At 42.1% G+C, this 70,188-nt stretch overlaps 2 protein-coding genes across 5 annotated transcripts; one reads left to right on the forward strand and one right to left on the reverse strand.

Moving 5' to 3' along the window:
* Positions 1-10,023: 10,023 nt before the first annotated feature.
* TACC3 (transforming acidic coiled-coil containing protein 3) lies at positions 10,024-36,752 on the reverse strand. Of its 4 annotated transcripts, none has more exons than XM_077815940.1 (16): positions 36,616-36,752; positions 33,043-33,205; positions 32,765-32,910; positions 27,938-29,017; positions 26,511-26,598; positions 25,754-25,949; positions 24,269-24,321; positions 23,790-23,917; positions 23,587-23,701; positions 20,227-20,382; positions 16,050-16,126; positions 15,927-15,970; positions 12,745-12,905; positions 11,454-11,560; positions 11,093-11,213; positions 10,024-10,201 (listed from the first exon to the last, which is right to left on the reverse strand). In XM_077815940.1, exons 2-16 carry the CDS (start codon positions 33,202-33,204, stop codon positions 10,136-10,138), a joined length of 2,700 nt encoding a protein of 899 aa, XP_077672066.1. In that variant the 5' UTR covers position 33,205; positions 36,616-36,752; the 3' UTR covers positions 10,024-10,135. The 4 variants fall into 4 exon arrangements, with proteins under 4 accessions (XP_077672066.1, XP_077672065.1, XP_077672068.1 ...); XM_077815939.1 differs by having other exon boundaries at positions 26,511-26,601; XM_077815942.1 differs by lacking the exons at positions 32,765-32,910; positions 33,043-33,205; positions 36,616-36,752 and adding an exon at positions 30,026-30,119 and having other exon boundaries at positions 26,511-26,601.
* Positions 36,753-41,960: 5,208 nt separating this feature from the next.
* TMEM129 (transmembrane protein 129, E3 ubiquitin ligase) lies at positions 41,961-57,207 on the forward strand. Its single transcript, XM_077815943.1, has 4 exons — positions 41,961-42,731; positions 45,161-45,635; positions 52,458-52,617; positions 54,172-57,207. The coding sequence occupies exons 1-4, from the start codon at positions 42,527-42,529 to the stop codon at positions 54,418-54,420; spliced, it is 1,089 nt and encodes a 362-aa protein (XP_077672069.1). The 5' UTR covers positions 41,961-42,526; the 3' UTR covers positions 54,421-57,207.
* The last annotated feature ends 12,981 nt before the right edge of the window (positions 57,208-70,188 follow it).

Here is a 70,188-nt window from a genome sequence, read left to right on the forward strand (position 1 = left end):
AAAAAGTGCAAAGTTTACTTGGAGGGGTGTGTCTCAGGGAAGGGAAAGTGTCTTAACTTTGATAGGAATCAGGTTCTTGATTTGAAAAACATTCTTTATGTGCTGGTTTGCAGGTGCTTGGCTTTGTGAAGAATGGTGTGGATTTCTTTGGAAACTGAGCTAAAACAGCCCATGAAAAGCTGTAGTTCTTTCTTTTAGCTGTTAACAAAGTGACAAGACAAACATTAGAACAGTTAACCAGGAGAGGACACAATATCCCTCAGACAGAGAAAGGTTTAATTGGCTGATTAGGTGGCCCATTGCCAACCTGCCCCAAAGTCAACAGAAGGACAAACACCTGTTAAAGTTTGCCATTTAAATACATATTTATGCGATGTTTGTAAATGCACCAGGACCCAGGCCTGAAGCTTTGTCTGGTTTTCACTCAGGAAAACTCCCACTGACTGATGAAATTTTGCTTGAGGGAAGACTGAGTCAAATCTGATTGAAGACATCAGGGCAGCAGGAGGCTGGGGGCAGTGCTTAATAAATAGATTTTCTTCTTCTTCTTTATTATTTGTACTTCAGTAGCACCCAGGAGCCGCAGCCTGGACCAGGACCCTGTTGTACTAGAGCGGGGTGGGGAAAGGACAGTTACCTTTTCTGTAACTGGTGTCCTTTGAGATGCGTTGCTCACGTCCATTCCATATTAGGTATATGTGCGCTCACCACATGCACCAGTGCCGGAAGTTTTTCCCTCAGCGGTGTCCAGAGGGGACCGGCTCTGGCACCCTCTGGAGTGGTGCCAGCATGGCATGGTATAAGGGGCGCCGCCAGCTCACCCCACTCTCAGTTCCTTCTTGCCGGAAACTCCGACAGTGGGGAAGGAAGGTGGGTTGTGGAATGGATCTGAGCAACACATCTTGAAGAACACCAGTTACGGAAAAGGTAACTGTTTTTTCTTCTTTGAGTGCTTGCTCATGTCCATTCCATATTAGGGGACTCCAAAGCAGTACCCCTGGAAGCAGGTAGGCGTTCACAGATGTGTAGATTGCAACACAGCTCTGCTGAACCAAGCGTCATCTCTGGCCTGCTGAGTGATGGCGTAATGAGTGGTAAACGTGTGAACAGAGGACCATATTGTGGGTCTACAGATGTCCTAGATAGGGATGTGTGCCAGGAAGGCTGCCAAAAATGCCTGCACTCTCATCGAGTGGGCTCTGACAATCAGCAATGGCGGAACCCCCACCAGGTCATAACAGGTCCTTATGTACTAGCTTATCCAATTGGAAATCCTCTGCGAGGACACCGGAAGGCCCTTCATCCTATCCACTGTAGTGATGAAGAGTTGAGTCTATTTTTGGAAAGGCTTGGTACGTTCTAAGTAGAAAGCCAAGGCCCTCCAGACGTCCAGGGCGTGAAGACACCTCTCCTCACTGGTCTTGTGTGGTTTGGGACAAAAGACCGGGAGGAAGATGTCCTGGTTCATATGGAAGGTGGAGACCACCTTTGGCAGGAATCCCGGTTGGGGTCACAACTGAACCTTATCTTTGTAGAAGACCATGTATGGCAGTACTGAGGTCAAGGCTTTAATTTCAGAGACCCGTCTTGCCGATGTCACTGCCACCAGAAACATGACCTTCTATGACAGATGGGAAAGGGAGCAGGAATCCAGTGGCTCAAAGGGTGGGCCAGTGAGCCGAGGACCAAGTTAAGATCCCACTGCAGGACAGGAGTCCATACCTGCGGGAAGAGTCTCTTGAGCCCTCTCAAGAATCTGACTGTCATGTCATGGGAAAACACCATCTGTCCTTGGATCGGCGCGTGAAAAGCCTAGATGGCCGCTAGATGCATTCTAATGGAAGTGTGTGCCAGGCTCTGGTTCCTCAAATGGAGCAGGTAGTCCAAGACAGCCTAAATGGAAGAGTGCGAGGGAGAGATGCCACTCTTGGATGCCCAGCAGGAAAACCTCATCCACCTGGCCCGGTAAGTCAGTCTGGTTGAGGGCTTCCTACTCCCGAGTTGGTCCACTCCTCCAGGTTCAGCCATGCAACATCCACGCTGAGAGGTGGAGGAACTCGAGGTTGGGGCATAGGAGCCGGCCGTGGTCCTGTGACAGCAGGTCAGGTCGGTTGGGCAGGGGCCAGGGAGGGACCGCTAACAAGCTCATGAGTGTGTCAAACCAATGTTGGTGAGGCCACGTCAGGGTGATCATGACAACCTGCACTTTGTCTCTCTTGATCTTTGCCAGGGCCCTGTTGATGAGCGGAATTGGAGGGAACGCGTACATCTGGCTCCCTGACCATGACAGGAGGAAGGCATCCGAGAGGGAACGCTTGCTCAGACCTTGCCAAAAGCAAAACTGTTGGCATTTCCTGTTCTGTCTGGTAGCGAACAGGTCCACTGGGGGAGTTCCCCACCTTTGGAAGATCATGTAGGCTACCCCTAGATGGAGTGACCACACCTGGTCAGAGGAGAAGTCCCTGCTGAGCTGTTCTGCCAGTGTATTCCTGACACCGGGAAGGTGACAAGCTTCCAGATGGGTTTCGTGGCTGATGCAGAAGTCCCACAGATGGAACACCTCCTGACAGAGAGCCAATGAGAGCGCTTCCCCTTGCCTGTAGATGTAGAACATCAAGACTGTGTTGTCCATCAGGACTTGTACCACCTTGCCCAACAGGTGGGGCAAGAAGACTCCGCACACCAGCTGGACTGCTCAGACCTCTTTGACATTTATGTGTAACCGCACCTCCTCCGGGGACCACATCCCCTGTGTCCGGAGGTCGCCGAGATGCGCACCCCAGCCGAGGTCTCAGGCATCCAACACCAACTCGATGGAGTGAGGGGGGTTGTCAAACGGAACCCCCTCCAGGACTCTCCTGTGGTCAGTCCACCATCGCAGCAAGCTAAGTATCACCTGGGGAATGGTAACCATCTTTTCCAGGGGGTCTCGGGACCGGGAATAGACCGTCTGCAGCCCTTGTTGCAGAGACCGTATCCAGAGCCTGGCGTGGTGGACCACGTAAGTGCACGCTGCCATATGACCCAGGAGATGCAGACAGACCCTGGCAGCAGTCAGAGGGAATGCGAAGCCTTCCATGATGAGGTTCGTCAACGTGTGGAACCTTTCCAGCAGCAGGAACGCCTTGAAACAGGTAGAGTCGAGGACCACTCCAATGAACTCTGTGCTCGAGGGCCCCAGTCCCAAAGAGCTTACAATCTAAGTATAAGACAAGCGACAACAGCCGGACACAAACAGACATATGGGGGAGGATTTGCCTCCATAACTGTAGCTTATATAATAGCTGTTTCCTGAATCCTAACAAGCAAAGTAATCCATCTGGGGATATACATTGTTCTTCCAATAACCCATAATGTGGATTATTCCCCAATAAACTGTCACAGGTGCTCAGAGCCATTGAGACCTGTCATATGCATTTATCTGGACAAATAAGTCCTCAGCTGGTATAAATCAGCTTCCATTACTTCATTGGAGTGATGCCAATTTAGACTAGCTGAGCAACTGTGGGCTGATCCTCTTATGTGCATCCAGCCACCCCAGTGAGATCAGTGGAGTTACACCATTACCCTACTGAAGTGAGTAGAGCTGCACCACTGTAAAACTGGTTTAAATGAGAGGAGACGCAGGCCTCTAGTCACCCAGTTTTGATTCTGCAAATGAAGTGCACGTGGGAAGCTTAAATACTTGAACATCTAGCTGACATTTTATGTAGTGGTGCAACTAATCAGATGTACAACTACAATTCATTTTGCAGGCACAAACTACCCCCTGCTAGAAAGAAAGATACTTGGAAATTTATCACTTAATTTTGAGAGATAAAATATTTGGACCATTTGTACTAAGCCCACTGGAAAGCACCAGGAAATTGCTACTGTGACTATTCCATTTTGCAGAGCTTGGGCCTCTCAAAAATAAATGATTCATCATGTTATCAGTTAATACTTTTTTAAAAACTGTAAATGCCGAATGTAGCCAAAGTTACTGGATTTAAGCAAAAGAGTTTAATAGTGTGTTTCCATTAAAAATAACAATAATTTCCTCCTCATGTTTGAAAAAATGCTCTGGCTTGTGGGTCCCAACAACAGTTTGAAGGTGGAAGCAAAATTGAGCCAGTGTACTACTTAATCCATTTTTAGCCATTTTATTTAAATGTTTACAATGTGGTAACAAACAGGATAAAAAATTAAACCCACTTCTAAGCTATAGAGTACAAGGTTAAAAATGCAGCTTTTTTTTATATATGGATGTGAATTCACAGTCTGATACAGCACTGCAATACTTCAAAAAGAACAGGAGTACTTGTGGCACCTTAGAGACTAACCAATTTATTAGAGCATAAGCTTAATAAATTGGTTAGTCTCTAAGGTGCCACAAGTACTCCTGTTCTTTTTGCGGATACTGACTAACACGGCTGCTACTCTGAAACCTGCAATACTTCCATTTCTCATGGCTATAACTGTATTGAAATTCCTCCATGCCAAGGAAATCTCAGCTGCACAGATACTGCTAGTGAGATAGGCGAGGGAATGCCTAATTTGAGCATCCCACTTCGGGGCCTCCAGGACTTGGGTTTGAGATACAACTCTGAGCAGCATATTAGCTGTGGGGCAGCATCAGCCTAGGTGGCTTTGCAAATGCTGAGCAGTGGCCGCTGAGTAGCAGTTTTGAGAACAGCAGTAGTCACTAACAGTGGACTTAGGCATGTAAGTATTTTTGAAGATGTAGGCCCCAGTGTCTACAGCATCAGGATCAAAAAATATTTAGCCTGATTCTTCTTTCAGGTGGGTTTTATATCACTGTAATTCCATTGGCTTTCTCCTGGTTTGTAAGTGACAGCAGCCAGGTCCTGCATCCTTTGCCCATAGCACCCATACACTGTCCATGCTAGGAGCCCCCATTTCCACTTGGTTACAAAAAAATCCTCTTAAATTACATGAAAACAATCATATCCCATAAGTGTAATAGAGTCAAGCATTCTTAAATGCATATCCAAGCCCCTGTACATAGTACAGTGTCAACAGCATAAATTCTGCCATAAGGGGGTGCTCAGGACTTGAGGATCCATAGGCAGTAAAAAGAATGCTCAGTAAAAAGACATTTCAAGTGCACCTTTCATGCAAGGATCAAAAAGTACTTTATAAACATTAAATAAAGGCTCATACTATCTGTCTGAATAAGTAAGGGCGATACATTTCACCCACAACTAAAATGCAGCTGCTTCTGAGATGGAAGCGGGCAGCAATTACAGCAGACACTGAAGTTTAGAACGTGATCACAAAACCCAACTGAAACCGCAGGGAGAATTTTTGGCACTCAGAATATCGTTATTTGAATTGAAATTTAGCTCAAGCACCAGCTTTAATGCTCCTAATGCTAAGTTTTGTGGCATCTTTAATGATCCCAAGCAGTCAGAACCAGCGTTTAACAAGTCAGGGCCTGGCTACACTTGCAGAGGTAGAGCGCTGAGGGTTAAACCCGCCTTTGTAGAGCGCAGTAGGGAAAGCGCTGCAGTCTCTTCACACTGACAGCTGCAAGCGCACTGGCGTGACCACATTTGCAGCAGCATTGGGAGCGGTGCATTATGGGCAGCCATCCCACAGAACACCTCTTCCCATTCTGGCGCTGTGGCTTGTGGGAAGGGGGCGGGGAGTGCAGGGCATTCTGGGTCCTGTCCCAACACCCCCCGAGGCATCGGTTCGCATCCCAGAAACCTCTGTGATTCCGTCCACATTAGGCACCATCTTTCAACGTTTCCCCCGTACTTAAGGGCAACCACAGTCTACACAATAGCATAATTTGCCCGTCCCAAAGCAAGTGCACATAACCCACGGGAGCCCCAAAATGGTGAGCAAGCACAAGGTCAAGCGTGACTGATTGTTTCATGGCTGTACTGTCCTCTGGGTTTCTGGGCCTTGGGGAGAGCCAACAGTGGCAGGGGGCCCCTATACTGAACACTGTCCCCACATTTTCCACAGGAGTTCATCCTGGAAGATATCACGTTGCTGAGGGTAACCTGGGAAGCAAGGGAGGGTCTTCTACTGCAATGCGGCTTCCGCCGTGGCCCATATGCAGCTTGCCTGTGTGCAGCAATGGTCCCCTTGCCCCTCACAGCACAGTGGCGCGGACAAGTTAGTCTGCCTGGGACAAGGAGCACAGTGGCTCTCCCGAGAAACCTGCGCAAGTACATTGCCCAAGTTCTGGATGAGACCTTTGAAGAGATCACTGAGGCCGATTATCGTGATGTGAGAGAGCACATCAATGCCCTATTCCGCATCTAGGCATGCATGTAGCCCTAATCCTCCTCGCCCCAAGAGCCCACACCGAATAACTTCCTTCCCAAAATAGAAGTTGCTTACCGGGAACCTCCTCTGGTGTTTGTCCTCCCCAAGCACCGGCCGCCGCAACTGGCTACCTTCCTCCTGGCTTGAGAACAGCTCCTGACTGCATGCATCTAGGGACGCTGGAGCGTCTTCCTCCACCTCAGCACCCTCGTTCCCGCTTTGCTTTTCCTCCTGCCTTGTTGGACTGGGCTCTGAAGTGTCCATGGTGGTCCCCAGAGTGGAGGTGGAGTTGCCCGCAAGTAGCGCATCCAGCTCTTTATAGAAATGGCAGGTTGCAAGGGCAGCACCGGAGCAGTGGTTTGCCTCGCAGACTTTGTGATAGGCATTCCGCAGCTCCTTCAATTTAACCCTGCACTGCAGTGCGTCCTGGTCATGGCCTCTTTCCAGCATGGCCCTTGATATCTGTCCCAAGGTATCGTAATTCCTACAGTTGGAGCGCAGCTAGGTCTGGACAGCTTCCTCCCCCCAAACACTGATGAGGTCCAGCACCTCGCCATTGCTCCATACTGGGGCTCGCCTGGCACATGGAGGCATGGTCACCTGGAAAGATGCGCTGAGAGCACTCCACGCCTGGCTGAGCAAACAGGAAGGGATTTTTCAAAATTCCCAGAGAATTTAAAGGGCAGGTTTGAGGGTTGGTCACCTGAGGGCAGGGCAGTAGTGTTCAAAGGGATGACCAGAGTGGCTAGCACAGGCATTGTGGGACACTTCTGGAGGCCGATCAGAGCGCACTAACAGACCAGGGCATCCACACTGGCGCTGCGGCGCTCCAGCAGGGGAGCAGCAAACGTTATTCCACTCGCTGAGGTGGAGTGCTGTAGCCGTGGAGTCAGAGCGCTCTACATTCCTTGCCAGTGTGGACAGGTAGTATGCTTGTGCACCTGGGGCTCCTTTATTATGCTGTAACTCGCAAGTGTAGCCAAGGCCTCAGTCAAGTACCATCTGCCATATCACTAACCCCACTTCCTTTAGTAGCCAGGATTCTTAGAGCTCTCCATTTAAATTTTGGTACAGCTTAATGCTGTACGTTGTAAGAGCTAACAGGATCACAATGCAAAGTTACATGGGCAGAGGTTATATTCAGCATACCTTTTGGACTATATCTCCAAGGATCCTTATAAATATTTTCCACTATCCAGGGTGTTCAAGACAGTGCAATAGTCAGGCTTTATTTCTTCCTCTGTACTATCCTATCAATCACTTCCTGAAAGTGTCATTTTTTAAGTTCCTAGTCTATACATAAGCATATTATAACATTTGCTATTGGGAAGCTATCTGTCATAACTGGGCTTAGCAGAATTCAATTATTATTATTTTATAATTGACAGATATCCACGTTTATTTTATGCAATTGTTAATGTTTATTGATTTACATTTTCAGTTGCACAAAATTATGAATTTTAAGCTTTATTTTTAGCAATTTACACTGTCCAGTATGAGAAATTATGGGGGCAGATAATAATTGTCAGTAAATGTTTAGATTCAAAAAGTGAGCACTATTAATTGTTAACACATTTTCAACATCATGTCAAAACATACCAAGTAAATATTCTTAAATCAAACTAAGTTCTCAAGCAGCATTTTTCTTACACTACATACCTGTAAATTTCAATAATTATCAATGGAAATATTTTCTTCATCACTTTGTCTGTACGGTGAAAGTGACAGTTTGATAAAAAAAAATCTTTCAACCCTAATCATAACAGGGGGAGCCTTGAATAGATATATGATCAGTAGGTACATTTCCTTTTGCAACTGTTTGCCTATCATGTAAAAGAACCTTCATTAGAACAATGAATCTTTAATTCATGAGTATCTGAAGAACAGAGAAGGCGATCTAATATATTGGACACAAAGAGAACTGACTAGGTATAGTTTCCTCAGGTTACTACAGATAAAATATAGTCCATTTAGAAGGGCAGCAGCTACATCTTGTGGAAACACATGGCACTGCAGTATTGTTCTTAGAAAAATCATGAAATCCATGAAGATTCATCACAGTAACTAGTTCCCAAAAAATGTTTAATGGAAATAATATTCAAAGAAAAATTCCAGGGAGCGATACATCTTAAGACCACCGATAGAGCAGAGAGCTTTCCACTACAAGACTAGCTAGTTAAATCCATTGCAAATCAGACCAAAAGTCAATATCCTCCAGCCATCCCCACTGGCTAAAGTTGAAACAGGCACAGGAAATTTTTGCTGTATGTGAGGTACCTGTTCTGTGAATAACTTACTACCTTATAGGAGTCTGTCACTTCCATGACCACTAAATTAGTTTAAGTAAGGAAAACAAAACTGGTAGTAAAGCAGTATGAAGAGGGAGAGCTTAATACAGTGCTGTAGGGAGGGAGAGGGGTCAAAGCTGCCTTAGCATGGACTGGTTCGTGCTTGCCCTTGCAGTGTGAAGCTCTATATTGTACCCCAAGTTGCATATGAGTGGCAAAATTCCTCCCTCCAATGCTGTATGTAATAGGAAAAACTGAAGGGCCTTGAGCCATATTTAAAACCGCAGCTCCCGTTTTGAAAGAACTGAATCTCAGATGCCTTTATTTTAGATTGTCACAATGGCTCCTTGAGCAAGGGTCCTGTGTTCTTTGCAAACAACTCTCCTCTCAGTCCTGACAAACTCATGCCAAATACATAAAATGACATGTGTAAGATCTCTGTTGAAAGCTTGCAACTTCTCAATGTTAATTATCCTGGCATGATGGGAAGTGGCAATTTAAGGAATAATGTAACTATATTGAAGTTTATGCCCTTAAGGTTAAGAGGAGTAATCCAGTACTTAGTGAAAGCCTATTTATATCAGAGGGAATTGACACTGGTTAGCCAGTGATGTAATGCAATGCTCAACTGTCTACCATTGTCCCATCAACAGGAAACCTTCAAAAAAACAACTGCAAACAATAAAACAGACAAGGGATGACCCTATGAATAAAGGCAAGAAACTGTTATATGCTAACATGAGATGGAGAAAAGGTACTTTGGATCCAATCAATCAGGAGGCATCTTGTTGATCTGGGCTGTTTTTCCATGAAAAACTGGATCCTGATTCCTGTTAAACTAGCCAGCTCTGCAGGATGAACATGATTGTGGGGGAGGCCTACTTGGATAGGAAAGGTAACTATTAGTAAGTTTAGGCCCTAGTTTGGATTTTATGACTGTTTTGTATTGTAATCATTTTTCTGTCACTGATTTCTAGAGAAATCCTTAATTTTTCTTAAATAAACCTTTTGTTTTATTACAAGTGTTGATATAAGACAGGACTGGAGATTTAAGGTAAAACTGGGGTGTGCTGCTCCTGGGTAAAGTATCTGGGATTTCTGTGAATAATCAGTATCAGGGGCTGGATATCACAGGGGAATGCTTCAAGGGTATTTCGAGTGCATATCTTGTTAACGGCAAGGCAAACAGAGGGCTGGTGTAGCCAGTGGGATATTAAGATCTTTAGTCCAGAGCTCCTGAGGAGATTGCCACAGCTAATGGATTAAGAGCCATGAGTGTCCCAATTTATTTTATTTACAAAATTTGAGTGAAACTTACACTTGCTCATTTATTCAATTGACTTTTCATAGGCATGTGGTGAACCTGCTCATTTTAGTGTATTTCTAAATTAGGCAGACACTCCATATTTATAGCCAATATACAACCAACATTACATGAAGGAACAAGTGCAAGTGAAATCTATTACTTTTTATTACTTTCCACATACATAATTAAAAAGTCACTGAACACACAAAGAAAAAGGACAGAATGAATCTGAGTGAACATATGTACAACAGTCCAAATATTAGATTTTTTCCATCTTTAAAATCAAGTCATCACAGATTTTTGTTAGTTCATCATTTTCTTTTGCCTGTTAAGAAGACAAAGAATTAGTGAGTCAAGAACAAACTGCAACTCACATTCATATCACAAAATTGCAGTCACAGGAGTCATAGCACCTTTGGTGTTGTGTGGAACAGGAGTTCCATTACAAATGCTCAAATTCTGTAAATGCAGTAAAGACTTGGAACAAGGCATCCTAAGGAGGCATATCTTGATTAGATTTTAAAGGGACAGCTACATTACATTGTTTCCTTAACTTTCCAGGCAGTGTCTAAAATTTAGACTGTAGTCTCTACTGTTAAGGACTATTGTTAGACTGTTGTACACCCTTTTGTAAGTTCTCTTTACAACTAAATAGAAGATGCAACCATCAACATACCTATTACTGGTGCCTGTTTTTCCACTTCCTAAGTGGCTGAAGCAATTCATTATGGAATTATGTTTATAGCATGATGATGCTGGTTCTTTAGATCATAATGCATCTAGAACGGATGCAGTGCCATCATATTTAAGCCTCATTCCCAGGACAAGGTGTACTGTTCACTTTCAACCTGAACCTATATTTTAGTTACACCCTTTCAACAGTTCAGCTAGTATCCAGTCTTGGAAGTCTATATATTGTTAGTTACTTCTGAGGCTCATCTATGCAAATGAACCCATTATTCACAATAGATCCCTCTACAAGGGTAGATGGATTCCATCTCTCAGTATCAAAGGGTTCTGCCATACCAATATTTGAGACATACAATCAAGACTCCTATTTCACAGTATCAGGGGGTAGCCATGTTTGTCTTTAAGGTACCACCAGACTTCTTGCTATTTCACAGTGGTATTCCTGAGAACACCAATTCTGATGCTAGTTTAGAATGTAGCTTATTACAAGTTTAAAACCAGTCAAGTAGCAGATACTTAAACTGACCTTTTGTTCAAGGCTTCTTTCTAGAGACTGTACCCTCATTTGTTCTTTACGCAAAGTAGCTTGCAGTGCTACAGACTCCGTCTTGGCTTTGCCCCGTACCTGGGCAATCTCTTCATTTGCTCTGGAATGAAAGTGAGCTAATGTTTAAATCTGACTTAATTCAAAACAGCTGGCAAGTTACGGTCTGAAGTCAAGTTAGGTTCTTCCACTTTAGAAGTGGTTACAATATTTCTAAGAGAGGTTTTGAGATTGAGATACTAAAGTGAAATCCTGGCCCCATTGAAATCAAGGGGAGTTTTGCTTGTGAATTCACCCTACGTATAAGGTAAACATGAGAGACTAAGAATGAGAAAGTACTCACTGATGCAGTTTTTCTTCAGCATGTGCCTTCAGTGCTTGATATCTCTGCTCTTCCTTCTTAATCCTTGCAAGATAATCTTCAGCACATTTCTTCAGAGCCTCTTCATTCTATCCCAATATAATTGGAGAGTTCCGTTAGTGTCAAGGTGGTTGTTTGAATTTAACCTCATTACCCCATAGGCAGGCAAGACTCTACTACTGCAGGGATGGTTTTTTTTTTTTTTTTTTTAAAAACAAAAGACCTGTTCAAGAAAACAAATAGTTAAGGGTATAGTTGAATGTCAGATCTTTCCTCAACACCCAGCCACTTGTTCTCGCCCACCTCTGTTTAGGCTCACTTATCTTCAAAATGCCGACAAAGGAGAAATTCATCCTAGTTTGCATCCTCAACTTTGTCTCTTTTTCTCTCTTCTCTTACCAAAAGCCACCATGTTCTTGAAATTTTCTCATTCTGTGCCACTTCTATTCGTTCAATCAATGTACCACCTACTCTGGCTCAAAGTAAGGCTAAATCAACCCTCTTCCAGGAAAGGCAGAAGATGATGGGGAAAATTCAGGATTTGGACCCTGCTGCAGTTGAATCAAATATTAAATATTTAATACCAAGTATGAAACCATGCAGTGCAACAAAAGCCACTACAGTGAGATGGGAGGAGAAAAGATAAGTCATTTTCCCCTGAGTGAGACTTTAGGGCAAAGGCCTGGTCCGCCTTGGTTTGTACAGTTCTGGCACAAGGGAGTTGTGATATAAAAGTTAGGGTCTCCAAGGGCTAATGTAATAGGCAGACTTCTCCTGAACCCGAACCAGATCCTTCTACTAGAAATGATCTTGGCCCTTGTGATCACCTAGTCTGACCTCCTGCGGCCTCGGAACCTATGAATAATCCAGAGACAGGCTCTCTTGGGACACATATCTAATCTTCTCCTCAGAGTCACTCGTTCAATTGTTCGTGATAGAAAAGGATAGGACACTGAGCTAGTCACATTTTGATGCAACTCAAGACAGCCAGGAAGATATGGAGTACTTTCAGTTAAAAAAAAAAACAAATTTTTTTTAAACCATACTTACTGCATTTTAAAACATGACTTGAACCTTGTCTACCCTAACTACTAACATCTTTGAGACCTTAACCAGCCACATTTCTAGGGGGAGTCGAATTTTGACTGTGACCACCTAACACCTAGTGTAAAGTGAGGTGTTCTAGAATTTCAGCTATTTCCCCAGTCTCAACAGGGCCTTAGTCTTGTTTGGGATTTGGAAGCACAGTACCAGTGTCACTCCATCATCTTACTTTGCGATAACCTTCTAAAGCCTCTTTCTGTTTTTCAAATCGTTTGAAGAGTTCAGAGAAAGACTTCTCCATGGAGTTCAGATCTGACAGAACTTGCTGTTTCTCCTCCAGCATCTTCTGGTTTTCCTTTTTTGAAAGCTCTTTCTGTTTTTGGGCATCCTCTAAAGATGAAAAAAAAAAAAATACAAGAGGGCTGGGTGTTTTTTGTTTTTCTTAAAGCAAAGCACCCCCTCATCCCAGTTACTAAAGACACAGGACCAGACGTTACTGTAGCATAATGAAACCTTTACTTCTTATCTCTACTTACGAAACCTTTAATTCTTATCAGCACACGCAGCCATATTACCTTTGCTGCAGAATTCTCTTTAAAGGACCAAAGGACAAGCATCGTAGAACTGTCATTCTTGTAAATATGAGTCTTCCTTAATTAAGGATTTAATCTAAATTATGCACAGCTTTAGCATGCTTACTTGTAAAAGGATGACTAAATGTATACCCCAAATTAAATAGTAATAGGGGAAAAAAAGCCATCAAGGTTAAAACAGAGTAAAAGAAGCTGTTAAGAGGCAAAGAGGCAGCCCTTTAAAAATTGGAAGTCAAATCCTATTGAGGAAAATAAAAAGGAAAAAAAACCTCCGGTAAATCAAGTATAAGTAGGCAAGCCAAAAAGAGCAACCAGCAAAAGACTAAACAGCAAAAATAAATAAATAAAAGTACATCAGAAGCAGGAAGCCTGCCAAATAATCAGTAAGACCACTGGACGATTGAGGTACTAAAGGAACATTCAGAGAAGATAAGGCCATTGCAGAGAAGCTAAATGAATTCTTTGCTGCAGTCTTCACTGCAGAGAATGGGAGGATGATTTCCACACCTGAGCCATTCTTTAAGGGACAAATCTGAGGAACTGTCTCAGACTGAAGTCAATAGAAGTCGTTTGGGAACAATTGATAAATTAAACAGTAATGTGTGATCAGGACCAGTTTTGAAGGAACTCATATGAAATTGCAGAACTACTAACTGAGATATGTAATCTGTCACTTCTGTACCAGATAGCTAAGGTGACACCAATTTTTAAAAAAAGAAGACTCCAGAGGTGATCCTGGCAATTATAGGCTGGTAAGCCTAACTTCAGTACCAAACAAATTGGTTGAAAATACAGTAAACAACAGAAATATCAGACTTGGATGAACACGATTTGTTGGGGAAGAGGAGAGATGTCTTTTGTAAAGGGAAATCATGCCTCATCTATTTGGATTCTTGCGGGGGGGGGGGGAAGGAATCAACAAGCACGTCGACAAGGGTGATCCAGTTGATATAGTGTACTTGGACTTTCAGAAAGCCTTTGACAGTGTCCCTCACTAAAGGCTCTTAAGCAAAGTAAGCAGTCATGGGATAAGAGGGCAGGTCCTCTCATGGATCAGTAATTGGTTAAAAGACAGGAAACAAAAGGGTAGGAATAAATGGTCAATTTTCATAATGGAGAGAAATAAATAGTGTCCCCCAAGGATCTGTTCTGGGACCAGTGCTGTTCAACATATTCATAAATCTGGCAAAAGGGGTCAACAGTGAGGTGGCAAAATTTGCAGATGATTCAAAATTACTCATGACAGTTAAGTCCAAAGCTAACTGAAGAGTTACAAAGGGATCTCTTAAAACTGGGCAACTGGGAAACAAAATGGCATATGAAATTCAGTGTTGATAAATGCAAAGTATTGCACATTGGAAAATATAATCCAATCTATACATACAAAATGGTGAGGTCTAAATTAGCCATTACAACTCAAGAAAAATCTTGGGGTCATTATGGATTGTTCTCTGAAAACTTCCGCTCAATGTGCAGTGGCAGTCAAAAAAAAAAGCTAACAACGTTAGGAACGATTAGGAAATGGATTGATAAGACGACAAAATATCATAATGCTACTATATAAATCCATTGTATACCCACACCATAAACACTGTGTGCAATTCTGGTCATTCCATCTCAAAAAAGATATTAGAAATGGAAAAACGGCAACAAAAATTATTAGGGGTATGGAACAGCTTCCATCTGAGGAGAGATTAAAAAGACTGGGACTATTCATCTTAGAAAAGAGATGACTAAGGAGTGGAGGGGGTATGACAGAGGTCTATAAAATCTTGAATGGTATGGAGAAAGTGAATAAGGAAGTGTTATTTACCACTTCACGTAACACAAGAATGAGGGGTCACCCAATGAAATAGACAGCAGGTTTAAGACAAATATGAACAAATACTTCTTCACACAATGCACAGTCAGCCTGTGGAACTCATTGCCAGGGGATGTTGCAAAGGCCAAAACTATAACTGGATTAAAAAAAGAATTAGATAATTTCATGGAGTATAGGTACATCAATAGACAGTCAGGGATGTAACCATGCTTTGGTTTTCCCTAGGCCTGACTGACAGTTACTGGGACTGGATCACTTGATTGCCCTGTTCTGTTTGCTCTTTCTGAAGCATCTGTCATTGGCCACTGTCGGAAGACAGGAAACAAGGTTAGATGGACCATTGGTCTGACCTAGTATGGCCGTTCTCATATTCTTATGGACTCAAGATGCAAGCTTTTGGCTGACATGTTAATCGTTGCCTTTGCAGTTTAGAACAACAGTAGAAACAAGAAGTGTCCACCAGAGGGTTCCACTGACATTTGGTCAGAAGTGATATGGCTGTGTGTGATCTACAGAAGTGGAACAGATTATTGTTCTCATTTAGTAGCAAACTGTTGAATTGCTTAGTAAGCAACTGGAACTTGTAACATCAATGGACCATCTAGAATTGAACAGCTACGAGCCATATTGTGGCCATTACTGTGCATGCCTCAGTTAGGTACAAATCAGGCACCTACCTTGCTACGTGCATGTGTCTGTACAAGTCAAGCAAACATGTAAGTACCCCAGTTGTGTAATTAAGATGCATACAACTGTGCACATTCTACTTTAGAAATCTGTCCATAAACACATTAATTTGTCTAGCTCTGATCTCTGTTCCAAGGATTCAGTATGATACAAGTATAACATGTAATGCAGTATTGACAGCATGACTAAAGTACTAGCCAGAAGAGTACTAGATATTCTTGTGTCAAAGCCAGCTATATATTTAGTGCGCCCTTCAGGTCTAAGCAAAAGCCCATCTCAAGCAGTGTTCCATTTACTCAGTATACTTACCCATCATTTGGGTTATTGTACCTTCAAACTCTGCAACAATTTTTCTAAAAAACAATATTGAATATACATTAGAGAAAGCAATCAAAAGCAATAAATCAAGCTGTATAATTAGCAGGCACTAACCCCATTTCCAGGTATTCCATATAAAGCCTGTCATACTTCTTTTTCCATTCTAAAACTTCCATTTGCTTTTCTTGAACCTTAAAAAAAAAAAAGTTCTAAATTTACTTAACAGGGATTGAGATAAACGGACATTCACAACAACCTGAAGGGTATCTTAAAGAGGTGTTGACAGAAGATAAAATTTTCCCTATGGACACTATTTCATAAGGGTCAGTTATGGCAGAAAGCTCTAGTACTAGTCAGAGACAGACCAGTAGACTGGGTGATGTAGTGTTATCATTAGTCTCATAGTTCATTGTTAGGTTTCAGAGTAACAGCCGTGTTAGTCTGTATTCGCAAAAAGAAATGGAGTACTTGTGGCACCTTAGAGACTAACCAATTTATTTGAGCATGAGCTTTCGTGAGCTACAGCTCACTTCATCAGATGCACACTGTGGAAACTGCAGCAGACTTTATATATACACAGAGAATATGAAACAATACCTCCTCCCACCCCACTGTCCTGCTGGTAATAGCTTATCACAGTATGCATCTGATGAAGTGAGCTGTAGCTCACGAAAGCTCATGCTCAAATAAATTGGTTAGTCTCTAAGGTGCCACAAGTACTCCTTTTCTTTTTATAGTTCATTGTAATATTCAACACTTCTCAATCAAAAAGATTCACACAAAAAATTGTTTTAAAGCAGATTACAAGTGACCTTCCCATGCTATCCCTGTACACACAGCACTGGTGTTTGTTGCATCACACAGCAAGACTAAGTTTACTATTTCTTCATACATTGATCACAGACTTGTTTTTTCCAAGTAGACTTCCCCTAATTTGTAATATAGGCATCTTACTCCCTCACTGTTAGCGGTATTATACTATTGACTCTCACAGCATGCAGCCAACTCTTTTAATCTATTCAAGTCAATGTTAATTTGCAGGTTGAATCAATCTGTGTTCACACAAATTTGGAGGGAACAAGGATAACCTTACATTTTCAGACAAGTTATATTAAGATGGAGTTACAGTTGAGAAAAAACACATTAGCTATGTAGGTTTCAGAGTAACAGCCGTGTTAGTCTGTATTCGCAAAAAGAAAAGGAGTACTTGTGGCACCTTAGAGACTAACCAGTTTATTTGAGCATGAGCTTTCGTGAGCTACAGCTCACTTCATCAGATACATACCGTGGAAACTGCAGCAGACTTTATATATACACAGAGAATATGAAACAATACCTCCTCCCACCCCACTGTCCTGCTGGTAATAGCTTATCTAAAGTAATCGTCAGGTTAGGCCATTTCCAGCACAAATCCAGGTTTTCTCACCCTCCACCCCCCCCACACAAATTCACTCTCCTGCTGGTGATAGCCCATCCAAAGTGACAACTCTTTACACAATGTGCATGATAATGAAGTTAGGCCATTTCCTGCACAAATCCAGGTTCTCTCACTCCCTCACCCCCCTCCAAAAACCCACCCCCATACACACACAGACTCACTCTCCTGCTGGTAATAGCTCGTCCAAACTGACCACTCTCCAAGTTTAAATCCAAGTTAAACCAGAACATCTGGGGGGGGGGGGGGGGAGGAAAAAACAAGAGGAAATAGGCTACCTTGCATAATGACTTAGCCACTCCCAGTCTCTATTTAAGCCTAAATTAATAGTATCCAATTTGCAAATGAATTCCAATTCGGCAGTTTCTCGCTGGAGTCTGGATTTGAAGTTTTTTTGTTTTAAGATAGCGACCTTCATGTCTGTGATTGCGTGACCAGAGAGATTGAAGTGTTCTCCGACTGGTTTATGAATGTTATAATTCTTGACATCTGATTTGTGTCCATTTATTCTTTTACGTAGAGACTGTCCAGTTTGACCAATGTACATGGCAGAGGGGCATTGCTGGCACATGATGGCATAAATCACATTGGTGGATGTGCAGGTGAACGAGCCTCTGATAGTGTGGCTGATGTTATTAGGCCCTGTGATGGTGTCCCCTGAATAGATATGTGGGCACAATTGGCAACGGGCTTTGTTGCAAGGATAAGTTCCTGGGTTAGTGGTTCTGTTGTGTGGTATGTGGTTGTTGGTGAGTATTTGCTTCAGGTTGCGGGGCTGTCTGTAGGCAAGGACTGGCCTGTCTCCCAAGATTTGTGAGAGTGTTGGGTCATCCTTTAGGATAGGTTGTAGATCCTTAATAATGCGTTGGAGGGGTTTTAGTTGGGGGCTGAAGGTGACGGCTAGTGGCGTTCTGTTATTTTCTTTGTTAGGCCTGTCCTGTAGTAGGTAACTTCTGGGAACTCTTCTGGCTCTATCAATCTGTTTCTTTACTTCCGCAGGTGGGTATTGTAGTTGTAAGAAAGCTTGACAGAGATCTTGTAGGTGTTTGTCTCTGTCTGAGGGGTTGGAGCAAATGTATGTAGCTATGTAGGAACTATCCTAGTAGCAAGCATTAGAACCCCAAGAAATTCAGGCTTAGTTTAAAATGGTTGGCTCTCTTTTAAGTTATAAGAAGCACAGTTAAGGCCCCCAGACAAACATGACTCTGTCCTGTAGTGAAGCCATGCAATAGCCATGAAGTTATATTTGTGTTTGTTGCTCCAGATTAGAAGAAACTGATTTGAAAAGATAAGATTCTTCCCCTAGTGTTGTCACTACAGGGCATTTTAAAAATAATTAAAAAATATATATATATTTTTTTTAAAAAGTCTTCCTCCTTCAGAGAAACTCATCAAGAATTGTCTTTTCAGGGCATCCATCATTTCTTGTTCTTGTCACAGTACAGTACTATAGTTGGGAGGTGCCCCCACCTTACCCCACACAGGCACAGCCCACTGGCACTGGAGACAATGAGGCAGGCAAGGAGGTTGAAGGTGCTGTAGGCTAGAAGCACATTGAACAGCAGCAGCGGCAGTTTCCCCTACTCTGCAAGCACCAGGGGTGGGGGGGCTCAACCCTCGGCCTGCCCACTCCACCCCTTGCACGAAGCCCCCACCCTTAACCACAACTTTAAATGGAGCATGTTCTGTAATCGAGCAGGGAAGTAAGATCGAAACAACGTGAAGCGAGATGACGTTACGTGGGGAGTTACTGTACTTCAAAACCTGAAAAGGGGGGTGGGGGTAGTGGGATAACAAGTGTTGAAATAGATGCCCAGTATTTACTGAGTAACTCAAAGAGGGGAATGCTTGCATGTGTTGGATCATATTAAAGAAGTTCTGTATTAAAATCACAAAAGAGTTTGATTCCCCATAGTTTAAATTCCAGGGTATTACTAATTAAGAGGTCTCTTGATTTTTGGTACTGTTTCTCTCCCTCTGTGTATGAAACTTGCAGGCTTCTAATTGTGTTAGTACATTCTAAGACAGAGTCTGTTCTCAAAGCAATTCTTTGTAACAACAACTACTCAGAGAGACTCAAAGCAATACTCTAACAGAAACAGCACCTAGAGACTTCCCGCCCTTTTGTTGTATTCATCTCACTTTGTTAACAATTGTGATTAAAATAGAGATAGAGGATGTATGTGGATGGATGCTTGGTGGGGATAATAACGGAATGATCAGGGAGGTGCCAGCCTAAGAATCCAGTGTCCATCGGCGGAAGAAGGCATCAAATGGAAATAACCAGAGGACCCCCGGAGGGCAGACTGGAATCCACCCCACAGCCTCAACAATGGGAGAACCAAAGAACAAGATAACATCTGGCAGCACGGAGCCATCAGGATTGTGACATCTGCTGATTGATTCAGCAACAGCATTATGAAGCAATTCCCATAGACGGCATAGGAAGAAATTCCTATAAAAATGGACTCTAGAAACTGAGAACTTTGGGGTCTGATTCTGCAAACCAACTTCCAGCAGCATCAGATGAGCATCTGACAAGGCCCTGCTCCCTCCTCATGTCCAGGCCACCTGGCCAGTGGCTTGGCATGAGCAACTCTAAGGCTGGTAACTAGGATAACAGCCTTGCAGAACCTGTGAGAGTGTGTACGAATAAATATGAAATTGAATGGATTGTTATAGCTATAACTGCTTACTATGATTCTTTCTGTATTCACAATAAATGTGACATTTTGCCTTTTCCCCTTTAAGATGATCCTGCTGGTTTTTATTTTATTGGTATAACACAAGTTATAATGACACGCCTTTTCAAAGTAAGTGCTACATTCCTCAAGGCTTTTAAAGCTTTCTTCTTACCTCTAGTTTAACTGTTTCAACAGCTGCATCCATATCTTTTTGGCTATATTTCAGCACTTCTATAATAGCGTCAACTGCAGTGTTGGTTGGCACACCAAAAGGAGAGAGCGGCGAAGCGTTACTGGTTGAGATATCTGGAATTAGAGGAACTGTATCCTTTGCGGAGAAGAAAAACAAAAAGTTTGAGTGACTACCACATCAGCTACACTAGAATCTATTCAGATTATTGCAAGTTATTTTAACCCCAAAGCTATCCCTATAAACTGCTTAGTCATTTTTCTAGCTTGATAAAGAGATGTGGTAATACTATAGCTATATTGAGATGTAGCACACTGCACTATTTGCCTATTCATGAACAGCAGACAAAGAAACAGCTCCCCCCACAGCAAGTTAAGCATTACTGCTAGGCAAACAGACCTTCATCCACATAAAGAGTTATACAAGGACAGCCAAGTTTAAAACTTTACATTTAATTGTAGAATTTGGCACAGAGTGCTGCTTATTCAAGAAGCAGAGGAACTACAGTGAAAACCCATTTCTCACCTTACATGGGTTCAGCTGTATGAAAAAAGAATGCTTTGACTGAAATGGGAATTTGAGCTGCCTCTAGGGACTGAAAGGCAACATGCAATAACACCAGTCTAGGAGCCCACTATCCAAGAGCAAGCCTGTTTTAGTGTTTAACATCAGAAACACTGTAGATCATTAATAGCGCCAATTTTCAGAGATATGATCAATGCTATTAGGCATCAGAGAACCATTTAATCAAGTTTAATTTAAAGGATCATGTACAAAAATGCTTCTCGTCACACAAGGTTTTGTAAGAATTTAGCTTAAGGTTATGGTAAGCAAGCGAGATTTCCCCCATTTCCCCCAAAGGGCCAGTGCTTAGTGCTGGAATTTCCTCCTTATCCTGAATTTCTGTACTCAGACACACAATATCTTAGCCTAATTTTAAGCCAAAAATTAAATATGTTGAGATTGTAACATTTAACTGCTCTCTAGGAAGAGATAGTGTGGAAGATACTAGGAAGAGAAATTCAGGGTGTGGAAGACACTTTTGGAGATTTGTTTTTAATTGCCAGAGTAAAACAAAAGCGCCAACAAAAATGCTATTATATAGCACAATTATAGGACAGTGACTCTGATGTCAAAACAAGCTTGATAGAAGCCTCCTCACCAATGATAACAGTTCACTTAAACATTAAAAAAAAGTTAGTTTTAATACCCAGTATTGGGGCTAGAAACTATTGTAAATATGAAGATCTTGTGAATAGGCCAACTGCCTCTTGAGCACCTCTTCATGGCCTGAGATTACTCTGCAGGTACCTGGCTCTATTAACAGAGCCATCACACTCAATCAAGCTACCTAAACAAATTCTATGGTTCAGCACAACCCTCCTTGGGTATTGTTTTATCAGAGTAATCAAAAATAATAATAAAACAAAGTCCTCAAACCTCCATCAAGGCTGCAATCTGCATTTCCTGCTGAGGGTGTCTCCTAGGTGTTCCCTACCTGAAGCCCTTTTCCCTATGGCTCAGGATTTCATGCTGGAACTTGCTCACTCCTAGCAGTCTCTGACTTCCATTTTACTGTTGTCTCTCTCCCTGAGCACTCCCCTTTCTGAAGCTTCCTGCTGCTTTTTATAAAGGAATCGGCTCCTCATATACAGCTGGTTCCACTAACTAATCTCCATATCCCATCTTTGAGGTGTGGCCAGCAGGGCTAGTTGTACAGGACTGGCCAGCTAACTAACTTTAACATTCAGTTTTAAATTTCCAATTTGGAATATCATGGGGTTCTGATCAAAAACCCAAATAATCTGGTTCTGTGGATCCTGCCAAGACTATGCCAATGTGACCTGTGGTGCCTGTGGCAGCCCTCACTGGAAATGCCAAGGGCAGGGCAGGCTGCAAAAGGGAGAGCAGATACTCCCAAGACTGGTGGGAAACACTGAAGTTTATCTCCTCAACCAGTCACAAACTATGCTTCTGATTCCCCACTGGTTATCAAGAAGCAAAAAGGAAATCACACAGCCCTCTTATTTCATTCCAGTTCTCTGGCTCCCAGTCAGCACCTAGTCCCAATACAGTGAGAAGTTTAGTTTTAAAACTACTCACATATACAAAAAATGTTCTTCTGACCCCAAAGGGCCAGCCACGTTACCAGATCAGTACAGTTTGGATCTTACCCAAAATACCAAGCTGCTGGCCAGTCCTTTATGTGGGAGGGATAGCTCAGAGGTTTGAGCATTGGCCTGCTAAACCCAGGGTTGTGAGCTCAATCCTTGAGGGGGCCATTTAAGGATCTGGGGCAAAAATTGGGGATTGGTCCTGCTTTGAGCAGGGGGTTGGACTAGATGACCTCCTGAGGTCCCTTCCAACCCTGATATTCTATGATTTAGTGTCTAAACCTAAAGGTTTATTATAAGGGGGGGGAAGAACCAGAAGAGAGATGTTAAATGGAACGAGTCACATACATGCAAAGACTTCAAAGTCCATATATCAGGCTCCTAGCAGTATTGGTGATTTTGCTGGCTTGAAAGTCCCTCTGGAATACATCCACAGCGTGGATGGGTCATTCAGTCCTTTATTCAGAGTTTCAGTTTGTAGCAAAGTTCCTCCAGAGGTAAGAAGCAGGATTGAAGCCAAAATGGAGAACATGCAGCTGCCTTTTTACAGTCTTTTGCCATGTGGCTTGTGCTTCCTTTGTTTCAAACAAACTGCCCAGCACATGGCTTGGAAGCCTTTTCTGTCCTTAGGCATGCCCTTCATGCCTTGTTGATTCATAAGGTGTATCCCCATACCTTCTCTCAATGGGTCAGTTGTATAGCTGATGGTCCTTAATTGGCCATCAAGCAGACTACGCAGTACAGATACCAAACTGTCTGGGGGTGTCACCCAGAAGCATAGCACAAGTTTGAAATACAGACATACATATCTAGAACTCATAATAAACACATAAATCAGATCATCAGATCTGGCAAATTATAACATTTTTGCAGATACCTTACATTGCATATCTGGCATAACTCATTACAATATGGATATTCATAATATCCTCAAGTGTACCCCAGATTCAATACATCATCACAGCTCCTTTGTCATTTTAAAACTCAGAGACAACCTATATGTATTAAGCCATTTAAAGTCTCTTGGCAACACTTGTAATGCCATTCACCCAGTGAATGCACACGTCCTGTTTGAGGGTACCGGCAATTGTAACACCAACACTAACCCACAGCAGTGCAGGAACACTAAGCAGGCAAGAAGTTGATAAAGGTTGTTTATTCTTCCTACTCGAAGAACTCATCCAAAAATCCACTAACATGAAAATTGACATGTTTATGATTTACTTACTGGAGCTGGGAAAGTTCCCAGAAGATCCAGTCCTTTAGGCTTTTCTTCATTTTGAAGAGATTTCACTGCAGGCTTTGTGGTTTCCAAAGGCAGTCTACTGAAGTCAGAAAGAAGACTAAAAAAACCAAACAAACAAACAGTTAAAATGAGAGTGTTCAAAACCAAATTTATGTGCTATAATTTAGATTAAAATCTATACTTACCCACTTTGAAATGGTGCATTGACTACACATGAGTTTATTGTTCCAGGAGCCAGCTTTTTGGGGCTGTCTCTCAGCAGAGGGTCAAACTTCAAATACAATGACTGCTTCCTCAAAGCAGACTCTTTAAACTGGGGAGAGATAGGGGAGATATTACTCACATTGAAGGATATGTTACTTTGTAGTATAGCCAACTCAGAAACTTCAAGTGGTGTGTTCTCTCCAGAAGATAGGCTTAGTCAAACCTCAGCCTTGGCTAGACTACCAACAAGGACAGCAGCTAATTATAGGGGGATCATGAGAAAGAGACAATGGGTTGAGCTCAGTCTATCTACTCATGAGATGGTACATAAAACTGCTACACCCAACTGGGCCACATTTGAACCTACAACCTAGAGGAGAAAGGATTAGATCTTATTGTTCTCTCCCCACCCCTAACTCTTGAGCCAACAAGTTTAACTGCTTAAATATCAGATACTTACTGAGGATGTACCAAATTGTTCCAGGTAGTCTATTTCTATGCCCATTCCTAGAACTGGAAAGGGCAAATATATTAATAAAAATGATTTCATATAGTCATACAGTTGTTAATAGAGCAGGATGGAAAGTGACATTGATATGAAACTGATGGAAAGCAAAGAGAAACTACTGTCCCCAGTTAGATTAAGTTATTAGCATGAGAAAAGAACCCTGAACTTTAGCCTAGAAGGGAAAGAGTTCGCATTTTAAAAAAAAACAAAACAAAAAAACCCTACAACCCCACTGCTCTTCTTAAAACTCAGGTTTATTTATTTGGGGACGGAAGGAGTTAACACGATTCAAGTGTCTTGATGTAGTTGAAAAGCTAGTGCACATCTTTTAAGTTTAACATGGAGGTATCCTCAAGAATGGACACATTGCTCTTCTATGAGCTCTGTCCTTTTAGTATATCATTGACAGTTCAATCTATGCAGATTTACACACAGCTGCTATTACCATAGTCATCGTTTTCCAAAATGATCCACCAACCCGAGTATTAAGAGGTTTGTGATAGATTGTAAAAGGGGAACAAGTAAACTTAATGTGCAATGATAGACCTAGCCCTCTAGTTTTGAGCATAAACAATCTTTTGAATTATGCAGCATACTATAGAAGTTTTTTATTTTTTAATAAAATTGCAATTCTGCACTTGATTTCTCTGTTTAAGGTATGAAAATGCAGAAAAGCCATTTGTACCATAACAAGGACAGGGTGGGTCCTATGGGTTTGTATGAAGTAAATGTAGTATCAAGATTGTTCAATAGATTTGTGTTTTGTATAGTGGGCACTTTGGTAATGTGTGGTTTTATGACCTGAAAAGAATAATTCAACATAAAAGTGCTTTTCTAATGTTACAACCAACCAAGTGAAACCCATTAGAAACTGTATCATTGTCACCAAAACAGGTGAGGTGGTATTGTTTGGATTGTAACTGGATTTGGCACCTGGTTATTTAGTGTCGATTGCTTGACGGGACAATGTCAACAGGAAATCTAGTCAGTTTTTGAAGGGGGAAGGAAAAGGAAAGAGTATTTTTGGATACTCCACCAGCTCCGACAACCCTGCCAGTTTTGGTGGCTTTAAAGTTACTCCTCTCCCCCCTCCTTCAACTTTAAAAATAGCTATTGGGTAGTACTTGCAAGAAGCAAACAGTCAAAGAAAACTATTAGAGGGAAACTGACCGTAAACAATGCTTTCAAGTGTTAAGTGTAAAAAGTCCTCTTTAAACTTCTGTCAGTTTCAATAATCTTAGGAAAAGTTACTGGTCTGAATTTAAGGATTGTCCCTTTAAAGGTAGGCAGGATGAAACATTAAAAACTAGAATTGGTAATGAGATGTATGTTCCTGTAACTTAAACTGAAGTAGCGGAAAAACAGCATACAGAGCTGTTTTAACAGCATGTGTGTCCAGTTCTGTTGCAGCGCCTTGCTAAGAGCAACTGCTCTTACCTTCTGTTGAGGGTCTGAAGTACTCTTCAGACTCAGTGACTACTGTTGGATCATTTATATCAACTGCCATTTCAGTTTTCTTGCAATTGGCTTCATGTTCTTGGTCAGCCAAAGGGGATGTTCCACTGCCAAATAAAGGCAAGTTATCTTGACTGTGGGCATCAACTGGTGAGGTATTTGAGCTTGTTTTTCTCTCCTGGAAGGCATACACACACTTAGTTTGTAATATGGAACATTGGGAGTATGACTGGCATAGTGCATTTATGGCACTTAAAAATGTTAGTGATGGTTAAATCAGTTTGTTACACAACAGTTAAAAGGGTTGCTGAAACAGAATCCATGGGGAAGACTGCAACAGCAGCAGGAATTTGTTAACCCAACACATTGTGTTAATCCTCATCAAGCAGAACTGCATTTTATCAGATTCCCCACCCTTGATTTAAGTTTTTAGCCTGAGCACTTTATGCTGTCAACTAAAATCAAGGTATTTCAGATGTTCCGTGACACTGATTTGATCCCTTCAGTTATGTCAGGCTGAGTTTATGGATTTGGTACAGACAGGGCCCAACCCCTCTTTCATTGGTTTTTAAAATAAACTTTGTTTTCACTAAAGAAGTCTGAGGATTTGTAAGAGTTACAGTTTTAGACTGAAGGGCATGCAAGAAGGGGAGAACAGCAACTTTATTAGAAATAGAAAACTGCTTTAACATAATGGTTTTACCTAGAACTGGATATCTTAAATATAGATACACATTACCATAGTTAGTTCTCTTGAAGATTCCTCTTCAATTTCTGCTTGAACTACAAATTTGTCTTCATCTTCACTCAGTTTTTCTTCAGGGAAGCTACTAAACAAACAGTTAAAGTCATCATAATCTAGTCAGTTGTAAGGTCTAAACATGTTCCTTGACCTGGCTAAGAGTCATTTAGGCAGAGGAAGCTTGTTTGACAGCTTGCCTCCCCCCTCAGCCCACCACTAATATAGTGGTCTCTAAATGGCAACAAGCTCTCCATTAACAAAAAATCAGCAGGTAAGACAATGAATTTACATACTTCTCCCATGAAAGCTAGAATGCTATTATGGATGCATAGAAAGTCATGACTGCCACAGAATGGCCAAACAGCCTTTTCCATTAACAAAAAGCAGGGAGATTAGATTTAAAGGAGTTTCTACTTCTGTGAAAACAGCTCTGTTGGAGTTAAACCCCAGAACTCATAGGGTTCCCACCCTCCCCTTAACAATGGTCTAATATCCGTAGTAACATTTTTATAGGCACTCCATAAAGCCTCACTGTAGCAGTCCAAAACTTTAGCTGATGGTAGTGTAAATTTAATATTTACCCTAAGTTTAACAGTAATAGGTGGCTCTGTATGCTTGACCAGGAGAGTGAACACGTATTACTCATTCTTATCAAATGAAATGAAATAGAGTCTATTCTGGATAAACAGCTAGTTGTTTCCAATATGTTCCATAGTAAAGTCGTTGGCATGTAGTGGTTAAAACTGGACTTCAAAACTCAACACCCTACACCCTAAAATTAACTAGGGGAAGAAAGCTCCAGTACCTTGATATTACTACTTTTTCCTGCAGCTCCAGATTTTGTGAGAAGCATTTATATTACAGACCATGTTCACAACCAGAAAGCAGTGTGAACTCCCTACTATAGAATAATAGGATGAACAAGAGGGTCATTTCTTCCTTGCTAGCTCTTGTCCTGCACCCCAAGAACATTAGGGTTAGGTACCAGAGGTGAAGTGAGAATTGATTTTAGGCTAAGAGTGTAAAACAGAACAATTGTCCAGTTTGTTCCGCTCCCTGCTACTGAACCAGCCATTATCTGGTAGCTCTCCAAGCTTTAACATTTACAATGGAAGGAATGTGACAGATCAGTGAATGGGAAACAGGGTAGATATAAAGTTTATTTTGAAGGAGGGGGCAGGGCAATGTTGAAGGGAGAGCAGGCACACAGATCTGATGCTCTTATCTTTTATTTTTTGAAGCAAGGACAGAGAGAGGTATTTTTAAAAATTTGTTGACTGTCAACAGAAAAATTCTGTTCAGAGGCACCAGCACAGATTTCTCAGAACTGTACAGATTTCTGCACCCACAAATTTTTGGCATCATCTTGCCCTGAAAAAAAGTCTTTGAGGCAGTTCTACAAGTTCAATTAAAGATTTACTTACTGAGTTTCAGGCACTATTTCTTCAGCAGTCTCATCTGCAACAACAATTCTGTTAATCTGCTCTGGTGGAAGAGATTCCCATTTTGGTAAGGTGTTATCCTGTTCCTCTTGCTGATTAGCTTTTTCGGTGTTGGGTTTAGGGCATTTGGGTGAGCTAGAAACTTTGGAACCTCCTCCAAATGGATTAAAGTTTGGATCATCAAATTTGTCCCAGTCAAAGTTATAAGATGCACTGGAAACAGGAATATCACTTTCTGTTTTACTCTTGCTTTTTGCCTCAGAGTTCTCCAATGTTTTCCCTAGAGCTATAGCAGTTTTCTTGGAAGGAGGCTTAATTCCAGGTCTTTTACCTAGTTTCCTTGGAGGTGGCCTTTTACTAGCTGTGTTATCAGTGAAGTCAAATTCTAGTTTCACAGATTCGGCTTTGGAGAAGCTAGCCTCTTCTTCAGGTTTTGACTCTTTTGTTGAAGTTCCTTCTGCTACTGGAGAATTCTGTAGCTTTGATTCCCTAGTTTTGAAAGGATGTGTTGTATCAGAGCTGTTAGGATCAAAGGTGTAGGACCCTTGTACAGGTGGTGGAGAATTCTGTGTTTGTGTTGATCCGTTGGAAGAATTGGTTTTGCTGACTTCACCAGAAGTGGGCTTTATATCCAGTTCAGTGTCATTAGGAATTGGTTTGGACTCATTACCAGGCACCACGACATCCATGAAAACAGTCTCTTTTGTCACACCAATAAGAGTGTCTGCATTTAGATTTGTACTCTCAGACACTGCAGGAGTAGGTGGGGAAGTAACAGGAAGGGTATCATCCAGTGACAGAGAATTTGTATCATTTTTCTCAGAAACCTTTTCAGGGTTGCTAGACAATATAGGAGACTTTTTTAGGCTCTCAGGAGAATTCTGCATCTGAGAGGAACTCTGGAATGGATTGATGTTGTTTAAGTTATCAAAATCAATGCTGTATGTACCACAGCTTTTCACTGGCATCTCATCATCTGGATAAGGAACAACACTGGCTTCCTCCTGCATTTGTGCATCTTCTCTAGTAATTTTCGTGTCAAATTCTGTTACATGTTGATTTCTGTTACACAAAAATAAAGTCAGTGTTAATTTATAATTAGCCATTTTAAGACACCATTTAAAAAAAACAGTTTTCAAACTCATATGCTGGAGTTTACAAAGCTTTATGCTACACCAAAAGAGTTGGACAAAAGAGGGCTGAGATCACCATAAAAGCAAGAGAATTTGTCTGCTTTCTAAAGAGCCTACCACCCTGGTATCTTACTGTTCAGGGATTAGAGAAAAGCCAACAAAACCTCTCCTAAAGAAGTCAGTTCTCCTCCACCACATTGTGCTCATATAGAAACACACTGCTGAGTCCCCTTCCTTTTCTCCTCAACCCCACATAGGAATGCTTTACAAGGGAGGCTGAAATTCAGAGCATAACTCTCTGGATAGGCTGAATATGTACTGCAGTAGTAAAGAACCAGTAGTACTGAAAACCCCTACAGAACTTAGATTCAGATAATGGTACAGATTCCTGGACTAGTGTAGATATTCACACAGGGTTTATAAGAATGGGAGTGACCATCAACATAATGTATCAAGTTACAACATGACTCACTTCTTCCATTCCATCCTTTGCTTTCTCTGGTCACTGCTGATTTTTTTTTTTGGGCTGTCCGTGACCACTCCCTTCCCTCCCCCGCCATCTATGAAACATGTATGCCAGAATTGCATAGACTGCTCTGAATACAGAAGTTGAATGCTAATACTTACTAAAAACAGAGAGGCAAGGAAGAACACAGGGGGTGGGGGGAGAAAGAAATGACTGACTGCTGTAAGTGAATAGATTATAGAAAGATTATGCATAATCACTACGGACACATTCTAATGTTATGTTCCCAAGTCACCCCTGAGCTCAAGTTTGCTTATTTGTAGCTCATGTACACATGATAGAGCATTAAGACATTACTTCCTGAAAAAGTATTTCCTCCCATTGTTTTGCCTCTTTTGCAAAAGAGTACAAAAAGTTATATGAATGCCACATACACAAAAGCTATACAGCAAAACATAATTAAAAGCCAACCAGTTAAAGTTCCAGCATGACAAAGTTGGAAGCAAGAAAGGATACAGTTCACTACGATCTCCCCATCCTGTGAGTCTCTTCTCTGCAAGACTTGTTGTCTAAGTAATCAGACCCCTCCCATCCTCTTTCAGTACTTAACCAATAAGAGCCTGAGAACTATGCACCACAGTGCTGTTCTTTGAAAGTTTCCATCTGTAGTACTTTCTTCCTCCTAGTCCTAAAATAAGTCCTCATACTCCTTACCACAACACAATACTAGACTGCAGCAACACAAGCATTCTCACTGTAGCATGGAGAAAGGGAGAGGAGATATACAACAGCAGGGGAACGGACCTAGATGACCTCCTGAGGTCCTTTCCAACTCTGATATTCTATTATTCTAACAAAAGCAGTAGCTCTTGAGATGTTGTTACTTGTGCCTGAATCATGACTGTACAACACCATCAATAAATGTTCCACTTTGCCATTGTAAAAGTCACTTAATCCCTACATGTCAGACCCTGACATTTAGAGACATAGGAGCAAGAAGTTTAGTTGACATATGAATTACAACTAAAAAATTAGTGACCGTGCCTAAAGATCTAGAATCAAATACCGCTGTTCAGTTCAGAGAGGCTGCGTGGATTTGAGATCAGAATTTGACCACTAGTCAAAGATTATCCAGTTCTTTTTTAGCCAGCTTGGAGATAGTAATTTTCTGAAAAAAGAACAAAAAATGCCATACAAGTAGGGTTTATAAGCGATTAAACAAATTAATCACAATTAATCACGCTGTTAAACAATAGATTATTTAAATATTTTTGGATGTTTTCCACATTTTCAAATATATTGATTTCAATTACAAACACAGAACACAAAGTGTACTGTGCTCACTTTATATTATTTTTATTTCAAATATTTGCACTGTAAAAAAGAAACAGTATTTTTCAATTCACCTCAGACAAGTACTGTAGTACAATCTCGAACATGAAAGTTGAACTTACAAACGTAGAATTATATACAAAAAATAACTGCAAAAAATAAAACAAAGTCCACTCCATCCTACTTCAACCAATTGCTTACACAAAACAAGTTTGGTTACAATTTGCAGGAGATAATGCTGCCCGCTTCTTATTTACAATGTCACCTGTAAGTGAGAACAGGCATTCACATAGCACTGTTGTAGCCAGCATTGCAAGGTATTTACATGCCAGATATGCTAAACATTCATATGCCCCTTCATGCTCTGGGCACCATTCTGGCAGACATGCTTCAATGCTGATGATGCTTGTTAAAAAAATAACGCATGCATTAAATTTGTGACTGAACATTCTGACATCTATTTCATGTTAGAGCAGTCTCAGATGATGACCCAGCATGTTCTTTGTTTTAAGAACACTTTCACTGCAGATTTAACAAAATGCAAAGAAGGTACTAATGTGAGATTTCTAAAGATAGCTACAGCACTCGACCCAAGGTTTTAAGAATCTGAAGTGCCTTCCAAAATCTGAGAGGGACAAGGTGTAGAGCATGCTTTCAGAAGTCTTAAAAGAGCAACACTCCGATGCAGAAACTACAGAACCTGAACCATCAAAAAAGAAAATCAACCTTCTGCTAGTGGCATCTGACTCAGATAATGAAAATGAACATGTGTTGGTTGGCACTGCTTTGGATTGTTATTGAGCAGAACCCATCATCATCATGGGCACATGTCCTCTGGAATGGTGGCTGAAGCACGAAGGGACATATGGATCTTTAGTGCATCTGGCACGTAAATATCTTGCAATGCTGGCTACAACAGTGCCATGTGAATGCCTGTTCTTACTTTCAGGTGACACTGTAAACAAGAAGCGGGCAGCATTGCCTCCTGCACATGTAAACAAACTTGTTTGTCTGAGCGATTGGCTGAACAAGAAGTAGGACTAAGTGGATTTGTAGGCTCTGAAGTTTTACATTATTTTGTTTTCGAGTGCAGTTAAGGAACAAAAAAAAATTCTACATTTGTAAGTTGCACTTTCACAATAAAGAGAAAGCACTACAGTACTTGTATGAGGTGAATTGAAAAATACCATTTCTTTTGTTTCTCATTTTTACAGTGCAAATATTTGTAATATAAAGTGAGCACTGCACACTTTGTATTCTGTGTTGTAACTGAAATCAATGTACTTGAAAATGTAGAAAAACATCAAAATATTTAATAAATTTCAACAGGTATTCTATTGTTTAACAATGTGATTAAAACTACGATTAATTGCGATTAATTTTTTTGAGTTAATCGTGTGAGTTAACTGCAATTAAATCAACAGCCCTACTTATAAGTGAGTACCACTGAAAAAAATCTTAGTCATGTACATGTATTACAATGGTGTAGTCTAAGGGCTTGTCTTCCCAGCATTGTTTTATAGGTATAACTCAAGCATTGTCTCTAGTCAGACTCCTTTGACCAGTATCAGTGAAAGCATTGGGACTAGAACACGGGAATTACTATTGTAGTACTATTATAATTACTATCGTAGTAGTGCTTATTACTAGGGTATTTTTGCTCCAGCTATGTAGGCTCCCCTGTATCATTTTTAATTGCAGCACCAGATTGCTTTACTTGTACAATTTAGAACTTGCTGATAAGTATGAAAGTGTCAGAGTTGATTATGCAGACAAATTTTTAATGGGAGATAGTTGTCCTCAACATATATTGCATTCACAAACCAGTCACTCTTAATAGCCTTAATTATTTGCAAGAACACTAAGTGTATTACTCACGCAGCACTGCTGGATTCAGACAGATGAAGGTCTCCTAGAACTTCAGTACAATCGTCTAGTGTGAAAGTAGCATCAAGTTTGTTTTCCATACTAGGACTCAGGATTCTGTGAGTCTGAGGATCCCTCATAGGAGTTTGAAAAGTTACCTTTGAGGTGAAAAAAAAGTAGTTTCTGATTGAATATTTTTAAGCCCCCAACAATACATACATGATTTTTTCTCTTAAGAGCGAGGCCCTGAAAGCGTGAGAAGGAAGAGGCTAACATAAATGCAGACATACCTTCATAGCTTTTGCTACACTTTTTGGTGGCAGATTTTCCTTCTGTGATGGACGAAGGATAGAAGGTCTCCCTGTGGACTCTGGTGGCGGGAAAAGGAAGGAACAGCTTTCTGCTGTTAGATCATCGCTGATGTTTTCGCCATTTAAAATCTGCAGACTCATTCTAGAAAATAATCACATTTACATGCCCACAACGTGAATGAGAGGGTGTTGTCAGACAGCTGTGCTTTCAGATAATTGGACTCTTAACAATCAGCCTGGCATGCTAGTGAAGAAAGACTGTAACAGCCACAGAACTGAGTTTTACAACTATTCTAAATCCTTATGCAAGTTAACATACTACAATACATTGAAAAAGCAGATACATACATTATTACATCAGCAACTCTGCTTTTAAACACAACGTGGTCACAAGTTCTCTTCTCTTCCCTCCCCTCCCCCAAACCTGACAGGTATATGCAGTCATGCAGTTGTCATGATATTCAAGCTATGCGTAGCCACAGTTTTTGCAGGGGAAACATAATGCCTGCAAAATTCCTACATTTTATTTATAATGCATCATGATTAAGCTTCCAGAATCTCCTTATTTGAACAGAGTTTTTAATAGTTAATGTTCTGAAATGGTACGGAGGACATAAGCATAATATGCATTTCCTCCCACTTTCTCAGGATGTCAGTTATTCATCCCCCTCAAATATAAATTGTGACTCAACAGTTCAAGCAGACATAATAAGGCACATAGAACCATAGGGTCCTATTTACATAAATATTATATATAACATTTTAGCATGAGAACCAGAAGAGCTTTATAGGGAATATAATTTTTCCATGCAACGTTACCGTCGACATTAAAGGAGCTTATATACAGCTCATCAGACTTTGTAGACTGATTTGTTTTACGAGTGATCTAGGGGAGCACAATTTATAGTATGCTTACTTTTCAGTGGGTTTTATATCAAGGACAAAAGATAGAGAAGTTTAGAGCACAGTGAAAGCAAGTATTCAAAAATTATTATAAAAATCCTAATGTTTTTAATGCTGGCACTGGACTCTAACTCTGGCGATTTCTGACAGACACTCTTTTCATTTGTCTGTCTTTTTGTAGGTATGATTGTGATAATAATTACAGATGCCTAGTATTAGTCTTGAATGTTTAAGAACTATCTATGAGGGTTTTTTAAAAATGGAAAGGTATGCAAGAAAGTTTAGCAGGATTTAAAGCATGTCTGCTATTTTTTTTAGTCCTCATCTTGTTTTAAAGGGACAGTGTCAACTGAAACTTTACCCCCAAATTACAGCTCTGAGAATCTTCAAGGGAAGTTAACCTCATTGCTTTTTGTCCAAGCCAAAGGGGGGGGGGGGGTTTAACATGCACACAAACCTGTGAGCAGCAGTGAACTGAATTTTTAGAGTTGTAGTTGTAATATTCTAAGTAGTCAGTGAATAAAATAGAAAGTATAAGATAAGATTTAAGTTGACAGCATCCTTTTAATACCAGATCTCTTTACACAACAAGGACCATTCAGAGACTTCTTCACTTATTCAATTTAGCTGCCTTTGCTCATGCTGGAAAAGTTAATAAAAGACCACTAAAAAGACATATGATGTGCACAATAGGGATCCAACATCGAGTTAAAGATACTATACACGCACACACCACATACATCTAGATTTCCATACATTAGCAACCACTGCAACCATTTCTACGTTCTGAAACAAAGTCATTGTAAATACTTGATATCTGAAGTAGTGTTGCAGAGAATAGACTACTTTAATGTAAGATTTGGTTGAGAACACAAGTTAGTTTTCACAGCAATTAACTATAACTTGATCCATTTACATAAATATTAGTATACCATGAGGTACCACTGCATAAGAATGGTCATGTGTAAATGTGATTGAGTTAGTATGTGAAAGCCATCACTGAGTTTTCCACCTGATAAATACATAAATCTCAACAATTTAACATTTAATTGCTTTAGGTTTTAGTGAAGGATATAGTTAAGTGCATTGGTGCCAATCTGCAATTGCATATGCAGAACTGTCAATATCATTAGATAAAAAGGTCAACTCAGGTTTCTCTGTATGCCTCAGAATGCACAAAACCTGAAATTAGAAGATGCGCAGCTAAAAACTGTTTAGTAGTAGTTCATTTTGGCATATATGTCAAACTTTAAGATCATGGCAACAGCGTACCCAAATACTCACACAGTTGTGCATACTTAAAGTTTGCATTGAATATTCAGCGTAGAGAGAAGAGACTAGTGTGGAGCATTATGAATAATGCCTTCAGTTTTTCAGCAGAACACAGGACATGAAGAACAGGTAGCTTCAGTGCTTTGCATGGCAGGTGTTCTATACTGGCATGTGCATGTTGTCTATGTTCAGTTCATAGAACTGTGGTTCTCAACCCATGGACCACTTGGGGCCCAATCAGCACACAGCTACAGCCCATATGACATCCTCGGGGCCATACACGTAATATATATTGTGTGGATGTGGTCCACATAACACATAGAGAGCTGGATATGCAGCCCACAATGATAAATAGGTTGAGAATTACGGTCATATTAACATGGATATTTAAAGATTCCTTGGGCACATGTGTAAAACATACCACATTTTTTAAAACCTACATTTTATTTTTTTGCAATATTGAGCTCTTAGATTTAGCACTCAGTAAGAGCCTAGTCATTGGGATGACCATAGCTATGTTAAAAAAAAAATACCAGCATTTAAGTTAGTAGCAAATGTAAATGAAAATCAATTTTTATTTACAACTAGAAGACATGATTGCCAGGCTGATTTTACTCAGACTTCCCAGCCACAAAAAGGCATCCTGTTTAGTAAGTTACAGCCCCACAGGCAAGTCTGCGAAAGTAACACATAACTCAAAGGAAAGGTCTGAGGGTGACACAGCCTCACCAGGGAGCAGAGGAGATCCCGGTCATGCCACTGCCAAGTCAGCTGATGATTAAACCCCCTGCCCCTCCCCCATGCCCCTGTCACGCATTTCAGGGGAACAAAAGAGGGCCTTTTTCTGGTGAATCACCAAGACATTCGGTTACCAGCAGAGCCAGGAATGGAGCAGCGGCTCCCACACCGGGCAGCCACAGACGTGGCCACTGAGCTGCAGCAATGGGGAAGGGAGAACAGCCTAGAGAGATTGCAGAGTAGCAGCCGCGTGAGTCTGTATTCGCAAAGAGAAAAGGAGGACTTGGGGCACCTCAGAGACTAACAAAGTTATTTGAGCATAAACTTTCGAGAGCTGCAGCTCGCTTCATCGGCTTAGACTAGAGAGAGGGAGAAGAGGGGGCGACAGGAGATTGGGAGGCTTAGAGGCCGACAGACGAACGCCCCCCCGCCGTATTGTCAGGACACCCTCACCGTCGCGTCAGTGCACAAGCCAAATCCACCCGGCCCAGGGAGTCCCATTAGTCCCCCCCCCCGGCCCCGCACCACACCCCAGACTCCCTCAGCGGGGAACCCACAAACCCTTCCCCTCCCCGACACCTCAGCGCCCCCCACACCACCCCGCCAGCTTCCCCGCAGCTGGGGGTGGGGGGCTGCTACCTGCCGGCGAGTTCCAGGCCTGAGGCCCTGCCTGTGCGCTCGGCTGCCCGGGTGTCTCCCCTCTTCGCCCCGCAGCCGCTCTCCCCGTCACCGGCAAGCAACCAACCGAGCCCACTCGCCGCAGCCGCGGCCCCCGCCTCAGGATTTCAAATGTCAACGTTAGCTCGACTCTGCCAATGACAGGCCAGGAGCCAATCAAGTCAGAGGTGACCTCGGTATGAACAGACCAATCAGAGAGGGGGCTGGAGGAGGGGCACCCAGCCAATAAAAGCTCCCCAGAACTAAGCGATGGTGCGTGCGGCATGCTGGGAAATGTAGTTTTCTAGGGATGAGGGTGGAACACGAGAACCTTTTCATTTCGCTCCCGCTGGCTAAGCACCAAATTCTCCCCACTGGTTTCAGGGGCTCAGAATCAGGGGCTGATGTTTGTGAGCTCAGGAAAGCTAATGAGAGACCTAAATATATTCTGTTTCAAATAAATGTTTCCTACAAGAAACATGCTGTATATTTACTAATAAAGAGCACAGGTCACTGAAACAGCCCCACAACTGTCTGTATTACAAACAAAATTTAACTTGGGCAAATAATTACTTTAATCCTATACAAATATTATTTAAAAATCTTACTGCAATATAAATACTGCAATTATCTATTTCAAGTCCCAATGCTGCAAGGATTCTTATGCTCACATGGGCACAAATGCCATAATAAGTTGTAGGTGGATCACTGCACCTGCATAAACCTCAGGTCAGGATTCAGTCCCTGGACATGCATAGGACTTTGTGTGAGCAAGGGGTCTGCACAAGTGGGTCCCTTTTGCAGGATAAGGACCTCTGGTATTTATAAAACACCAAGCCAATGCTACAAAAAACTTATTTATTTCTGAAAAATGTAAATGTTAACAACAATGACATAAAACATTGCTCTGGAAATAACTGAATAAAATACTTTTGAAATGACTAACATAAGGCCCAATCCTGCAATTCTTACTCACATGAATCTCACAGTCAACCTGTGACCCTCAATGCCATAGGATGTTGTGAAAGCCAAAAGTAAGTGGGTTCAAAAAAGCATTAGATAAATTCATGGAGCATAGGTCCATCAATGGCAATTAGCCAAGATGGTCAGGGAGGCAACCCCATGCTCCGGGTATCCCTAAAGCACCAACTGCGAGAAGATGGGACTGGACTCAAAACTGCCCTGTTCTGTTCATTCCCTCTGAAGCATCTGGTGCTGGCCACTGTCAGAAGAAAGGATCCTGGGCTAGATGGACCATTGGTCTGACCCAATAGGACTGTTCTTATGAATAACCCTTACTTGTGTGAATAATCTGGACATGCAAGCTATCACTTTAAGAGTGTGTGTGGAGGGAGGAAGTTCCAGGTCCACTTGCAGGCTAGGTACCTTAGTCATCTGGGATGGGGAGCAGTACCATAGTCAGTCTGAAAAGAACAAGGGGAAGGTGAGTTGTGCCTCTCTGTCTTAGGGAACAGCTTTGTCTCTCTTTCGTTCTTGTGTGTTATCATTCTGAATTCTAAGAAATAAAGTAGTGTTAAGTTGCAAACTTCTAGCAAGATAACTTTACTTGTTTATCTAACTTCTCTGTGTTTATGCCATAAACCACTTTGCAAAGGGGAAATTTTACAAAAATTAAGCCTAGTGATCACAAGGCCACATAAGGATATGGGATGAAATTACAAGGCAAGGCTCTGAATTTGAAGCCTCAACTGGATTTTTATATGGTGCATTGGTGGAAGCTATGAAAACACCTAGACATCAATTCTGGAATGAGCTCTTCACAGGTGGACTTCTGCACTTGATGAAGCACCATTGACCTCAGACAGGCATAAGAGTCTGCCCATGCAGAATTCAGTGCAGGATCAGGTCTCTATTTAACAGTCAGAAGTGAAGAGGCCTATAGAAGGCTGAGCTCCACACCTGCGGCTCTGTTCTGTAAAGAGAAAAGGAGGACTTGTGGCACCATAGAGACTAACAAATTTATTTGAGCATAAGCTTTCGTGAGCTACAGCTCACTTCATCGGATGCATTCAATGGAAAATACAGTGGGGAGATTTATATACACAGAGAACATGAAACAATGGGTGTTACCAAACACTGTAACAAGAGTGATCAGGTAAGATGAGCTATTACCAGCAGGAGAGTGGGGGGAGGAGGGGGCGCGGGGGGGGGGGGAACCTTTTGTAGTGATAATCAAGGTAGGCCATTTCCAGCAGTTGACAAGAACGTCTGAGGAAGTGGCAGAGAATAAACATGGGGAAATAGTTTTACTTTGTGTAATGACCAATCCACTCCCAGTTTTTATTCAAGCCAAAGTTAATTGTATCCAGTTTGCAAATTAATTCTATTTGTTGAAGAATTGCCACTTTTAGGTCTGTAATCGAGTGACCAAAGAGATTGAAGTGTTCTCCGACTGGTTTTGAATGTTATAATTCTTGACGTCTGATTTGTGTCCATTTATTCTTTTACATAGAGACTGTCCAGTTTGACCAATGTACATGGCAGAGGGGCATTGCTGGCACATGATGCCATATATCACATTGGTAGATGTGCAGGTGAACGAGCCTCTGATAGTGTGGCTGATGTGATTAGGCCCTATGATGGTGACCCCTGAATAGATATGTGGACACAGTTGGCAACGGGCTTTGTTGCAAGGATAGGTTCCTGGGTTAGTGTTTTTGTTGTGTGGTGTGTGGTTGCTGGTGAGTATTTGCTTCAGGTTGGCGGGCTGTCTGTAAGCAAGGACTGGCCTGTCTCCCAAGATCTGTGAGAGTGATGGGTCGTCCTTCAGGATAGGTTGTAGATCCTTGATGATGTGTTGGAGAGGTTTTAGTTGGGGGCTAAAGGTGATGGCTAGTGACATTCTGTTATTTTCTTTGTTGCGCCTGTCCTGTAGTAGGTGACTTCTGGGAACTCTTCTGGCTCTGTCAATCTGTTTCTTCACTTCAGCAGGTGGGTACTGTAGTTGTAAGAACGCTTGACAGAGATCTTGTAGGTGTTTGTCTCTGTCTGAGGGGTTGGAGCAAATGCGGTTGTATCGTAGAGCTTGGCTGTAGACAACTGATCGTGTGGTGTAGTCTGGATGAAAGCTGGAGGCATGTAGGTAGGAATAGCGGTCAGTAGGTTTCCGGTATAGGGTGGTGTTTATGTGACCATCGTTTATTAGCACTGTAGTGTCCAGGAAGTGGATTTCTTGTGTGGACTGGTCCACGCTGAGGTTGATGGTGGGATGGAAATTGTTGAAATCATGGTGGAATTCCTCAAGGGCTTCTTTTCCATGGGTCCAGATGATGAAGATGTCATCAATGTAGCGCAAGTAGAGTAGGGACATTAGGAGACGAGAGCTGAGGAAGCATTGTTCTAAGTCAACCATAAAAATGTTGGCATACTGTGGCGCCATGTGGGTACCCATGGCAGTGCCGCTGATTTGAAGGTATATATTGTCCCCAAATGTGAAATAGTTATGGGTGAGGACAAAGTTACAAAGTTCAGCCACCAGGTTTGTCGTGACATTATCAGTGATACTGTTCCTGATGGCTTGTAGTCCATCTTTGTGTGGAATGTTGGTGTAGAGGGCTTCTACATCGATAGTGGCTAGGATGGTGTTTTCAGGAAGATCACCGATGGATTGTAGTTTCCTCAGGAAGTCAGTGGTGTCTCGAAGGTAGCTGGGAGTGCTGGTAGCGTAGGGCCTGAGGAGGGAGTCTACATAGCCAGACAATCCTGCTGTCAGGGTGGCAATTCCTGAGATGATGGGGCGTCCAGGATTTCCAGGTTTATGGATCTTGGGTAGCAGATAGAATACCCCTGGTCGGAGTTCCAGGGGTGTGTCTGTGCGGATTTGTTCGTGTGCTTTTTCAGGGAGTTTCTTGAGCAAATGCTGTAGCTTCTTTTGGTAACCCTCAGTGGGATCAGAGGGTAATGGCTTGTAGAAAGTGGTGTTGGAGAGCTGCCTAGCAGCCTCTTGTTCATATTCCGACCTATTCATGATGACGATAGCTCCTCCTTTGTCAGCGTTTTTGATTAGGATATCAGAGTTGTTTCTGAGGCTGTGGATGGCATTGTGTTCTGCACGGCTGAGGTTATGGGGCAAGTGATGCTGCTTTTCCACAGTTTCAGCATGACTGAGGCTTGTATAAAGACTGGGAGTGGATGGGTCGTTACACAAAGTAAAACTATTTCCCCATGTTTATTCCCTGCCCTCCCCCCGCCCCGCTGTTCCTCAGACTTCTTGTCAACTGCTGGAAATGGCCCACCTTGATTATCACTACAAAAGGCTCTCCCTCTCCCCCCCCCCCCCAACTCTCCGGCTGGTAATAGCTCATCTTACCTGATCACTCTCGTTACAGTGTGTATGGTAACACCCATTGTTTCATGTTCTCTGTGTAAATAGATGTCCCCACTGTATTTTCCACTAAATGCATCCGATGAAGTGAGCTATAGCTCACGAAAGCTTATGCTCAAATAAATTTGTTAGTCTCTAAGGTGCCACAAGTACTCCTTTTCTTTTTGCGGATACAGAGTAACACGTCTGCTACTCTGAACACTGTTCTGTAAAGGTTTCAGAGTGGTAGCTGTATTAGTCTGTATCAGCAAAAACAACAAGGAGTCCTTGTGGCACCTTAGAGACTAACAAATTTATTTAAGCATAAGCCGGGAGGGCAGACTGGAATCCACCCAACAGCCTCAAGAATGGGAGAACCAAAGAACAAGATAACATCTGGCAGCACAGAGCCGTCAGGATTGTGACATCTGCTGATTGATTCAGCAACAGCATGATGAAGCAATTCCCATAGACTGGTATAGGAAGAAATTCCTACAAAAATGGACTCTAGAAAGTGAGAACTTTGGGGTCTGATTCTGCAAACCAACTTCCAGGAGCATCAGATGAGCATCTGACAAGGCCCTGCTCCCTCCTCATGTCCAGGCCACCTGGCCAGTGGCTTGGCATGGGCAACTCTAAGGCTGGTAACTATGATAACAACCTTGCAGAACCTGTGAGAGTGTGTATGAATGAATGTGTGACTAAATATGAGATTGAATGGAATGTTATAGCTACAACTAACTGCTGACTATGATTCTTTCTGTATTCACAATAAATGTGGCATTTTGCCTTTTCCCCTTTAAGAAGATCCTGCTGGTTTTTACTTTATTGGTATAATACTAGCAATGGTCAGCATCTCTAGATTTGGTTGCCTAAAGTTAGGTGCCCAAGTTGGAAAATGCCGGTTTGTGTAACTTGACCAAGCCCAGGGGAATCCGTATCAGGATCGATCCCCTGCGGTCAGTCCCGTGTCTAGCCCCTGGGAGCAGAGCTCACGCTGCTGGCTTCTCAGTAGAGGCACTGACTCAGCCACAGGCCGCGGGCTAGTAGGGAATTACAACAGCCCGGGTAGTAACCGGGGCACGCAGGACAGGCCCCTTGTGTGAAATGGCCACGGCTCTTTGTGAAAAACCGAGGGACCGACTGTCATGAAGTTTTTTGGACCTCAAAGCCCAGCAGCCCGCTGCTTGTGGGAGGACTTCGGATACCTCGCTCCGGAGTCGGTTACGTGTTCAGGGCTCGCGTCACAGGGGCTGGGAACCGGAGAGTTGCACACGAAAGCCGAGCGGGAGTCGGCGGCGGGCCGGGAAGGCTGCTCGCGGCCCGGGGACAGGTACACACGCCCCCGGGGCCTCTCCGTGCCCTGCAGCCCGCTGTAGCGCCCCCGCTCGCAGGAGGGTCCCGAGCCGGCTCCGCTGGGGGCTGGTCTCCTGCTGGGCGGAGGCCGCGCCGGGGATCGCCGCTTTCTGTCCCGCCGCACAACTTCCTCTCCCAGGGCCCTGCGCGGCGGCCGGGCCGGGCCGGGCGGGCACAGGCGGACTCGGAGCCGCCTCTGGAGCGGAGCGGGCCATGGACAGCCCCGCCGTGACCTTCACGCTGGCCTACCTGGTGTTCGCCGTCTGCTTCGTGTTCACCCCCAACGAGTTCCGCTCGGCCGGGCTCACCGTGCAGAACCTGCTGGCCGGCTGGCTGGGCAGCGAGGACGCGGCCTTCGTCCACTACCACCTGCGGAGGAGCACCGGCACCATGCTGGCCCACGGCCTGCTGCCGCTCGGTGAGGGGGGCCTGGGGCACGGAGGGAGCGGGGCTGGGGGAAGCAGCTGAGGCGGGGGCCAAGGGGGGCTGTGGGCAGAGTGGCCGGGGGAGGGGAGCTGTGGGGAAGGGCTGGGGCCAGAGTGGCCGGGGGGGAAGAAGGGCCGGGGCCAGAGTGGCTGGGGCCGGGGCCAGAGTGGCTGGGGGGGGGGCAGAGTGGCTGGGGGGGCCAGAGTGGCTGGGGGGGGGGAAGGGCTGGGGCCAGAGTGGCCGGGGGGGGGAAGGGGGGCTGTGGGGAAGGGCTGGGGCCAGAGTGGCTGGGGGGGGGGGGGAAGGGCTGGGGCCAGAGTGGCCGGGGGGGGGGAAAGGGGGGCTGTGGAGAAGGGCTGGGGCCAGAGTGGCTGGGGGGGGGGAAGGGCTGGGGCCAGAGTGGCCGGGGGGGAAGAAGGGCTGGGGCCAGAGTGGCTGGGGGGGGGGGGAAGGGCTGGGGCCGGGGCCAGAGTGGCTGGGGCGGGGGGGAAGGGCTGGGGCCGGGGCCAGAGTGGCTGGGGGGGGGGAAGGGCTGGGGCCAGAGTGGCGGGGGGGGGGAAGGGGGGCTGTGGGGAAGGGCTGGGGCCAGAATGGCCGGGGGGGAGGAACGGGAAGATGGTGGGGGAGAGTAGCGGGCGAGGGGTTGGTGGAAGGAGGGGGAAAGTGCTGGGGGAGAGTAGCAAGGGGGAGGAAGGAAAGGGAGTGGGAAAGGACAGCGAGGGGACTGTAGGGAAGGGTGGGAGAATGGTCAGGCAGGAGAACAGTTAGGGGGTTGGATGAGATCAAGGAACTATGGAGAATGGGGGAGTATAGCTTGAGGAGAGGGGATGGAGGGAAATAGCCAGGGAGCTGTGGTGAAGGGGGTGGGGGGATAATACCTAGGTCGTGTGGTAAGAACTGAGGGGATGGAGAAGGAGGAAGAAGGTGACAGCAAATTAAAATAGGTATTTGTACAGTCTCTGCTGTCAGACTGTCCCGTTGCACCTTCAGTTAGCAGTGACTGTGCAGAAAGCCTGGACCCTGGTCTGTCATCATTTAGTCAGTCTCCTGACAGTGTGGTTTCCCCTTCTCATCTCTTTCACTTGCTGTGATTTGCATCCCCACTTCTTTACTGAATGTAGCCTTGTCTGCACTGAGTTTGAAAAATGCGCTCTATTGTGTCCCCTTGACATGGGTGTGGCTGTGTGAGCTGAAGGAAGGCAAGACCCAGATCTTGAAGGTTGAGGGATTGTCCATGGCTTCAGTGTCTTTACATGCTTCTGTCTCTTTAGCAAATCCACAAACACATCTGAAGTACTTGTGAGGTGAAGCAGCTCCTTCATATGCATCAGAGCCTCATTAATTTGCACCAAAATAACAATGGTCTTGCCCTGCCTATGAGTGGAGATCTAATATCAGCTCTAGTGAGATCTGGTATTACTAAGAATTCATTGTTTTATAAAAATTCACTATTAGAATATTTACTCAGACATTACAGAATATTATAAATAAAACAAAACTACATGTCAGTGAAAAAATACTGTAAGATATAGCACCTTTTAACTAACTGATTGTCAGATTCTGCAAATTATGAAGTAATCAATAATGGGTTTCCCAGAAAATGGTGCAAATAGTGAGGTTCTGCTTGGGGCATTAGATGTGAACGCTTAGAGCCGCTATTGAGGGTGACCCCTAGGGAGCATGTTGTAGGGAGGTAAAATTCTATGTAAACAGAAAATAAAGACAGTCTTGCATTCACCCCAACCATGGTGCCCTGTGTCTCTACACCACTCTAATAAAGCAGTGTAAGTGAACATAAATAATACTTGAGCTGTAGTGTTAAACAAAGTAATCCATTTTGGGAGGAGAAATCTTGTAACTCACAGGTATGAAATTACATCTGCATGTGAATTGTGAAACTGAACCAATCAGCACCACTGTCCGAGAAAGTCTCTCTGTCTGTTGTTGTCATCAGAAGACCTACTCTGGCAGGATTAACTAATCCCAGAGAGGGAAGGAAGCAAGCACAGAAAGGCAGTTCAGCGTGGTAGTGCAGTGCCATTTATTATAAAGTTTAAAAAAAACCCAAACTGTCAAACTTTAAATAATGGGGTTAATTCCATCTCTGGGACCTGCATATTATATACATACCACTTTACTTTTATTCTCGGTAACTCTCAGTTGGCTATGTTTGACTATATGTTATATAGGGATATGGGTTTGTTTACTCAGCAAACTGTAATGACCTCCCTTTACTAACTGTATAACTTGTGTAAAAATAAATGCCTTCTAAAGACTCAGGTTAGGAAAGTTGAAATTGAAGTCACCACCCTAAAAAAAAAAAAGTCACCCAGAGTTGAGCACACCCGCCAGATGAACTATAAGATCAATTGGTGTGAATATATTCTATTGTCTTCTGAAAGTAAATATCTTTCTTTACAGGTTATTACATTGGCATGTGCTTTGCAGCACCAGAGAAGCAGCTTTTCTATTTTTACCAGGCCTCAGAAGGCTGGGAAATATTCTTCTTGCTGGCTGTTCTTGCTCCAACAGTCACTGGCATCCTGGCATATTACTGGTCACGGAATGGCTGGGATAACCATCCTTTAGCTCGGACACTTGCCTTTCATGCTCTTCCACAGTCTGGTTGGCGGGCAGTGGCTTCTTCCATCAATACAGAATTCAGGAGGATTGACAAGTTTGCTACTGGAGCACCAGGAGCAAGGGTGATTGTTACGGACACCTGGGTGATTAAAGTGACCACTTACAGTTTACATGTTGCCCAACAGCAGGACATTCATCTGACAGTGACAGATTCCAGACAACACGAACTATCACCTGATTCAAACATGCCTGTGCAGTTCCTCACCATCCGTGTTGCCAGTATTAATCCCTATGTGAAAGCTTTCGATATCCGGTAAAACAAATTAACCTTGCAGTGTTATGCCGTGTATAGTATATGCCATTTGATGATGGATAGGGAAGCGCATGTGTCATATCTGCTGCTGCTGTGACAGATACCAAAACTTTTAGGGTGTTGACATCTCCCCTTCGCCGCCAACAGAGAAAGTTGTGTGTAGCCCTGTAAAGTGCAGGGAAAAATGCTATTCAGGGAGATTGCTACTCTGTAAGGCAATGAAGGCATATTGGCCAATCAGAGGAACAAGTTACTCATTCCCAGAGCAGGTTAAAGAGGGAGAGCGAAGCCACTTAGAAGAGCTATGGGTGAGGGATGGGGGAGAAGAAGGAACAAGGGAAAATCTCCCGTCAAAATTGTGATAAAAATCAATGACTCTAGCAAAATTGACCATGATTTCCATCTTCCTTTGAGACATACGTACCTTTACAAGCTGTGGTTGTGTTTTCACAGTGACATATTGCAAACAAACCTAATTTTAAAGAGAAGTGGACAAGTAGCTTTGGCCCCAAATTTCACCTTATTTAAATTTAAAATCCTGCTAGTTTCCATATAAGGAGAGAATAATAAGACTGGGACTTTTCAGCTTGGAAAAGAAATGACTAATGGGGGATATAATGGAAGTCTATAAAATCATAACTGGTGTGAAGTAAATAAGGAAGTGTTATTTACTCCTCATAACACAAGAACTATGGGTCACCAAATGAAATCAATAGACAGCAGGTTTAAAACAAAAGGAAGTATTTCTTCACATAACACGCAGTCAACCTGTGGAACTCCTAGCCAGAAGATGTTGTGAAGGCCAAGACACTAACGGTTCAAAACAGAACTAGAGAAGTTCATGGAGGATAAGTCCATCAATGGCTGTTAGCCAGGATGGACAGGGATGGTGTCCCTAGCCTCTGTTTGCCAAAAGCTGGGAAAGGGGGTAGGGGATGGATCACTTGATGTCTATCTGATCTGTTCATTCCCTCTGGGGTACCTGGCATTGGCCACTGTCGGAAGACAGGATTCTGGGCTAGATGGACCATTGGTCTGACCCAGTATGGCCATTCTTATGTTCTTAGTGAATGTTCTCTGGATTTTAAATGCCTATTTTCTGTTTTCTGTGTTCCTCTCAATTGCTGTTTTTGTTTTTCAAGTCACTGTTTATGTAGGAGCTAGATAAATCTACAGTTCTGCAGCAAAATGTAGTTAACAAAGGCTATTTTTAGTGATGCTGACATCCTTAGTAATGCTGTCTCACAAAGGAGTAAACAAACAACGCCCTGTTGTTTGTTTTTATTCATGCTTCTAAAAGGATATTTAAAACTATATATTTGAAAAGGTAGCTGACAGTGTCCATTTACATGGCTGAATCTGTAAGCTTCTAGTCTGTGGGACAGCCTGTGGATATGACTGACAGACTAAATCGTAAGTGTCAGAGGGCTCTGAAGTCTAAACTAGAATAGCAGATATATTCAGGCCTGATCTAAGATACTAATCCATCAATTTCAGTGTGTTATTTATTTATAGTGGCATCTGCCAGACACTGAAAACAGATGGTCCCTACTTCTAGGAGCTTAGTATAAGGACGGTTAAGTAGAAAGAGTTTAAGGAAAAGGCCACAGTAATGGACAACCTATATACAAATCAACTTGACTTACTGCATGACAGAGGTGTGTCTAAGAGAGATTTAAAAGTGGACCAGGCAGGACCCTTGCAGGGTAGCTCAGGGAGGTCATAGGAAGCATGGAAGAAGGCACAAGGGTGATTGTGAAAAACTGACAGAGCTGGAACATTTGCAGAACTGTGGAGATTGTGGGGGGAAGGGAGGAGCCCAATGCAATCCTTGACAAAGGTATAAGTAGGGAGGGTCAAATGTGTGTAGGGCTTTGAAGATGGTGACATAAAGATTATTCATTAGCTGATTATTTCAATTGTGTTTTAATGAGGCAATAGTAAAGTCACATCCACTGTTAAGAATCAGACACTTACCTTGGTAATTTTTTCCAAAGAAATATCAGGACCTTCCTTTTGCTAAATAAACTAGTACCAAGAATATTTTTTATAAAGTCAGAAAGTTCTTGTAATAAGAAAATGCAGAAATAGCAAATCTCCATAGGTATAATGTAGATGTAACATAACTAAGTCATAATAGGACATATGTCAACATTTCCCCTTCCCCCTGTGTGCAGTATAGGTACATACCCACAGGCTGAGTTGCACCATTGTTAGCAACAGTGGAAAGTTTTTGTAAAAATTGACTTGTGTGAACAAGGCCCCATATATCACACACGTTCAACATGAGAACCTAGGACCTTCTGCCCTGAACACACAGGCCTCGACCATTTGCACTGAAGGAATACCTCTACTTGCTATCAGCAATATTACCTTTAGCTATAATTCTTCATTTAGTAGTATACTGGAGTAGCTCTCCAAAGGGCTGTATCATGCCTTTCTCATACAGGTGATTGATTTTTTTTTTCAGTTTCTCTTACACATCTCTCCGTTGACCCTCACGCCCAGCTCCAGTTTCTACCATCTTGCAGCTGGCCAGCGGTTCTAAACAACACTTGGGCTTTCCTTTCTGCTCCTAGTATCCCACCTTTTGTGCTTCTCCAACCACTGCAAGGCTTCCTGCACCTGTGTGCTGCTGAAGCTCTGTGCACCACTAGTTTGCTCTCCAGTACTCCGCTCTCCAGTACTCCAGTTAACTTCACTTCCTGCCCATTAAACCCTTCTCAGACTTCTCCCAGGTGCAGCTGATTCTCCCACTGAGCTTTCCGAAAACATTGGGGGTTAGGGCATTTAACCACTTTGTAGTCTGCAGCCACCAGAAGATAGCATCACAAACACTTGAGCAGATGTGATTCCGTTCAGCCATGGGCAGTGGTGACACACATTACAAATATGTATGTTATCCCAGGAATGTCTCTTTTAAAGTATCTCCTAGGTGCAGTCCTCCTGAACTGTTCCTTTTCCTTTTTTATTTTTTGCAGACTCCTACATACTGTAACTTGAACAGAGTAATATTCAGTGTGATTGCAGCCCTACGTTAAAATATAATAGAACTGTAGGGCTCCGTTAGTCCAGCCCCCTCTGCTGGGGCAGGATTAATTTTACCTTATCGTAGGTTAAATTACCTATCAAAATAATTCTCAGTCTACTGAAGTTAAGATGTAGTCAAAACAAGATGTGTTGTTTTCAGATACATATGATCAGTGTGAAAGCTTAACTTGTAAAGGCTGAAAAGCTGAGTACTAGAGACTACAGTATATGGCTGTAGACAAGAGTTTGATCTGTTAAATCAGCTTAGCCTTAGCCTTGAAAGATTTCTTTCCAGTAATGGATGAGTATTCTTTATCAGTTCTGGCTGTGACAGAACCAAACAGCTAGTTGTGTCCCTGCAAACTGCACTTGCCAAAAATAGAAAAGGAGGACTTGTGGCACCTTAGAGACTAATCAATTTATTTGAGCATAAGCTTTCGTGAGCTACAGAAGTGAGCTGTAGCTCACGAAAGCTTATGCTCAAATAAATTGGTTAGTCTCTAAGGTCCCACAAGTCCTCCTTTTCTTTTTGCGAATATAGACTAACACGGCTGCTACTCTGGAACTTGCCAAATAAAATCTTATCATGCTCCTGAAATTACTCTCCCAGTGTAGGGGGTTTGTGTTAGAGGCTTCTGTTTCCTAGAAAGACCCAGCAGTAATTGCCTTTCACATCCTGATTTTCCTGTGTGCCATCACTATTTAAAGCAAAATTGCTGTATCCCTGTGCTGCTTCAAAATGGGGGAAGAGCAGGTTTAGAAAGGAAAATCACAGTTAAAGAACATGGGTAGCTCAGAGAATTAGCAATAGGATGAAGAGCCTTTACCTCTATGGCCTTGTCTATATTAGGACATTTTTTGCTACAGTTTCTCACTTTTGCTGCCGCAGGTTCAGTTCCACCAGTGATAGCACATATGAGAGCCCTACTATAGACAAGTTACCCTCTGCAACGGGTTTTATGCCCCATGTTGTGGTGACCTGTGCTGAGCAGTGCTTAAAACAATGGGGGCCACCAGGAGCCGTATCTTAACTAGCATTGCCACTGTGGCTACCACCTCCGGAGCTGAACTGGTGGTAGCAAGAGTGGGAAACTTTAGCAAAAATAACCTAATGTGGACCTGATCAATGTTGCTGGACAATAGTGACACAGAGTTGTTACCATCTAATGGTTGTAGGTATAGCCTATGTGAAACATGAAATCTCAGTTGTGTTACCCATAATGCTACATACAAAGCAGTACAATGGTTGGCACTATTAACACACTTTATTTATTTATTTTAGGGCTGTCAAGCGATTAAAAGAAGTAATCGCAATTAATAATTGAACTGCTAATAACAATACCATTTATTTAAATATTTATGGATGTTTTCCATATTTTCAAATATATTGGTTTCAATTACAACACAGAATACAAAGTGTACAGTGCTCACTTTATATTTATTTTTGATTACAAGTATTTGCACTGTAAAAAACAAAAGAAATAGTATTTTTCAATTCACCCAATACAAGTACTGTAGTGCAATCTCTTTACCATTAAAGTTGAACTTACAAATGTGCAAAAAAAATCATTCAAAAATAAAACAATGTAAAATTTTAGAGCTTGCAAGGCCACTCAGTCCTACTTCTTGTTCAGCCAATCACTCAGACAAACACATTTGTATAAATTTGCAGGAGATAATACTGCCTGCTTCTTGTTTACAATGTCATCCGAAAGTGAGAACAGGCATTCCCATGGCACTGTTGTAGCCGGTGTCGCAAGATATTTACGTGCCAGATGCGCATGCTTCAACCACCATTCCAGGTGATATGGGTCCATGTTGATGACGGGTTCTGCTTGATAACAATCCAAAACAGTGCAGCCTGACGCATATTCATTTTCATTATTTGAATCAGATGCAACCAGCAGAAGGTTGATTTTTGATTTTCTTTTTTGGTGGTTCAGGTTCTGTAGTTTCCACATCGGAGTGGCGTTTTAAGATTTCTGAAAGCACGTTCCACACCTCGTCGCTCTCAGAATTTGGAAGGTACTTCAGATTCTTAAACCTTGGGTCGAGTGCTGTAGCTATTTTTAGAAATCTGACATTGGTACCTTCTTTGCGTTTTGTCAGATCTGCAGTGAAAGTGTTCTGAACATGAACAACATATGCTAGGTCGTCATCCGAGACTGCTATAACATGAAATATATGGCAGAATGCAGGTAAAACAGAGCAGGGGACATACAATTCTCCCCCAAGGGGTTCAGTCACAAATTTAATTAACACATTATTTTTTTAATGAGCATCATCAGTATGGAAGCATGTGCTCTGGAATGGTGGCCGAAGTATGAAGGGGCATGTTTAACATATCTGGCACATAAATACCTTGCAATGCCGGCTACAAAAGTGCCATGCAAATGCCTGTTCTCGCTTTCTGGTGACATTGTAAATAAGAAGAGGGCAGCATTATCTCCTGTAAATGTAAACAAACTTGTTTGTCTTAGCAATTGGCTGAACAAGAAGTAGGACTGAGTGGATTTGTAGGCTCTGAAATTTTACATTGTTTTTTGTTTTTGAGTGCAGTTATGTAACAAAAATCTACATTTTTAAGTTGCACTTTCATGACAAAGAGCTTGCACTACAGTACTTGTATGAGGTGAATTGAAAAATACTATTTCTTTTATTATTTTTAAAATAATATACACTTTGTTTTCAATCAACACAGAATACAATATGTATGAAAATGTAGGAAAACATCCAAAATATTTAATACATTTCAATTGGTATTCTATTGTTTAACGGTGCGAGTAAAACTGCGATTAATCGCGATTCTTTTTTTTAGTTAATCGCGTGAATTAACTGCAGTTAATCGACAGCCCTAATTTATTTATTTATATTGCACCTAGCTATGTGATATGTGCCTGAAAGGAGCAATAACTAAACTGATATCTGCCCCAGAGAGCTTACAAACTAGAATTTAGACGTGATGTAAATGAGTGAGTGCAAATGGGGCGGGGGAGGGACTGGACAAGGTAACATATGTAAATCCTGCAGAGACTCAGTAAGTTGGTTTCCACTTACTGGTGAACAAGGTTTATTTTGGTTTTATGTAATATTTTAATTCATCTCTTGTATGGCCCCTATTGGCAGTCTTGGCAAAGAAGCCAAGGACTTGAATGGGCATGAAGTCCAAACTACACTCTTGGCCCTAGTAGCTGTGCATCTCAGTCTGGTTGAGGCATGATAATGGCCAGTGTGAAAAGCACACACTATCCAGGTTATATCTGCCCTGTAGTTAAAGGGATGGCTTCACGCTTCAGTATTGTCAGACTAACCCCTTTCATGCATGCTTAAGACCAACATTTTCAGAAGTGGCTTCAGGGTTGTGGTGTCCCAATTTTTGGAACCCCAGCTTGACTGAACTTGGCCATGATTTTCCAAGGTGTCATACACCTGCAACTCCATCTGAAATCAGTGGCAGTGTTGATGCACAGCATCTCTGAAGAAACAAGCCAAAGGTGTCTCAAGTTAGGCACTCAAGACGAGAAGCCAGTTTTGAAAATATGGTCCCGCATGAACCAACCACAACAATTAAAAAAAGAGTGAACGAGTTTAGGGTTTCAGGGTTTGTCTTGACCTGTGGAAAAGAAGCCCAAAGTGTATTTATTCTGACTAGATACCAGACTGCACCACTCTACACAACTTTTCTAGGTATTCACTTCTTTGATGATATGCTTCAAAGTAGTAAGCAAGATAAATTTTCTCTTCTTACTTAAATGAATGATGAGGTGACATTCTGTTCCATCCTTTCTTTAGGTTGAACTCCTCAGAGTATGGGGAACTACGAGAGAAACTTCATGCTCCGATCCGTAACGCAGCTAACGTTGTGATCCATCAGAGCCTCAGTGACTTGTTTCTGGAAACCTTTACATCGCTGGTGGAAATTAATCAGACATACCCTGTTCCCAGCAATCAGGTAGGAGTTTCTAATCACTTGACATTATAATAATTGTAGTTTCTGGATTAGTCAAATCTATGATTACTGTGTTTGCGTAGTGGTTATCTTACAGTTCAGTAAATATTTAGTAAAGTAAACCTGGCTGTTTTTTCTGGTGTTTGCTCCAAGAGAAGCCATTGATGGATTAAGTTTGGGGGAGGATGGGAAATATCATAATAAGGAGTTTTATTTTAATGTAATGTCAACGCTAGGATTTTACCTGGGGAATGTAGAAATGATGGAGTTACATTTCCATGTGTTGTCTAGAGAGCTAGAGTCACAACTCCTATTAATAATTGAAATTGATGCGCATACCCTGTCTTGACAATTTGCCTTAGCTAGCTCACACCTTACATCTTGTATTTCTGGAGAGCTAAGTTACTTTAGATCTGGGCCCAGATCCTTAAAGGTTTTTAAATACCCAATGTCCTTTGAAATCAATGGAAATTAGGTGCCTAAACATCTTTATTGATCTGGGCTATTATCCTTTAATGTATTGAAATGATTCCTAATCTGGATCTTATTTTCATTATAAATAATATTTTGAATCTTTTCTTCGGTAATAATAAGGACCAAGTGTCAATGGAAACAAACCTTCAGGCTCAGAACTGTACAGTTATTGGGTTGAGAGAGAATCACTTTATTTCAGTCCTTTTAGCTTGTGGTATCTTTAGGTATAAAGTACTTGTGCTTATGGGTTTTGGTTTGATACTGACTGATACCATAAGTAATGGTCTACATTGAAAAAGAGAGGTGATGATTTGGGAGTTAAAACACAGAAATGGGAATTGGGAGATCTAGGATATCTCCCTAGCTTTGAGACTGACTTTCTGCGTGACTCTAACCAATGTACTCAATCCCTCTGTGCCTGAGCTTTCCCCCTCTGTAAAATGTAGATAATATCTTGAAGGGGAATTATGAGGCTAATTTGATTGTAAATAGTACTTGGCACTTTTCATTTATAGAGTAAAGTGCTGTACAAAGTATGGTAAGTATAATAAAGGCCATTTTACAGATGAGCAAAGTGAGGCACTGAGTGGTTAAGTGACTTGCCGAGGGCCACACTAATGATTGAAAAAGCTGAGAGCAGAACTCAGGTGTAATCCTCCCAGTTTAGTGCCCTATCTGCTGGACCACGTAAATGCTTTGAGGGTCTGGGCTGGAAAGCCCAATGGCGTTGCAAAATATTATTGTTAATAAAACCATTAAAAACTGTTCTTCCAGCCTGCACCTTCTCAAGGGGGCTGCAGGTGCACACCCAACATGACTAACTGTGGATTAATGCCCAGATAGTCTGTCCTTTTCAGTTATACAAAATTTGCTGGAAAACTCCCAGGGGGTGAAATCCTGGCCGTCTTGAAAAACACCCATTAACTTCATTGGAGTTAGGATTTCACCCAATATATCTTCCTTCCTTTTGGGGGAAGGAGACTACATAACAAACATTACATTTCAAGTACCTTCGTAAATGTTGTTGAAGAGCAATAATTTGCTATACGGTTATGCTTTTTTACCCTTTTTCTCTTTCTATAGGAGCTGGAGCCATGTATAGGGTGTATGCAGACTAATGCAAACATCAAGCTTGTTAAAAATTGCCAAGAGCCAAATGAAGGAGAATGCCAGCAATGCTACTGTCGTCCTATGTGGTGCCTGACTTGCATGGGGAAATGGTTTGCCAGCCGGCAGGATCAGCAGCACCCAGAGACCTGGCTATCAAGCCAAGTGCCTTGTCCAACCTGCCGAGCAAAGTTTTGCATTTTAGATGTTTGCATAATACAATGAATAATATCTTGGTACAATTTACCTTTTGAAATCTGAATGTATTCACAGCAGGGTTGGATGCGAGCCCCATTAGATTTGTTTCTTGCTCTTCTGCTTCTGAAGAGGTAAAAGCTCTGGAGTTTTCTTCTTCAAAGCCCTGAAAATGGCAACCCAACATTTTCTTTTCCTTTTTTTCCCACTCCTCAAAATGTGTTCTCCATTTTTATTCACTAACATCGTAGTTAAAATTTTAGATTGTTGAGTTTTGGGGGGGGTTTTGCTTTTCATTTCCAAACAGTTGGATGCACTTTAAACCAATAAGAGTGGCCCATTTGCTTCCCTTATATCATAGGTGAAATCCTGGTAAACTAGCTATATCTTAAGTGCTATTTTAATTACAGGATTAAGCATGGGTGTTTAATGATTCTTTAGCTAAGGGCTAATTTTCCTTTATAATAAGATGTACTAAGCAAGTTGATATTGCTAAGGATAGTTGGCTCAAATTGCAGCCTACCTTTCTTCATCTTGAATCCATTTGTAAAGTCCATTTTAATTTTTGTGGGCTTTCCTCAAAACAGACGTCTCAGTGTTGTGTTTTTCCTTTCCACCAAAACAGGCCCACAGATCAACTACTATAGAGATCTAGGAAATTACGCTGTAACTTCTGCAGGGAGTTTAGCGCAAAGAAGAATAGAAAATAGTTTGTTTCCAGATATATTTAGTATACAAGGAAGGTCAGTCAAAAAGGGTGGTTAATTTAGTTCATTAACCTGAAGTGCTGCTGGTGCTGTGTAGAGCATCTTATAGCTAGAACTACTTTTTCCCTGTTCGGAGTCTCAGCACTCTCCAGCTAATGCTAATGTTAAGCATGACTTATCCATATTTGGACGGAGAGCAGCAATCCTCTCAATTATCTGAGTAATCCAAAAGAATGTTCGGCTGTGTCAAAACCGGTAGCTTTTTCCTCGGCAACTGCTTTTCCAAATGAATGGGGTGTCAGGACTGGATAAGGACGTGTCGCCATGCTGGCTATTTCAGGTATAGACAGAGTGTGGGTTAGACAACACAGTGGTAAAAATGCCTGTGCTTTCCTATACCACAGCTTCCACAATGGAGCTGCACCAGTGCAGAAAAGCAGAGAGATTTTCCTGGTGCGGACAAGACCGTATTACTAGCGCGTCAACTGTGTGGCCTTGTCTACTCTGGCACTTTCCTTAAAACCTCCCACTGATGCAGCTCCACAAGGGGTAGGTAGTAGCAGTGGGAGTATAGACAAGGTGCTAGTGGTTGCCAGCATTTGAATCACTGTAGGTCATGTAGGACCACTTTGAGCAGAAGTAGATGGCGTAGTGTAAAAAATGATAGCAGCCACTCTACACTCGAGCTCCCACCATTGGTAACAATTATGCTTTGAAGAATTAGATTTTTATTGGTAAATGTCAGGAAACGTTGATTTCACCAGACATGCACAAACTGATGAAATAATATTTCCGGCAATACTAACTGAGATTTATAGATAGGCAAAATGAGAAAAATGCTGCTTGAGAACTTATTAGAGTCCCACCTCAATGTGTATAAAGCGTGTTGTAACGCTGGCTTAGCGGAGCTGAAGCAGGGATGCCATTTAGGTAGCTTTAACTTTTTGCATCTCAACATCTACTGTCATTAAATAATTATTGTCTGGACCACCACCACCCTCTTCTCACCCCCCACCCACCCCTAACAATTTCCTGCAAAGATGAAAATTTAAATAAATACAAATCTAAACAAATGCTTAAAAATAAACCTCTGTATTATCTGCCAAAATTATTTTTTTAAAAATAGTCAGTTCTGCCAAGCATAGTAATAATACAAGCAATGAGCTGCAATAGCGGGAGATTTCATTTAAACTTTGGTGTAGCCACAGCCTGTGTGGTGTGTAGACACAAGCCAGGCATGTCAAGAACTGGTTACAAATATGGTTAAAACTTGTATTGTGGACAGGGTTTAAGGACACTTAGAAATGACATATAGGCCTCTTTTTTGTTTTAATATTTATATATATAAACTACCAGATTACTTGTATTTGGGGAAAGTACTCACTTGAGCATGCTGTTAGGCATGCACTCTTTACTATGAAATACTGGCAACTCTTTATACTATATATTAATTAATTAATGATGATTTTCCTGGGTTTCATATCTCAGCTGTTTCAGATCGTATGGAATCGAAACTTGATACAGAGGCTGGCCGTGTGGATCTGAATCTCTTTCATAAAAAATTGCTAACTGACATCAGTGGTTTTTTTTTATTTGTCCAGAATCCAATTGAATTCCTTAGCTTCAGGCTTGTGCTAAGTCTGAAAAAAAATAAAAGCAAGACACTAATAATTTAAAATACATGATGCATGCTCAAGTGAGTATGAGTTTGTGGGGAGGTTATTTTGAAGTGACATTTACAGTATTCTTTCAGCCTACATTACACAGTCTTAGAGGGCTGAATTCTGCTCTCAGATAGGTGCGTGCATTTCCCTTCTGTAATAATTTTTGCAAATAAAGATAATTTAGTATTTATTTTAATCAAGTTTGCATAACACAATGGTAAGGAGGTGTGGTCTTTAATGGAGTAGGCGCAGCAGGGAAATGGGTAGTCTGACCGTGGCTTTCAAACTGACAGTCACTCAATTTCTATGTCTGTTTTCCCACTTGGAATAATAATCTTTTACTGGAGAGGTGTTATGAAGCTTAATTCATAAGGAATTTGAGATCCTTGGATGAAAAGCACTATAGAACTGCAGAGTATTTTTTTAATAAAGTAAAAATAAGATGATTGCCAGTATGTCTTTTTAATACAAGCTTTCCTATCTGAGCAGCTTGCCCAGTAGATTCACTATATATTTCTTTACTTTTTTAACTATAAAAAGCCTCTCTTTGAGGTGACTGGAAGTTTTAATTTCAGTGGATCTTTGTGTCATAAGAATAGAGCTTAGTAACACTTTATAATATTGTAGTATACCAAATGCACTAATACACATAAGTGTAAAATATTCTTGCATCTTTTAAGGGTAGTGCTGTATCTACAGAAGTACAGTGTTTCTCAAATGTGGCCACATGCGGTCACCTGAGTGTTTTCCTGTGGCCATGACAGCCTCCTGGGCAGAGATGGGGGAGGGGTCAAACAGAAGTGCATCCCTGCAGTGTCCAGATGCTCCAGGGGAGGGCTTCAGCCCACATTTTTCCCCCTTCAGCTGCAGGACTCCAGAGGTGGGCTTCAGCCCCCTCCCCTGGTTCAGCCAAAAGTGGGCTTCAGCCCCTCCTTGAGCCCTGGAGCTCTGACAGTGGGCTCCATGCTTTGGCCCCTCCCCCTGCCAATCTTCAGCTCTTCCCTGTGCCGGCTGGTGAAGCTTCAGGCCCTCTTGGACCCTTCCTTGGCTCCAGCCATAGGGCTCCCGCTCTGCGCTTCAGCCCAGGGCAATGGCACTTCAGCAGTGCCGGCCTTACCAGACACTGTGGTCAAGAGGCATGGAGTGGGATGAGCCTGGGATGTGAGGTCCAGGGGAGCAGGGGGGTGATTGGGAGCCTGGGGAGGGATCTGTGGGGGGCTGGGGATGGCAGCGGGGGCTGAGACACCAAAATACAACTGTACATTGTTTTTATTATTGAGTCTGCAGGGGGAAAAAACCCTACATAAATAAATTACAATGATTTGGGCATGCATATGTGCTTATTTGTTTGTTTTTCCTAACGTTAATTAAGTATTTTAGGAAAATTTGTCAGACCAGCCACCAGGAAGAGTTGGTGGCCACACTCTGAGGCCATCAAAAATTTGTTGTGAGATCCCCTGTCTTAGAAGACTCACTAATATTTACTAAATAAAGTGGTTTTTGTAATGTCATGAATACTAATTGACATAAATTCCTAAAACCAACAACTTCTGAAGTTTAGATTGTTTGAATGAGTCCAGCATGTCTCTAAGTTCTGCAAACATCTTATTGGATATGTTAGACTAGAGAACCGAGTGTTTTCAAACCTCAATGAGCTTTACCTTTAGAGCTAGTAGAAAATGAACAATGGGCCAATGGCCTCTTACTACACAACGCCCCTAACTTTTTAATTGACTTCCATACTTTAATGGAGACTACGTGATATAGTGTAGAAATGGACATCCATTTTTGTGGTTTCATCAGGTCGATGGCCTGAGAAGTATATGGTGAAATAAGGTCCTTTTTCTCTCTTCCACGGAAAGTAATAACTTGCATTGAAGAATCACTTTAAAAGTATGTTCCATCCACCCTGTCCCGTTAACATGTGTAAGCATAAAAGCAATATTTAGAACAGTTCTTCTTACTGTTCATCTTTAAAAATAGCCAAACTCATTTTGTAAAATAAAATATTTATTTACAGAATAATAATTTCCTGGAGACAGATTGAAGGTGGAAATCCTAAAAAGTGTGTGTGCACTTCTACATTCCCTTGTGCATACACAATATCAGTACAGTAGGTATTGTATATTTACATGCAAATCCCCAGTTTCCAAGCACAGTAGTGTTGGGCATGCATTTCTGAAAATTCAGGCATTAGTTACACTAGTTTGTGCCACTACCATAGTGTGACTATTTAATGTCTAGACATTTGTTAGACATTAAAAGCTGTGTAGTGTAGATATAGCCTTAGAATGGTATTTCCCTAGAGCTGTAGTTACATTGTTCAGATCATTTAAACAGTGCTGCAGCCCTCTATTAAAAAAATCTTTACACCAAATCTTACCTTATTTGGGAATTTTGACTGATGATAACCTTCAAGTAGTGCTGCCACTTTAGTTGCATTTTGGTTGGGTGAAGTTGCAGTGACATTTAACTTGATTGCTAATGGAAGACTTTTTATTTTATTTTTCAAACTTTTCAGCAGTTTACAACCTCCAGTTTGTTGGTTGCAAAGACAGAAATGATTCAGATTCCTTATGTCTGATGAATACCAGTATGGCATAGACTGCATGTAGGGGCATCTGAAGATTCTACAGATTCAGTGCTTGACATTGAAACAACACACAATGAGGTGCCATTGTCCCTTTTTTCCTTTAAATAAGAATACAACTTTCTGAATTTGTAGCCTTGAGCTTTTTATTATAAAACATTTAATCTATTAGTGTCAAACCAGCAAAAGATGATCTATCTATTTGACTTCTATTATACGGGAGTACAGCTTTCAGTCTGGCTACATAATAGGTTAAGTTAATGTAATAAAATCAGCAAACACTTTATTTTAAAAGGAAAAAAATTTACTTGATGAGATAGTAACTGAGGAAACTGTAATTGCTGGAATCCTGAAAAGTTTCTTCTGCAGTAATGGGAAGCCATATGTTTTAAATTCTGTACTTTGTCAATATGTCCCTTGCCATGAGTGTGGACAGTCACATTGCGTGTAAATAGAAACCTCTTTCTTTGTTAACGTGTTCAACCCATTCAGTGATAGCACAATCTGGTAGTAAGTATTTATTGTCATTCACTGGTGACAACTCAAAATGAGATCAGATGTGGTAACTAGTTTCCAAAGTGTTCTGTGTTTTTACTGTTGCAAATTTTAAAAGAGCGAGTATAGGGAAATGGTGGAGATAAGCATATACTTCCTGGTGTCTGGCAGCAGAAACAAAAGCAAACAAAGTGCTGGAATGTATGCAAATAAGTGGAATGCAACCTGGAAGAGAGCATGAATGATATTGCTGAACAAAAGGCTAGGAGTATTTTGTACAGTTTTGAGGACCATGGTACATGAAGTTTACTGAACTGAAAAGTGGGTATCAAAGTGGGCAACAAAGATAATAAAAGGGTCTCTTGGATTATAAATGAGGAGAAGATAGGAAAATCAAGATTATGCTAGTAGAGGTACTAATGTCTTGGAGAGCAGTTTCCACATTAAGAATATCCTAATTATTTGAATATTGTGTCACAGGTCAAACTAGAGACCTTCCTGCAAATCTTGAGAGGTAGGAGGAGTTGAAAGAGATGTGAAATAGTTTAGGAGGACTCTATTTGTACACCCATTCAGACTCATTCTGTTATACATAACTTGAACAACTTTAACTGTATTACTACCAACACCAACTGTAATGTATTGAAATACAAGGACTTGAGAGGATATGGTTATAATGCATAACACTAAAGGACACAGGCATGGATGGCATTTATGAGGTACTAACACAACAAAGGTGAACAGGTCTAGTTAGGACACATGGCCTCCTACTGTCCTAACCTATTGCAACACTACTCAATTTTCAGTTTGTTTGATTTAAACATTAGGGAGTTGGGTGAGTTTTTACAAGGTCACAGGGATGTTAGTGGCTCAACCACTTACTGAAGTAGAAATTTCCCAGCTCCCATTATTTTGCTTTAGATGACAAATCATACAGCCTCCAACTCTGAAAAGAAATTCAGGAAAAGTATGAAACATAACTGGTATTCTGTTAACAATTAAATTTGCTCAAATGGTGAGAACACTGTTTCATAAAGAAACCTTCCTCTCCCTCCTTAGTCTATGTTTGCTTGGCTGCTCAGTTTTGAAAATGACAAGATGCAGTAAGGAGCCTGGATACCATCACTTTGACTTGAAGTAATATCAAGTTCTGTACTACCTGACTCTGCCATGAAGCTGGGGTGTCAAATATAGGCTAGGTTGCTGTCAGTTAAGTGATAAATTAGCAGGGGAAATTGAGGAACAAATGTCAGGGTGGAGGCTTAATTATTTTTCAGTTTTTCAACATCCGCAGGCTCTAGGCCCCTTTCAAATTGCTCAGACTGGGGAATTACAACTGAGGAAGGCAAAACAATAAGGACACCAATTAATAAAAAAATTGCCAAGTAAGTGCTGTGTGACTATTTAATAATAATACTTTGCATTTCTAGTGCCTTCTGTCTCATGATTTTCAGGCACTTTACATGCACTAGTGAAGACTCATAAACACCTCTGTATTATCCTGCCTCTCCAACATTTCCTTCCAGATTTCTCACCATCAGGCTACATTTAGCATGGCCGAAACCAAATGCCCAGCCTTTCTTCCCAAGTCTAAAAGGAAACTTGAAGAGCTGAAAAATCCTGTTCAGTACTTCAGAAGCTGCTGACACCATCCACCTAATTGCTCTTGCTTGTAAACACTAAATTGCATGACCTCTATGTAAACTTTTCATATTTTCCAGAAGTATTTTCCAATACAAAAAGGAACTTTTTCCTTTCTCTTTTCATAGATCCATAGAGTTTAAGGCCAGAAGGGACCATTAGATCATGTAGTCTGACCTCTTGTATATCTCATGTACATTTTGCCCAGTTACCCCCATATTGAGCCCAATAACTTGTATTTCAAGAAGGATCTAATCATAAATTCCTGATGTTAAGATGTCCATACTACTGCAAATGGCAAAAACATGTTAACTAAACAATCACTTAACCAATAAATTTGATAAAAATGGAGAGGGCCTGACTCTTCTCATTTTAGTTTTTCACTGTGTAGCTCCATGTGCTTCAATTCTCCTAGTCTACACAGGTGAAAATGAAAGAAGATTTAGCCCAGTGCCCCAAACAATGTCCATAGTTCTAGCACCTAAACATCAGACTTCTGGCACCATTTGAAAAAAAAAAAGATTTCTAACTCTTTTTCTAGGTCTGTTTCAAATGACTCTACTAGATCAGTGGAAAAGGAAATGGATGAAATTATTCTGATGAGAAGAATAAAACAGATCACTTTTGGAAACAACACACTTGCATATCACAGACACGTTAAAGAAATTCCAAAATAACTTGTGTGCATTTCAAATCCCTGTTAGGTGAATATTTGCAACTCATGCATTCAGTTCAGTGCACTGCTTGCTTTTTTCCATTAGGTTGATTTGATACGTTTTATGAATAAATCCTTGACTAAGAACTGTGTTCAAATAGCAAACCTAAAGAGAAATTCTCCACATAAGCAAATTTGGCTGGAGAAAGAACATTTTATTGTCTATTTTGCTAATAATGAAGATTTTTAATATTTTTGTGCTCGATCCCGCTTCCTGTGACTCTTCTGTTCTAGCAGGCCTGGCCTGCAGTATACAATTGTGTCAGAACATGATTGTCAGCAATCACGTTAGCTGACTGGAGGCTGAACAGGGTTTAGCACTGAAATGTAGACAAGCTCAGTGTAGATACCACAATAGATTAAGCCCTAATTCTTTTGCTCCTTTCTGTTTGTTAACCTAGCAAAAGGAGGAACCAGAGCCTGTAAGTCATGCCATCCAAATGTGGATTTCCAGTCAGCCCCGTCCTCTATGTAGACAATCAGCCGAAGAGCTCAGAAACCAGTAAGCAGGAACACGTGGAAATGCAGGTGTTTTGTGCATGGGTGACATCTTACTGCTGCTGCTCTCTTCTGATCCTGCAACACAATTGTATCATGTATTATAAGTCCCACTTGTGTGTAATGTATTGTTGCCACTGCAGGATCAATAAGAGGAGTAAGGCTGGAAAAGAGCAAACCTTCTGGTTAAACAAATATTTCTGTGTATTACCTTAGTTCCTTGGGACACCAGGCAGAAAAGATTACTATACAAATCCTCTGAGAGGTACTGTAAATAACCTGAAAGTTTTCCACAATATGATGATGGGCACGGCTTCATATGAAACCTTTTCTCCCAAAGGGTCTCAAAGTGCTTTACAAACTGTACAGACGAGATCATTTCAGCTATGGAAAGGCAGCTAGCTCCAGGGTGAAATCTGGCATTTGTTTAACTGAGCACAGCAATGCTACTTGATAGTTTGAGGGCAGGAAGTGAAGAATGTCATATTCAGTAAAATGTGCTGGGTAAGCTATATAGGCAGAAAAAAAATATCAGATGAAATTTGGACAGGACACTGAAGTTCATCTCCCCTATTCTTTACAAATATCTCTTTATAAAAATAACCATAATCAACATTGTTATGGCCAAACGTTATGAAGGTGTTTTTTTTTTTCTATCCAGTCATACAGGAATAAAACATCATCATGCTTTAGCGTTGGTAGCTAGTAGAGTTAAACAAGTTAATAACATGCCTTTACAAAGTTTGTTTTCTTGAGGTAAGAACATAAGAATGGCCATACTGGGTCAGATGAACGGTCCAGTTAGCCCAGTATCCTGTCTTCAGACAGTGGCCAATGCCAGCTGCCCCAGAAGGAATGAACAGATCAGATAATCATCAAGTGATCCATTAAATTTAGAAGCCCTTTTAGAACCAGTTGTTCCGTGAGGGACAACCGCTTCTAAAAGGGCTTCTAAATTTAACAACCGGCCAAAAGTGGCACCTTAGGCGCCGACTCCATGGGTGCCCCAGCACTGGAGCACCCAAGTGGAAAATTTGGTGGGTGCAGAGCATGCACTGGCAGCTCCCCGCCACACCCCCAGCTCAACTCTGCTCCGCCTCCTCCGCTGAATGCGCCACCCTGCTCTGCTTCTCCCACCCAGGCTTCCCATGAATCAGCTGTTCGCGCGGGAAGCCGGGGCGGGCTGAGAAGCAGGCGGCGGCTTCGCACTCAGGCCCAGGGAGGCGGAGGTGAGCTGGGGCGGGAGGGGCGTGAGGACGGCCGCCCGTGCCACAGCAGGTAACCTGGGGGGGGGCGTGCGCAGGGGAACAGCTGATTCGCGGGAAGCTGGGGGGGGGTGGAGAAGCAAAGCGGGGCGGCACGTTCAAGGGAGGAAGCGGAGGCGGAGCAGAGGTGAGGTGAGCTGGGGCCAGGCGCGGGTCGGGGAGCTGCCGGTGGGTGCTATGCACCCACCAAATTTTCCCCGTGGGTGCTCCAGCCCCAGAGCACCCACGGAGTCGGCGCCTAAGGGGCCACTTTTGATGTGATCAGTGGGGGGACCGGTCGCTCCCCCTGCTCCCCCCCAGCTACGCTCCCCCACCCCTAGGAGCCAGAGGGACCTGCCGGATGCTTCCTGGGAGCTGCCCCAGGTAAGCACCACCGGGATTCCACACCTCGTCCCCCAGCAGGTCCCTCTGGCTCTTAGGGGTGGGGTGGGCACCCACTATGGTGGCCCACAAGACCCTCCTGCCCATTTCTGGGGGCAGCCAGGGGACAGGGAGGGGAGTGGATGGGGCAGGGGTCCTGGGGCGGGGTCAAGGTATGCAGGGGGGCTGGATGGGGCAGGAGTCCCAGGGGGCGGGGGTGGGCAATGACCCCCTCGTGGGGTGAGGAGGGAACCCGTTGTTAAGATTTTGGCAGATCATCGCTGGACCTATCCTCCATGAATTTATCTAGTTCCTTTTTAAACCTTTTCTTCCCTATGCATGAATCCTACTCTAACATGATGTGGCTACAGCCATGTTTAAACATGGTTTTTATTTTTGTAGTGGAGAAAAGGTTAAAGAGTGCCTTTGGCTCCCCAGTGATCATCAGTGGGCAGGTTCCCAGTTCTAGATCTTACATGAAAGACGTCCCATCCAGCTTCACAATGTTTCCTAACACCATTTTTGGAGCACTTGTTCAATGCTGACTCATTGGTAAGCATGCCACCTACTGAATTGCCAACACCACTGTCCACAGCATCTTGGTAGTCTTCTGAAATCCCCCACCCCATTTAAAGGACACCATGCTGCAGGAAGTGTAACAATCTTTATAATAACTTCTTGTATGATGCGGTGCTAATACGAACTGTTAACCATATGCTCCTATCCTATTTCATATTTCTGACACTACTAGTGGTAGATCAATTTTAGCATATTTCAGTTAAGCCATAAAGGTTTAATGAGAATGTGATTTAATAGGTTATTGATGCTTGGGTAAGTTAACGCATTTAAAACATGTTTGCAGGGTGAAAATTTTAACATTATTGTGTGTGTGTATATATAGCAACCAACCAATACCAGGAGTTCATCCTAGGACTCCCAACACATCTAAGAAAAGTACAGCCGGGGATTCTGGTACCAGCAGATCAGACTGTGGAAGATAGTTTTGCATGCTTGGGACCCACCTGCTGAAGAAAAATGAGATCTGCAGCCAACATGCGTATAGATCACACAATTTGCACTCTCTCTAATCTACTGCTTCACAGCAGGGTTGGTCTTATTTTCCCTAAAGCAGTGGTTCTCAGCCAGGGGGTTGCAATTCCAGGGGAGTTACAGGGTGGGTTTAGAAGGGTCGCAAATGCAGGGCCGGCGTTAAGGGGTGGCAAGCAGTCCAGTTGCCCTGGGTCTCATGCCACAAGGGGCTCCGCAAAGCTAAGTTACATGCTTTAGCACTGCTGCCCAGGGCTCTGGCTTCAGACAAGGCTCACAAGTGAAAAACAGAAAGACAAATCAGACTTCTGAAAGGGGCATAGTAAAGTATGCCTGGAGGGGGCAGAGAGCTAGTCCAAGTCTTGACTACTTCCTAGGAGGGATCTTCTACAATCTCCTTTGGCATCTTGTTTCATTGTCTACTTTTCTCACAATTTTAAAACTTTTCCCAACACCTAACCCTAGACTTTTTCCCAGCTAATCACTCGGGGAATGAAGCCTTTGCTCCCCCACAGTAGCTAGCTCCATTTCCGTGTGTCTCTGCCCCAGTGGCAGCAAGATAAAGTTCCTCTGCTTTTCTGGGGAAGATTGCAAGTTCATAGAAGCTTTGTTGAACTGGTGATTCCTTTCCCCAGCATTGGGCCTTGATGGTAAAGTGCCCCTCTTCTCCACATGAGTCAGGCCATGGGAACTTCTGAACTATTTTGCCCTCCGCCCTTCTTATTTATTTATAAGAGAATTTTAGGAGACATTTAGAATGATCACTGAGATGTTGATGCTGATCTCTTTATCTAGACTGATCAATGGTAATTGCTACTGAATTGAATGAACTGTTATATTTCTTGGGGTGAAGAATTTCTTTTGGGCTTTTTTCCACTATTAAGAACTTTGAAGTTTGAGTCTCTGTATAAGATGTTGGCTAATAAAGCCAGCCTTTCCAAATATTTGTTGGAATTGAGCTAGTTAATTGAGAGAAGTATGATCAGGATTGTGTCTTTTTCATTTCTGCTGCTGTATTTTGTAAATCACTTCCGCAGCAGTGCTGTAATCTGCGTACCATTTTTTGTCATTACCACTCCCTCAGTCTCGGGAATTATAATGGGAGCTAGTTGTTATTGCAATTCCAGTAGCGTGTTGGGCAAAGCTGACAGGCAAGTACTCATGTCGTTTCCTAATTCCTGGTTTTTGTTTTTCAGTAGTGCAGTACCTTCAGGCAGTTCTCAGGAATGGAACTGCAGACAGGGGGATGGCCCTGATTCTTCAATGTCTGATGAAAAGCAGAAAAGAAATTTATATGAAAATCAATACAAACACTGAAGAAATATAATTCCTGTTGGATTTACTGCAACAATCCAAAACAGGCTGCTGTCATCAGTTTGTATTAGTAAGCAGTTTAATATAGGAAGGAATGGAGGCCATAACTGCCCAATTTTTTAACTCTGTACTTAGACGCATTGCAGCATGTGCTCTCCTCTTTTAGTATAAAGTATTGAATGTGACACAATACCTGTATTAAACATCAGTATAATTAACCATCGATAAGGGAAGCATTTTGGATAGTTGTATCTTTCTGTAGTAAAATTCTAGGGGGTGTGTACCCCTTGAATCTTAACTGCCAAATGTATGGCACCTTTAATGAGCAAGAGTGACAACCTTGGATAAATAGTACTCTTCCTCCCTACTTCCCCCACAGAACAGGATGGACACTGGTAGTAAGGTTCCTTGCATAGTCCATTAGCGTGCCTTAATTCTGACGCTAAAGTGACTGCCTGCAGGGTTGAGAGTAGTTTAGCTTGCAAGCCAAGTCTGGTGATGGTGAGTTCTCTGATGTAGACAGTTGTATACCAGCAAATGAACTGAGTTAACAAATTTTTTTCATGGCCACAAAATGATCCTGTTCAAAAACAGTTAAGTGGGTAGAAAATAACACAAAATATTCTTCAGTATTTCCCCAGCTATTTTTTGAGTTTCATGCTGTAAGTAGGTAGAAAACTCCTAAATGGTATAGATAGTAAATGCACATGAAAAAGGTCTACAAAATAAACCCAGATCGGATACCTCAAATGATCAATGGAAAGTGCAAAAGAAATAAATGTAACAAATGTGGATTACAGAAATTTGCAGTACCCCTTCCCCAGTATGGAAATGCAGAAAACAGAATGATTCTTTTCCTTCATGTCTGATGATGGCAAAAGCTGGTACAGACATCCAGACTACAACCTGGAGAGGTATGAAGTGCAGCCTACACGTTGGAGCATCTTACAGAAATGATTATTTGATTGAAGAGTTTGAGTTTGTGTTTGACTTAAATTACCCAAAATGAGCTGCTAATCACTTCTGGTTTTAATTGGAGAAGGAATTCTTCATTTAATGCTGGAAGCAATGTGATATAAAACAATTACTATATTTCACCGTACAGGTGAACTTATTTTAGTGGCAGGAGAAGTAGCACAAGTCTAGTGCTTAGCCAGACTATCAAACCAAATATAACAGTCTATGGCTACTTTTGGAGGGAAATTGAGGTATAAGAGTACCGTATTTTATTTGGAGTTTAAAATTTGTCAGCTTTATCACATCAGAAGACCATATACCCCTTATAATGTATTCAGACCAGAGAAGTGGGGGTGCTAAAGATAAAATAATGAGGCAAATATAAAATAGCAAGGCAAGTTCTTAATTACTTAAATTTCCTACTATATTTTGTTTGTGGATTGGGGATGCCTATGAACTAACTGTTTACTCCAAACTTCTGGCCAGTCTAGCCAGGTAAATATTCTGTTCCTGTGACTATTCCTTTATTCTGTGGTCAATATTTTTCTCAGTTCCTGTGCATTTATCCCAATGCCTGAAATGAGAAGATCTCACAGTGCATGACCCTTAACATGAGTCAACAGCAGCTTAAGTAGCTGGGTGTTGCTACTGCTGAGCAAACAAAATTATAGATTTCAACAAGAAATTTCTCCTTAATTCCTCTCCTGCATGGCAGTAAAACATGCTGTTGTCAAAGTGTGTATTTAAAGATGACTAAAAAAATAAAATTGGAGAATGAAAAATTTAATCTCTCCCAGTACTACTACTCCAGTGAGGCAATTAGTAGGCCAGTCTGTGGTCTGGACTGGAACTCACTACGTTAATCTCATCCATGACAAGCAGGGGAAGCTGGGCAGGCTTTCTGCAGAGCCTGTTCTTATGGGTAATAGCCCGAATGGTGCTGCCAATACAGTACTGTTTTTTACCTTTACTTGAATCCACTGTATTTCTATCCTTTGGACTAGGAAGTCAAATTATTTATAATCCATTCAACTACACATCAGTAGAGTGTACATTTTAACCTTATTACTAAGAAGGAGAATTTTTTAATTCTCTATTGACAACATAGTTTCAATAGTGGCTTTCCTGTGTGCTCACTTCCCTTCATTCTGCAATGACATCACAATCCAGCTTTTACAGCAATAGACCATAATGAAAATTCTCTAATTCATTATCACTTCTCTGCAGTATCAAATAGAATAGATTAGTCTGTAAAGCAACAAATCTTCAAGTTAAACATATAGCACTATTATGTGGTTTACTCGAGAACTTGTTCCTTTACAGATTAATCTTTTTTGATATGTGTTAATTAGCAAAGATATCTGAAAATCATGTGAAAGGCTAATACATAGTATATCTTAAACTAAGTTTTCCATTGTATATTACATAAGAATGGCCATACTGGGTCAGACGAACGGTCCATCTAGCCCAGGATCCTGTCTTCTAACAGTGGCTAATGCCAGATGCCCCAGAGGGAATGAACAGAACAGGTAATCATCAAGTGATCCATCCCCTGTCACCCATTCCCAGCTTCTGGCAAACAGAAGCTAAAGACACCATCCTTGCCCATCGTGGCTAATAGCCATTGATGGACTTATCCTCCATGAATTTACCTAGTTTTTTTTTTAACCCTGTTATTGTCTTGGCCTTCACAACATCCTCTGGCAAAGAGTTTGATAGGTTGACTATGTGTTGTGTGAAGAAATGCTTCCTTTTGTTTGTTTTAAACCTGCTGCCTATTAATTTCATTTGGTGACCCCCAGTTCTTGTATTCTCAGAGTCAGCCCAGAAATTAGCACCATGTGGGCACAGAGTTCCACTGGGTATTACAACCAGGTGGGTGTGGGACAGAACACAACACACAAACTGAAAACAGACAAGAACAGACAGAACAGCAAAGGGAAAAACAAGAGAACCAAGCAGCAGCCTGTGAGCACAGTATGATCCTGGGAAAAGCTGGAGAGAGGGCCTTTGGCTCTGTTAGCTAAAGAGGCTTTAAGCTGTAAGATAATAAACAGTTCCTTTTGGTTTTGATTCTGCATGTGTAGACACAGGACTTTGTACATTCTTTGTAAATTAAAAAAACTGCAAAGAAATACCCAACTATGACCAATTTCTAATCCCAACTAGAACATCCCCAGAGCCCCAAAATTTGACTAAGTTCTCAAGTCAAAAAGGGGCAACACTATTCTTAATATCACATGTACAGTAGCAGTCCCAACCTAGATCAGGACCCGACTATGCTAGGCTAGTCCCTGTCCAAAGAGCTGATACTCTCAATAGGCAAGACAGACAAAAGGGAAACAGAGGCACAAGGAGTTGAAGTGACTAGCCCAAGGTAAGATAGATGATCAGTGGCAGAGACAAGATAAGACCCTAGGTCTCACTGATTTCCTCTCTCGTGTGCTATCTACTGGATCGTGCTATCTGGCTAAGGCTGTAAAGCCCAGTTGATAGGTAAATGCCTGAGCAAGGGAGTACCAGACTCAGTTTGAGACAGTTTTGG

The sequence above is a fragment of the Eretmochelys imbricata genome, chromosome 4 (assembly GCF_965152235.1).
Source record: "Eretmochelys imbricata isolate rEreImb1 chromosome 4, rEreImb1.hap1, whole genome shotgun sequence".
NCBI classification, from domain to species: Eukaryota; Metazoa; Chordata; order Testudines; family Cheloniidae; genus Eretmochelys; species Eretmochelys imbricata.

What these genes read in the sequence shown, in the direction of transcription:
- TACC3 (XM_077815939.1), bottom strand. Translation starts at nt 33,204, where the DNA reads ATGAGTCTGCAGATTTTAAATGGCGAAAACATCAGCGATGATCTAACA. An exon ending in TACAATAACCCAAATGATGG is followed by an intron (nt 12,906 to 15,926) that starts GTAAGTATACTG and finishes TTTCATCTTTAG; the next exon opens with AGGATGCCCAAAAACAGAAA. An exon ending in AAAGAAGCCTTGAACAAAAG is followed by an intron (nt 10,202 to 11,092) that starts GTCAGTTTAAGT and finishes TCTTCTTAACAG; the next exon opens with GCAAAAGAAAATGATGAACT.
- TMEM129 (XM_077815943.1), top strand. Translation starts at nt 42,527, where the DNA reads ATGGACAGCCCCGCCGTGACCTTCACGCTGGCCTACCTGGTGTTCGCC. An exon ending in GTGAAAGCTTTCGATATCCG is followed by an intron (nt 45,636 to 52,457) that starts GTAAAACAAATT and finishes TCCTTTCTTTAG; the next exon opens with GTTGAACTCCTCAGAGTATG. An exon ending in ACCCTGTTCCCAGCAATCAG is followed by an intron (nt 52,618 to 54,171) that starts GTAGGAGTTTCT and finishes CTCTTTCTATAG; the next exon opens with GAGCTGGAGCCATGTATAGG.